The 72,089-nt window shown below is 49.3% G+C and overlaps 1 protein-coding gene and 1 long non-coding RNA gene across 8 annotated transcripts in view; one reads left to right on the forward strand and one right to left on the reverse strand.

The window, feature by feature from the left end:
• The first annotated feature begins 5,045 nt into the window (after positions 1–5,045).
• On the forward strand, positions 5,046–29,118 carry LOC117981320 (uncharacterized). The gene is made up of 3 exons (XR_004672789.3): positions 5,046–7,158; positions 21,327–21,510; positions 23,987–29,118. It is a non-coding gene; the product is annotated as an uncharacterized LOC117981320 (long non-coding RNA).
• Positions 29,119–52,248: 23,130 nt separating this feature from the next.
• ERICH1 (glutamate rich 1) overlaps positions 52,249–72,089 on the reverse strand; it is an 81,833-nt gene continuing 61,992 nt past the window's right edge. For 2 of the 7 annotated variants that reach the window (XM_014345882.4, XM_063606622.1), the window contains exons 6-7: positions 63,418–65,537; positions 61,593–62,029 (exon numbers count right to left, since the gene is read on the reverse strand). In XM_014345882.4, coding sequence (XP_014201368.4) covers positions 65,461–65,537 — 77 coding nt within the window. In that variant the 3' untranslated portion in view covers positions 61,593–62,029; positions 63,418–65,460. Of the gene's footprint in view, positions 52,268–61,592; positions 65,538–71,493; positions 71,968–72,089 lie in introns of those variants that run through there. The other 5 variants (XM_034965590.3, XM_034965588.3, XM_034965586.3 and 2 more) reach the window with 4 other exon arrangements.

Raw genomic sequence — 72,089 nt, forward strand, 5'->3', positions numbered from 1 at the left:
GAGGAAACGGAGTGCATGAAGGGAAACTTAATCATTTTACAATTACACAGCTCAGCTGAGAATAAGCTCTGCGTGATCACAGGATGACAACCTGGAATACTGAGGTCGCCACAGAGTGTGGCTATCGCATTGGAGGAGAAGGGGGTGGAGAGATTGTGGGTGCATGCGTGTGCTTAGCAGAAAGGTTAGGTCCTCTCCCATCATTGAAGGAAATCAATAGATGAGCCCCAAAATAAACGTGAGACACAAGCATGTTCTTTCACAGGAGGCAAACACCAAGAGACACAGTGACAGCCGCAAGGACCAAGGGTGGAATAAGGAAGCCGCTTTCACCACAAACCAGGCAGTAATGCTGGCTCTTAAAAGCTTTGCAAGCAGTGATTCTTGCCCTTTTGGCCAAGACCAAGTGTAGTACCTGTTCTTAGCCGTTTAAAAATTTTACATATACAAGTGCAATAAAAATTACAAGTAAAGCCTTAAAAAAATGTAGAAAGTTACGTTTTAAATAGCAACAAATAATTTGGGTGTTGATGTGTAAAACAGAGCAGGGCTACTGGGCTTAACTGGAAATTGAAGCAGATGCAGCTTATAAAATTTCAATAATTAGTTTCTGAAATTTTATTTTAAAAAATAATTGTGAGTAGAGGACACGTTGCTTTTTGTTTTGCTGGTAGTTTTCACTACACACAGGCTGCAATTTGGGAATTGCAGAAAGAGACTGAGCTGACCAACTTAGAGCTGTGTCAAGAAAAGTTTCCATTAGGTCCTAAAGTCCCCAGAGGCTAGAGGCTAGGGAGGGCCTGCTACAGGGGCCAGCTGGTTGGACACGGCCTGAGCCCCCACACTCGCCCCCAGATGCTGTGGTTCTGCTGCAAAACCAGACCCTCGTTTCCAGCATCCTCTCTTTCCATGAGCAATACCGTAAGCCTTGAGCAGAACAAGAGCCGCGTGCACAGACATGGTGTCATCTCATGATTTCCACCTCCTGAACCATGTGTGGGCACTGACGGCAGACTGGAAAGCGGAAAGCTGCGGGATGTAGTCCTTGCATGGACCCCATGGCCAGGACTACCTCAGAACTTCTGAGGGTTATGTTCCAAGTTCATTCCTGCCCCTGCTCAGGCCCCAAATCTGCCTGCATCTGCAAAGCCCTAGAGCTTAGACCTAAATAAGTGGCTCCTGCTCCCACCAGGCCAGGCCAGTTAGGAGAGAGGGTCAAAGTCATAGGTCACAGAGTGATGCAAAGGATGATGAGATCAGGCAGTGGGGCTTCAGTCTGGGGGCTTCCACAGTGGTCCCAGCCTGTAGCCATTGCCTCTGCACCTAGCCAATGCACCACCAGCCCCCAAGACTTCCCTAGAGGCAGAGGAGGTGGTGATAAGGGGACGCTGTGAGGGGTCTTCTGGTCACCTTGCCTTTCTGTGGCCTTTTCCCCTCTTCCCAGTGGAGCAAATTGTTTCCCTGTAGGAGAAGAAAAACTGGACGCCTGTAACCCATGGCAGATGAACAAGAGAAAAACAGAAGTTTATTAATCCACACACCTCATGCGTGGGTGGCAAACTCCAGGGGAAGATGCACAAATCTGCAGGAGGTGGCCCAGAACCCTAGCTTATCTTCAACTAAAACAAAGAAAGAAGGTGGGGGTGGCCAGCAACGGGGAGGTGACCAGAAAGGCAGGTGACCAAGGCCACAACTTGCTGTGGGCTTGTAATAGAGCTTTCTCCTCAACAAGTGTCTCTTGTAACTGAGTTTCCCTCTTCTTCCTGGATCCCAGAGGAGACACCCGGCAGGTAGAGATTCCTTCACAGAGGTAAAGTCCCCTTCCAAAAGGGCGACTTCTTAGAGTTTCTCCTGCAGCTGCCATTCCTCAGAATCCTTGTTCAATGAGGCACACTCTGGGATGGGGCCTTCTCTCTCCTGAAGGTCCCACGGGAAGGCCTGGGCTGGGTACCAGACTCTCTTCCAAGCCAAACAACCTATCACCTGGAAACACCCACTTTTAACCACAAGTGATGAGAAATGCTTTATTCTCTATTTGGATATTTTTAAGTGCCTCTGTACAACTGTCTCTGTCACCAAGCCAGTTCCACTGATCAGAGCACTTCAGGGGACATCAGGTCGGGGATCCCCAACCCCCGGGTCATGGACCAGTACTGGTCTGTTGCCTGTAAGGAACTGGGCCACACAGCAGGTGAGTGACAGGTGAGTGAACAAAGCTTCATCTGTATTTCCAGCTGTTCCCCATTGCCCATGTTACCACCTGAGCTCTCTCCTCTCAGAGTAGTGGTGGCATTAGATTCTCATGGGAGCACAAACTCTATTGTGAACTGTGCACAGGAAGGATCTAAGTTGCATGCTCCTTATGAGAACCTAATGCCTGATGATCTGTCACTGTCTCTCATCACCCTCAGATGGGACCCTCTAGTTGCAGAAAAACAAGCTCAGAGTTCCCACTGATTCTACATGAGATGACTTGTATAATTATATTATAATGTAATAACAATAGAAATAAAGTACACAATAAAGATAATGTGCTTGAATCATCCTGAAACCATCCCCCCACCACCAGGTCCATAGAAAAATTGTCTTCCATGAAACTGGTCCCTGGTGCCACAAAGCTTGGGGACCACTGCTTTAGGGTGGAGAGCACCGTGCAATCCACATGTGCCATGGGCTCCACAATCCACCCGACGCAATGCTGCTTTTAGGAGTCCAGCAAACATCTACAAAGCATCTGCCACACACCAGGTGCTACACCTGGTACTTGGGTTGCAGAAATGAACAGAACATGACACTCACCTACCGAGAGGTTGAAGGGAGCTGAGGGCAACGGGTCATAATAAAGCAAGTAACCTAGAGCCACAGGTCTACAGCAGGGCTGGAGCAGGAGATTCTGTGGCACCAAGGAGGTCACCAATGCCCCTTCGGTGGGACTTATCTAGGAGCTGACAGAGTTTTCGGCAGTGGCCACGGCTCATTCCTCACCCCACCAGTGTCACAGGTTCTCGGTCTGAGGGCAACCGAGACAGCCCTGCTGGATTCGCTGAACTCACAGGCACTTCCCAGACATGCACTCAGCAGTGCCACTTTAGAGCACCCAGTGTCTGCTCAGATGCTGAGTCCCTGAACAGGAAAGCCTCTTACTTGTCTCTGTAAACCAAACATGCTCTCAGCAAACTGCAAACCTTAGGAATGTTTGTTGAATAAATAAAATTAAAATAAAACGAACCATAGGCCATAAGCTACACGAGGCAGGGAGCAAGGTGGCTCCTGCAGCACAGAGTTGTGTAAATCAGCATGGCCCGAGCTTCCTGACACAGACAGGGAACGAGGAGAGAAAACAGAGCGGGAGGAACTGAGAAAAGGCTAGGAGGTGAGGGAGGAGGTGAAGGGGAGACGAGAAGGGACACTGTAGGGAGGCTGCCAGGCAGATGAAGGGTGAAACACGAGTCGGGAGCAGTTCACACCATTTGTGTCTCTGTTTCCAGCCCTCATTTTCCGGTGAACAAAATGTGAATATTTTCCACATTTAGTGTCACAGAGAGGCGTTGTAAGAGGTTGCAAGTTCAGGCTTAATACAGAATTTTAATGAGATGCATACCCACTTCTCTTCACTGGCTCATTTTGTCCTGCTTAGGGCTCCACAGAGCATGTCGCAGGGGAGATGCATGGTAGCTCATCTTTTTCCATTTAGAAAACTCAGTGCCAGTGGTGCTGGCAAGTCCCGTGAACTTGGACAAACATATCATGAATCTCCATTGTTCTTGGCTTCTAAGACCTCTCTCCCGACCCATGATTTGCTGCTGCAATATTACTATGCTAATGATGAAGGAAGACACTGAAATACGGACTTGGCACAAAGATGCTCAGATACACAAACTGCCTTAAAAACTGTGAAGACCCTTACAGACCACTAGGGGTAGATGGAAAGACTTTAAGTATTATTATTTTCCAAGCTTGTACTTTCACACTTCATAAAGTGCTTTCATGAATATTGTCTTTGCATAATGATGTAATGGGCACTTTTCCCACTTTGTGGGTTATGGAGGGACTTATCCGCAGTCACCTGGCAAATGGGGCCTCAAGCCAAGCTTCCTTCTGCCAAATCTGGGCTCTTTGAAACATGGAGTCACCGTGTGGTGGGTGGCGGCTGCCTTGGTTCAGCCCTGGAACTGCAAAGCTAGAGGAGACAGCTGGGCAGGAATGCATCTGGTGACTCCTCCTGGCACAGAGAGGACAGAGAGGAGCAGTGGAAGGCGTTGGGAGTGGGAAGGGGCTGTGACCTGCCATGCAGCCTGGGTTCTAATCCCCTCGGGACAGAGAAGAGCAGTGGAAGGCGTTGGGAGTGGGAAGGGGCTGCGGCCAGCCATGCAGCCTGGGTTCTAATCCCCTCGGGACAGAGAGGAGCAGTGGAAGGCGTTGGGAGTGGGAAGGGGCTGCGGCCTGCCACGCAGCCTGGGTGCTAATCCGCTCGGGACAGAGAGGAGCAGTGGAAGGCGTTGGGAGTGGGAAGGGGCTGCCGCCTGCCATGCAGCCTGGGTGCTAATCCCCTCGTTCGGCCCCCTGTGACATGGAGTCACTGCTTAGAGGCATTTCCATGTTTCACCTGTCTGGAGCCTCAGAGGGTTTTCTATGTCCTGAACCTGCTCGGTGTCATCTGGATGTCAGGGCTTTTCCACAGAGACCGACTGACATGCTTACATAACTCTCTCCAGGGGATACTGGACAGCACAAGCCACCCCTCCCACCTCCTCCGAGCATTGACGGAACCATCAGGATCAGGAGCGAGGGAGCAGCAAGAAGCCAGGAGTTACTGCCTGGCCAGGAGCAGGGGGCAGGCAGGGGCGAGGGCACTCCAGGGCCACTCATGCTGCACCCGGAACCTTGTGGCTCTGGAGGGCAGCCCTGTGTGACTTTGTGCATCCCATTGCTCAAAGCACCAACTGCATGTATTTTTAAGGGGAATTTCCACACCCAGCAACAAACCCATGATCAGAAAGACATGTGGCCATCCCTCCAATGAGGAGGTTTACTAGGAAGTGGGAGGGAGTGAGAAAAGGAGGAGACAGAGAGAGACACAGAGAGACAGAGACACACACCCACAGAGACAGAGAGAGAGAGACACAGGCAGAGAGCACCTTGAGGGAGGGGTCAGAAGGCACAGGTGCTAGAGTCCTGGAGGGAAGGGAGGTGCTGGGCAGCGGAGAAGCGAGAGTGACAGAGCAGGAGGAGCTTTGATTGGGACCCATCAGTGCAGGCTGTGTGAGAAACCATATGGATTCAGCTGCCGCCACGTAGAGACCAGCAGGGAAGAAGCCACGCTGTCCTGAGAACCTAGACAAGCCCTCCGCACATACCACGCGTGCCCACAGGATCTGTCTTGATCTCATTCTCCCTCTCCGCACGCCTCTCCAGGGTTGCACTACGTGCCACACAGACCAATGGATTCAAGCTCGAAGCATCTGCAGGACTCACCAGCAGCTCTCTCAGAGACCCTGGATGGGAGGGAGGGCTGAGCCACACAGACCAGTAGGACTGGGATCTCTGGAGATCACGCCCAGCCAGGAGGGTTTTGAAAATGCCCTGGTTAAGAAACCCTGACTCTGACCTCCGACGGGGGACAAGGGAGCCCCAAGACCAAAGAGGGTTCCTGGGACCTGCCAGGCTCTGGTGGGCCAGTAAGCACACATGGGCACACCCAGGCCCCTCCCTGAGGCTGGAGGGGCACACGCAGGCCCCATTTTAAATAAACATCCTCTTAGAAAATACAGGCCCTAAAGCAGTGGCTTCAAATTCTTTTGACCACAAAGCACACCAGGAAAATTGCTTTATGTCAGGACTCAGCCGTGACTAAAACGAGCCATCCACAAATAATGCCACGCTGGCGCTCAGCATCCCACGATCCGTTTATTCCACACTGGCTCACAGGGAAAGAGAATATGGGCAGCTAGCGGGCTCTTTTGAGTTTCTCGCACAGTGCCTGTGGCTGCAGAAGTGGGGTTCAGCCTGGGGAAGCCACCTTCTCCAGGTGAAGGAGCGTGGGGCTGTGAGTAGACAGAAGGCAGATACAGCCGACCCTCAGGATGCTGCGTGGCTGCCTCAAACATTCCAGGATACTTCCAGTCAAAGTTTCTCACGAACGAGGGCCCAGGTCAGGAAGTGAGGGGAAGTCAGGCTGCAAAGGGAACCATCAGCTCCCACGGGTGACCCCACCTCAGTGCCCAGGCCCCCCACGCCCAACCCCACCTCAACGCCCGGGCCCCCCACACTCCACCCTGCCTCAGTGCCAAGACCCCGCATGCCAGACCCCACCTCAACACCCAGGCCCCCCAGACTCTGCCAATGCCCCTCGACACAAGCTGACCTCTGCCACTGTTTTCTCATTTTGAGGAAAAGCAGCCTGCCCCTCAGCTCACACCCACGCTTTGCCTCTGCAGCTACTCACAGCCTCATCCCTCCCGTATGTGACAGCCCCTCCCAGATCGGGCGACAGCTGTGTCCTCCTGAGATGGATTCGCCTCCTACCAGTTCTAGGCCAGGACACCCAGCGTGTTTTAATGATGCTGCAGTCCATTACGATTCACCTCATGTTTATTCGACTGCAACAATGATGCCATGGAAAAATACATTGTAGTTGTTTCTATAGAAATGGGAATATGATTTAGTTCCATGGATTTTAAGGCGCTAGAAGCTCGAAGTTTTTTTGTTTGTTTGTTTTGTTTTTAATTGGTCCCCGACAGCTGATGTCCCAGTGGTGACTCCTGAAATTACTTTGGGAGCTTCAGATTAAAGAAACAGATGTAAGTGCTTTTAGATGAAGTATATGTAACATTTTTATTAGATCCAAGTTCTTTAAAAATTAGATGAGAGGTTACATAACTAGGGATTGAGTAATTCATTTTTAAAATTAAACCCCTTTAGTTCATACGCAGGTGTAAGAAATTATGCAGAGCTCCCACATCACCTTCCTCTCCTCCCCCAGTGCTGATGTCCTGCAACACCATGTCAGGTCTGCACAGCCCAGTGTCAACCCCCACCCGGCCAAGATGCGACCCAGCCACGCCTTTCATGGCTGCACCTGAGACCCGTGTCTCCCTGCTACCCTGACGGCCACTCCTCTGCTCTCCCTCTCCTCCAATTTTGTTGCAAGAATGTTATGTAAGTGGAATCATGCAGTCTATAGCCTTTTGTGATTAACTTCTTTTCCTACTCAGCACAATTCTCTGGAGATTCATCCAGCTCATGGTATCATATTCACTCCCTTTTAGCGTGGGGATAGAATTTCATGGTCGGACATAACGCAGTTTGTTTGACCCTTCAGCCATTGAAGGACAAGCTGACGTAATCTCTTGTGCACAGTTTTGTGTGGACGTAAGTCTTCATTTCCTTGGGATGAGTGCCCGGGGTGTGAGTGCTGGGTTGCAGGGTAGTTGCAGGTTAAGTTTTTAAAGCCACTGCCTGGTGCCCTCCAGGGTGTCTGCACCATCTCATGTTCCCAGCAGCAAAGCAGCGGCAAGTGGCCTCTCCCCGGCCCAGGGCCTGGCATTGTCACTGTCTGTTATGTTAGCCATCGGGATGGGGCGCAGTGGTTTCTATTTGCAGTTTTCTGATGACTAATGCTGTGGAGCATTCTCATGTCCTTATTTGCCATCTGTATGTCCTCTTTGTGAAATGCCTCTACAGACCTTTTGCTCATTTTCTAATGGCATCGTTGGCTTTCCTTGCCTGTTGGAGTTTGAGCGTTCTCTGGGTATTCAAGGTGCCAGTCTGGTGTTGGATTTGTGTGGATTGCTCCCACCTGGAGCTTGTCTTTCATCTTCTTGGCAGGGTCTTTCACAGAGCAAGTTTTACATTTTCGCAAAAGTCCAATTTGTAATTATTTTCCTTTGGATGTTTAGTGTCAAGAGTAAGAACTCCTTGACTTGGTAGACCCTGATGATTTTCTCTTTACTTTTCCTGACATGTATGTCCAGGGTCCACTTTGAGCTAATTTTATGAGATGTGAGACTCAGGTAGAGGCTTGTTTTTACCTCAGGGGTCCAGTGCCTCCCACTGCTTGTGCACAGAGACCTCCTCTCCCAAGTTGCACACATACCTTCATCAAACATCAGCACGGCGAATTCGTGCAGGTTTATTTCTGGGTCTCTAATCTTCTTGATCCAGGGTCTGCCCCTCCACAAGTGTCACACTGTCTTTACTGTCACTGTAAAATAAATCTTGAAATTGGATAAAGTGTTCCCTCCCACTTTATTCTTTCCAAAATTGTTTTAGCTAATTTAGTTCCTTTGCCTTTTCATCAAATTTAGAATAATTTTGTCTATATTTCAAAAATTAACTGTTGGGTTTTGAGATGCAGTCTCGATCTGTCGCCCAGGCTGGAGTGCAGTGGCACAATCTTGGCTCATTGCAACCTCTGCCTCCTAGGTTCAAACAATTCTTGTGCCTCAGCCTTCCAGTTAAAGGTGTGCCCCACCACACCCAGCTAATTTTTGTATTTTTAGTAGAGATGGGGTTTTGCCATGTTGGCCAGGCTGGTGTTGACTCCTGACCTCAGGTGATCTGCCTGCCTCAGCCTCCCAAAGTGCTCGGATTACAGGTGTGAGCCACCATGCCCGGCTAATTGTTGGGGTTTTAATAAGAATTTTGTTAAACTTGTACATCAATTTGGGGAGAACTGGTATCTTTACTATGTTGTGTCTTTCAATCCATTGATAAGCTACCACGATTTAGTTAGATTTTGGTTTCTTTCATCAGTGTTGTCTAGTTTTCAGCACACCAGTCCTGTAGAGGATGTGTTACGTTCACACACATTTCTTTTTAGTAATTATAAATGGTATCATATCTTCAATTTCAGCATCCACGTGTGCCTTCCTAGTATACAGAAATGCAATGGGTTTTTGTGTGCTTATTTTGGAATGAACCTTACATGGCCATGGGTGGATAATTATATCTTACATTGCTGACTTCTATTTGCTAATATTATGTTAAGAATTTCTGTATCTGTATTTATGGGGGGTATTGGTTCATTGTTTTCTTTTTGTGTACTGTCTTTTTGTCTGATTTTTGTATCAGCATAATACCAGCTTCATAAAATCAATCAGGAAGCATTCTCTCTTCTGTTTTCTGAAAGAGATTGTGCAGAATTGGTGTTAATTCTTACATAAATATTTGTTAGAATTCTCTAGTGAAACCATCTGAGCCTGGAGCTGTCTTTTGAGGACTTTTTAAATTGCAAATTTAATGTCCTTAATAGATATAGGGATAGTTGAATTGTTTATTCCATACTCGGTGAGTTGTGGAAGTTTGTGTATTTTGAAGAATTGGTCCATTTCATCTAAGTTGTCAAATTTATCTGTGTAAAGTTGTTCATGGTGTTCTCTCATTGTCTTTGGATGTCTGTGGTGTCTGTAGTGATGCCCCGTCTCATTCCTGATGCTGATCAGTGCCTTCTCTCTTGGTTTTGTCATCAGCCCAGGCAGAGCTTTGTTGGTTTTGTCACCTCCTTGCAGATCTTTGAGGGGGAGAGTCTAGGCTCCCACACCCTTTGCTGGTGCAAGTAAGGTTGGTGCAAGTGAAGCTGCGGCCCCAGCTCTCTCTGCCTGAACGTTCTCTCTAGGCTCCCTGGTTTCTGGTCCTGTGGCTGGTGTGAGCGGGCTTCACTTGGGCCTGTTATTGTCTGCACCTCTTGTGTTGCAGGTTCCTGGCTTCTTCAGCTCCAGGTCTGGGATACACCAGGAAAAACCCATGGCTTACCCTGTGCCACTTCTCACCTCTGGGGTTCCCAATCAGTCTGCTTTCTTCTCATCTTTCAGTCTTTTTTTTTTCCTTTCTATATGCTGTATGGTTTTTAATTGAACTTAATATGAGGAATAGAGAGAACTACATCTTCATCTTCCCATGTGTGGAAATCCTAGTAATTCATTTTTGAGGAAAGAAAGTCGAGCTGAAAGGATCTGTCACTTTGAAGGATCCTTCTCATAAAGGATCCTCCCATAAAGGATCTTTCAAAGTGATGATGTCACAAATGACCACTGTCTTTCAGGATGTGTAAATATTTTAGTTTTGGCTTTCTGTGCATTATAATCTTTATTTGAGATTAAATCCTTCCTGGGCAGCAACTTTACAAATGTCCCTGAATTTTCTTCTACATTCTGTAAGATTTCAGTTTGAACTCATGAGCTCAAGAAAGTCTTCCTTGTACATTCTGGTTTTCAAGTGAAGACAGCAGTTTCAATTTGTACAGAAGTGATCATGACAGCACCATCAGACCCGAGGTCCCAGCAGGGTTATCTCTGAGCTCTCCTCTGTGCCCAACACATGACTTGACTCCTATCAGATGCCAGACAGATGCTGATTGAATTAAATTTACAAATGCTGCTTCCTCACATCTGACGTTTGCCTTGAACCTCTCCATTCCTCTGCAAGGTTGGCAGTTTGCGTAATTATTATTTCCTCTTTAAAGAAGAGGAGATGGGGACTGAGGGGCTGAGGCTACTTGTCTAATGTCAGAATACCAAGTTCGGTGGCTGGATTAGGACCAACATCATCTGCTTTGACTTAAGGGGTCCAGAACTTGCCACCCCAAAATATGCAACAATAGCATATTGATTAGTTTGAGCTAAAAGAAATTGAAGGCCAGGCACAGTGGCTCATGCCAGTAATCCCGGAACTTTGGGAGGCTGGGATCAGAGGATTTCTTGAGCCCAGGAGTTTGAGACCAGCCTGGGCAACATAGGGAGACCCCCATTTTTAGAAAAAAGTAAAAAGATTAGCTGGGTGTGGTGGAATGCGCCTGTGGTCCCAGATACTCAGGAGGCTGAGGTGGGAGGCTCACTTGAACCTGGGAGCTGGAGGCTGCAGTGAAAAAAAATTTAAAAATTGAGAGCCAACACAAGAATGCTCTTTGCCTCCTCATAAAATACCTAAATTAATGTATTAGTTTCCTCTTTTTAAAGGAACTGACACTGATAAGGAAAAGGCTCATTAGTAAAGTTCTTGTACCAGGAGGAGAGTTACTCTAGACAGCCTCTACCCCAGAGCACCAGAGAAACTTTTTTTTCTGAGACAGGGTCTTTCTCTGTCCCCCAGGCTAGGGTGCAATGGCACCATCATGGCTCACTGCAGACTTGACCTCCCAGGCTCAAGTGATTCTCCTGTCTCAGCCTCCTGAGTAGCTGGGACCACAGGTGTAAACCACCATGCTCAGTTAATTTTTTAAAACTTTTTGTAGACATGGAGTCTCACTATGTTGCCCAGGCTGGTTTTGAACTCCTGGGTTCAAGCAATCCTTCAGCCTTGACCTCCCAAAGTATTGAGCTAACAGGTATGAGCCACTGAGCCTGGCCCAGAGAGACTCTTACCTGCACAACTAGGCAACTTTATTCACCAGACAGTGCCTTCTTGCACCCTCCCAAAATTTGCCTTCAGCACCCCCAAGAAGCCAAGCCTCTATTCCCTTCTGTGGCCAGGATGCTGTATAGCCCCCATCGGCTGGCCCTTCCCAGTCCCGATGGCCCCGGAATGTCCACCTGTGGGTTGTGCATGGTCACCCCTCCTGTCCCCACTGTCCCCCACCCCACCTCACACAGTCTGTGGCTGCTAAGTCATTCTGGACTTGAACCTCCTGAAGACCAGAGCATTCTGCTCAGCACAATCACAAGGAGGTCACAGCCACCAAAATTCCTGTATTTGGAAGCATGGAGCAGCATCCACTCTCTGCCCCAATGTCACACCTTCTGAGGGAGATAAAACCAAAGGACATAATGAATCCCAAAGCAAAAAACAAAAGACAGTTCTCCCTAATACCCCCTCGCCACTCAGCCAAAACAACGAAACACCAACCAACCATTTAACCTTCACAAAATTCTGGCTCCTTGACAAAAAGAAAATGCATGGAACACTGCTCTATGAATAGAGAATCAGCAAAATTACAGATGGACCAGCAGGTGGGCAGGACGCTGGCTTCACTCTCAATCCCTGACATACACACTCCAGTATGGAGTGGAATTTAAGAGAGTCAAGTGCATCCTCATCTCTCATTTCCCGTTGGATCTCATTCTGCCAGGGGGAGTTTAAACAATTGCAACGTGCTTTCTCATACCCTTGTCTTAATGTACACCAATACTTTTATATAACTTCTGCTGCGTTGAATTAGCCAGAGACACACATGAACTTGTCCAACATTCGTTCTTATTTTAGTGTCAGTCTCTCGGGGAATGTGCCTTGGTCTGTGTAATAACAGAAAACACAGTCCCTAGATTTTCTGAAACAATAACAATTTCAAAATTCTTTTCTATTTTCCCTGAAGTACAGTTATACTTGTGAGATTGTGCCTTATTTAAACAAAGTGATATGAAACACTTTTTTTAATGATTAAAGAATAATATTTTCATTGCATAAAAATAAGAAAATTCAGTAAAGTGTAAATAAGAACACCAAAACTATTCATAATCCATCATTAGAGGTAGCCATTAACATTTTGGAGTATTTTTCCAACATTTACACATATAATTGAGATCATACTCTGTATGCAATAATTTTGAATATAGCATTTAAAAGAGACTATTTTTTATAGAAGTTTAGATTTATATAAAAATTGAGCAGAAAGTACAAAGTTTCCTCATACCTCCTGTCTCCAGTTTTCCCTATTATTTATATCTTGTCTTAGTGCGGTGCACTTGTTACAATTCATGAGCCAATATTGGTAAATTATTATTAACTAAAGTCAATCGTTTAGAACAGTTAGAACTCAGTTTTGGGGCTGTAAATTATGTGGGTTTAGATAAATGTGTAATGACCTGTACCCACCATCACAGCATCACACAGAGTCTCACTGCTCTGAAAATCATCCGTGCTCCGTGGCTTCAGCCCTCTCTTCACCAGCCCTGGAAACCAGTGAGCTTTTTCCTGTCTCCATAGTTCTGCCATTTCTGGACTGTCCTGTAGATGGAATCACACGGTGTGCAGCCTTTTCAGATTGAAAAGCCTTTTCAGATTACTTCTCTCACTTAGTAATCTGCATTTAAATTCTTCCACGTCTTTTCACGGCTTGAAAGTTCTTTTCTTTTTAGCCCTAAATCATATCCCGTTGTCTTGAGTGAAGGTTAAAGTTCTTCAACTTCCCTTAAAGGTATGAAAATGAATGGATGGGGTGACGTCTCAGGGGAGGGAGTAAATAGAAAACCCAGAACTGATTGATCCTGATGGCTGATTGACTGGCAGGAGTACCGGCGTCATCTCTGGTGCCCCGAACGGATCCCTACAAGCCCCCTGCCTTACGAGCGGGTACTTCCCCTGCCAGGAGGGACCGTGCTGCGTCCCCCTGGGGCTCTTGCGAGGATGATGGCAACCCCTCAGATAAAGTGAACAGCTCAATCGCCTCAGCAATGCTGCATTTATCAATAACAGCATCCTGGGCTGGGTGGGAGTCAGGCAGGGTCTGTCTTGTGAGCTCCTGGCACGAGAGCTGCATGATGTTCTGAGCCTGTGAGTCATTGAGTAGCTGGAAGGGGCTCCGGGGACCTTGTGAAATTTGTGTCTTTTTAAATGTAACTATGATTTAATAACTGATGGGGTGTAATAAATATTTAGTAGCACATTTTTCTGCAGATGGCGAGGGAGTAGGTCAGTCCCTGTCAACAAAACACAAGTTGTCTGATTTACTGAACTTCCTGGATGGTTTGGGTTTGTGTAGAACCAGGAACTGTTTGAAAAATGCTTAAAAAATAATGCAAAATCTTTCTCCAAAAATTACCCAATTACCAAATACCATAACTTATCTCTTTCTTCCCAGTGGACTAAGTGCTAAGCGTGGCTTCCATTTCCTAAAATAAAGTGCCTTGCAATTAAGTATATATTCAGCTACTGCAGTTAGATTTTCATGTTGGTGGTGCAGAGCCCAGGGGAGAGGAGTTGATTAACTGTTGTGAAAACCAATTCCATTTATTTTATCTTCCAGTGAATTTTTAAAAGGAAGTTAATATGCTGACTTATCTTGGAACAATGTGTCATTATACTCCACACTTAAGCCCTGGGTATTAGTTTTTCTATCTTTAGAGTGACCTAAATTGAAAAGCCGCTGCCATTCTCTCTTCTGATCTAGAGCTGTCTCTAAGTTTGTCTTACTTACTTGTAAAGACTGAGTATCACCTCATCACAACATTCTAGACACTGCCTACGAAGGTTCCGGAAGTTTGGTTCAGAAACCAAACCATCGTGGTTTGGTTCAGAAAGACTTGGGAAAAATGAGTCTTATTTTGAGAGATAAAATGTCCCAAAGTGAGATTTGAGAAAATAGATGTCTAATAGGGTCATTCATATCAACCTCGGAGACAAATGATATTTTTTGCTCGTTTCTTTTTTGTGGGCCAAGCTCAACTATGTTTCAACTGCAATTTATTTTATTAGACTTTCTTTTTATGTAACTCAGACTTAAGAGTGACTATATGGAGACTAGAGTAAATCGTGTTATGAATTACCCCACATCCTTCACTCTAAAATGCAGTTTGCTGCCAGAATTATGCTTCCAAAATGGTCACAGATAATTACTGTGTAGGGCCCAAGCACAAAACACCCTGTGGGGAGAATCTCAGATTTTCTGCACAGCTGTGCTTCCTGAGACCTGACATTTTCAGCAGAGCACCCTGGAGCACGCACACGAGTAAGACGCATTCCCGCCCCGGCTGGCACAGACTCGCTGGAGTTTGTGAGGTCTGCCTGAGGAGAAGGACCATATCTACAACCTAGTATCAGGATTTCAGGCTAGATTGCATCTTCCACTAAGTTTTTAAAATATAAGATTTTTTTAGAGAAGCAAAATGGGTAATATCGCAAATGTTCAAAAAGTTATATAAATACTATTGCATATGGATAACATAGGATGCTAGTGCTCATTAAAAACCTCATTATAGAAAATTGTGCCAGGTGCAGTGGCTCATGCCTGTAATCCCAGTGCTTTGGGAGGCTGAGGCAAGGGGATCCATTGAGCCTAGGAGCTGACACCAGCCGGGCAATATAGGGAGACTCTGTCTCTACAAAAATACAAAAATTAGGTGGGCATGGTGGCGCACGCCTGTAGTCCCAGCTACTCAGGAGGCTGAGGCAGGAGGATTGTTTGAGCCTGGGAGGTCGAGACTACAATGAGCTGTGCTGACGCCACTGCACTCCAGCCTGGATGTCAGAGTGAGATGCTATCTCTAAATAAATTTAAGAAAGGATGAATTGTATTTGCAACAAGCCATCGTGGTGAGAGCGAGGGATTCGGGTACCATGGAGCTCAACAGCTGGTTTTGAATGCACCAGAGCATTAAAGGAAGGAAATGACACGCTCAGGATTTTAAATTCCTGGATCAACTCTTGACCAGAGGCTCCTGTGACTGTCCTTAAAGAACATCTTCCTTCCCATCTGAAATGGATCCATTTTGATTGGAGCTAGCACGCTATATCTTTCTCTACCTCCATCTCCATATGCTGCAGCATAAATGCATTCCCTCACAAAATAAAATACATAGATTTTCTTTCTCTTTTAACTCAATTTCTTATGATTAAAAGAGGAAGAGCAAAGTACTGGCGCCGATGGAGCATGCATGGCTGAGCCAGATTTGGTCTTTTCCAAGCCCCACGTCCTACTGGAGGGCTCAAAGACAATTACAATGTAGAGTAACAAAGCAATGCATTGCAATGCCTGCATTTAAGATATCAGGGCAAGTCCTGAGGATATAAGGTACTTGAACATGAATCAACTGTCTAACACAGTAACTAGCAGAGTTTGAAAGGCCTCAACATTTGAAAATGCTCAGGGCCTCGTTTCCATGGATGAAGAAAATCTTTGCAGATTTGTTGTATCTTTTATTAATGTTAATTTAGCTAAGTAAATAGATTTATTTTCATTTACTTTCCAATTTTTATTTAAAATGACATGCCAGTGAATAAAATCTGGAGACCAATAAAGTATTTGTGCATATGCATGCATAATATACATAGAATGTGCAAAATAAAAATATTAAAGAATGAATTATGAACCTCATTATGTGGATAAAATGCACTTGAAGTGGAAAATATTCCAAACATGAAAGAGAATTTTCATTAGGTAGAGTTCAGAAATTGTGACAAAGGTATATCTTAAATGTATTACTCTTCTTATGTAAGAACATTTGTTTAAATTATAAGAATGCCTAATGGGTTGAATTTCATATGTGTAGACAGATCCAAATTTTTCAAAATGAAAATTCAATATTCATGAGACTCAATCTAGAAAATACATTAGAAAAGGAAAATATATGGAAGTTATAGGAGTAAATTATAAAATCCTAGTCAGAACTGATAAATAAAACACAAAATATTTGCTCAATAAGCTCTCCAAGGCCCCTGTATGACTTAATTTCTTAGTGCCTTTGTTTCACTATCTGTGAAAGAGCTTCAAAAGTTGCATAAAGTCTCAAATTGGCTTGAAAAATTTAAGAGCTGTATTGATTTATTGGTCATTCTTTTGGCAAATACTTATCGAGTGCTTTACTACAAACACAGACGGTAGTTACAAACATGCCCCTAGCATGCAATTTTTTCCATGACCAAATTCACTTATTCATTCTTTTGCCAAGAAGCAAAGATTCCCACAAGGTTTGCACACTCCGTTAACCTTCCTTTCAAAGCCTTGCTGTCTCATGGCCAGCGATGAAAGACCAGTGCCCTAAAGCTCTGGTGCCACAGGCCAAGCACACCGTGCATATTTCTCCTGTAGCTCCCAGGAACTCAGGGCAATCGTTGTTCCTATCTCTAAGTGAAAGCAGGGCCGGGGGGCTAGTTCTTTCCCAAGATCTCAGCGACTGCCCAGAAGTGTCAGCCTTAGAATGTTCACCTGCTGCCGGCGTGTCATGAGGGAGAACTCCCAGGCCCTGGCTGGCTCCTGGGTGACTTTGGCACTGGTTTGACCCCACCTCCAGGGCAGCGGGCCTGACTCCCAGGTGACAGGCAGGTGGTGATGGAGGAGGCAGGTGGTGATGGAGGAGGCAGGTGCAGCTGTAGCAAGGGCCGCCTCCCTTTGGAATCTGCCCAAAGACGCAAGCAGGATTCCCAGGAGGCACTGGCACTGCAGAAAAGTGATTGCAACAAGGACAGCCTTGAAGAAACAACCCTGACAACCTTTCGGGGAGACTCAGCCACTGTCTGAGAATTCGTGCATTTCTGTACGTGAATCACCTGTAAACGACAGGCTGTTTGCTCTGGAAAGCCCATAGGCCAGATTTCGCATTCCTCTGTAATGATCTGATGCCTCCTCTGTCAGTTGTCTGCAGTCCCAGCCATCGCCTACTGCCCCACAAACAGCTTCCCAGCCACCGAGGGGTGGAGTCTGAGGAACCTTATCTCAGACCCTTTGAGAACTCTCTCGCTTTGAGACTTGGGGCTGACCTTTCAGAAATGCAAAAGGAACACCAACATACGACTTCATTAAGCCAAGGCCACTGGGTACAGTTTCACGTTTTTACAGATATTTAACCTCTCTCAGTTCTGGAATTTTGTTAGCATTTGAACTTTTGATTCATCTGACTCCAAGTGTTATAACCCCCTTGGCAACTGTCTAGACAGGTGCTGCCTATGCAATGCAATATTTATTATTACAGATCTGTCAGATTACTGGTGGGACCATGTCAGGATCGCTAATGGTCATGTGTGTGTGTCTATGACCCCTTCCAAATTCTAAGCTCTTCATGGGTAAAGACTAGGATTTCTCTTCCTCTAGTGTTTCACGTAGGACTAAATAATAAGTATGAATGAGTGTTGAATCAATGTTTTCCATTCACTTCATTTCATCAATTCATTCTTTATTCAACATACACTTGTTGATGCCCGGCTCTGTGCCCGACAAGATGGTATCTGTGGAGACTGATCTGAAAAAGCATCCTTCGTGACAGGTGGAAGTTGGATGGGAACAACCCACCCAGCCAATTAGGTTCCTCAGTTGCATGACACCAAGGAGCTGCTGTCTGGGAAATGCACTTATTAGGAGAGGGACAAAGCGTGACTGAGCCGCAGGCTCACCTCAGCCAGTCAAAAGGACTTGGGCACTGCCTCATTCAAGCCACCTTGGAGCAGACGTGGCTACGCTCCCAGCAGCCCTGTACCCATCGGCCACTGAAGATCTCAGCTCTCGTCAGCCTTGCAAAGCTTGCTGCATCTGAGTCTTGGGCTCCCGGTCCACTGCTTAAAAAGTTACTATCAGGGGGGAGGAGCCAAGATGGCCCTGTTTGCAGACGACATCATTGTATATCTAGAAAACCCCAGTGTCTCAGCCCAAAATCTCCTTAAGCTGATAAGCAACTTCAGCAAAGTCTCAGGATACAAAATCAATGTACAAAAATCACAAGCATTCTTATACACCAACAACACACAAACAGAGAGCCAAATCATGAGTGAACTCCCATTCACAATTGCTACAAAGAGAATAAAATACCTAGGAATCCAACTTACAAGGGATGTGAAGGACCTCTTCAAGGAGAACTAGAAACCACTGCTCAAGGAAATAAAAGAGGATATAAACAAATGGAAGAACATTCCATGCTCATGGGTAGGAAGAATCAATATCGTGAAAATGGCCATACTGCCCAAGGTAATTTACAGATTCAATGCCCTCCCCATCAAGCTACCAATGACTTTCTTCACAGAATTGGAAAAAACTACTTTAAAGTTCATATGGAACCAAAAAAGAGCCCGCATCGCCAAGTCAGTCCTAAGCCAAAAGAACAAAGCTGGAGGCATCAAACTACCTGACTTCAAACTATACTACAAGGCTACAGTAACTAAAACAGCATGGTACTGGTACCAAAACAGAGATATAGATCAATGGAACAGAACAGAGCCCTCAGAAATAACGCCGCATATTTACAACTATCTGATCTTTGACAAACCTGAGAAAAACAAGCAATGGGGAAAGGATTCCCTATTTAATAAATGGTGCTGGGAAAACTGGCTAGCCATATGTAGAAAGCTGAAACTGGATCCCTTCCTTACACCTTATACAAAAATCAATTCAAGATGGATTAAAGACTTAAACGTTAGACCTAAAACCATGAAAACCCTAGAAGAAAACCTAGGCATTACCATTCAGGACAAGGACTTCATGTCTAAAACACCAAAAGCAATGGCAACAAAAGACAAAATTGACAAATGGGATCTAATCAAACTAAAGAGCTTCTGCACAGACAAGGAAACTACCATCAGAGTGAACAGGCAACCTACAAAATGGGAGAAAATTTTCGCAACCTACTCATCTGACAAAGGGCTAATATCCAGAATCTACAATGAACTCAAACAAATTTACAAGAAAAAAAAAACAACCCCATCAAAAAGTGGGCAAAGGATATGAACAGACAGTTCTCAAAAGAAGACATTTATGCAGCCAAAAAACACATGAAAAAATGCTCATCATCACTGGCCATCAGAGAAATGCAAATCAAAACCACAATGAGATACCATCTCACACCAGTTAGAATGGCGATCATTAAAAAGTCAGGAAACAACAGGTGCTGGAGAGGATGTGGAGAAATAGGAACACTTTTACACTGTTGGTGGGACTGTAAACTAGTTCAACCATTGTGGAAGTCAGTGTGGCGATTCCTCAGGGATCTAGAACTAGAAATACCATTTGACCCAGCCATCCCATTACTGGGTATATACCCAAAGGACTATAAATCATGCTGCTATAAAGACACATGCACACGTATGTTTATTGCGGCATTATTCACAATAGCAAAGACTTCGAACCAACCCAAATGTCCAACAATGATAGACTGGATTAAGAAAATGTGGCACATATACACCATGGAATACTATGCAGCCATAAAAAATGATGAGTTAATGTCCTTTGTAGGGACATGGATGAAACTGGAAATCATCATTCTCAGTAAACTATTGCAAGAACGAAAAACCAAACACCGCATATTCTCACTCATAGGTGGGAACTGAACAATGAGATCACATGGACACAGGAAGGGGAATATCACACTCTGGGGACTGTGGTGGGGTGGGGGGAGGGGGGAGGGGTAGCATTGGGAGATATACCTAATGCTAGATGATGAGTTAGTGGGTGCAGCGCACCAGCATGGCACATGTATACATATGTAACTAACCTGCAAATGTGCACATGTATCCTAAAACTTAAAGTATAATTAAAAAAAAAAAAAGTTACTATCACACAAAGTCGAAAGTAGACAGTTCCTCTTGACCTGGAATTGTCCAAGTCAGCACCACAGCTGGTTAAGGCAGCCCCTCTCTCTTTCCTCTTCTTATTTTCTTGGCCTTAAGTCTGCTTAGGACTCCTGGAAAATCAGGTTAAGGGAGATCAGTTGTGTTCATCATTTTAATACAATGTTTATTGATCCACAGATGTGTGCCGATTGCTGGGATAAAGAGATAACTAAGATTAGTCTTCCTAAGCCCTGCTTTCCTCAGTCATAAACAGAACAATGATCAAAGCAATGGTCACAATAGTGCCTGGGGTGGCTGTCATCTCTAGGAGGCCTGGGTGCACTGACCCCATTCCTGCAAAGGGAAGGCTCAGACAATGGCAGTGTTGATTACGGAGGTGATGGCTGCAGCTGCAGACAGCTATTTGGCAAATGCTATGAACCATCCCTGATCTGCCCAGGGGAGGCGTGTCTGACCCTTCACCATTGGAAATCAACTTAATGGACTGTCCTGGAAAGGCAGTCAGTCTAGTCTAAACAGGAAAGACAACATTCTTATTGCTTGGAGGTTTACTCCAGTGAGAATTGAGTGGAATGACAGAAAAAACACCCATTGCTAAGAGCTATGTGGTAAAAGCTCAGAGAGGACAGAAAATTGCATTTCACTTTCTGATAGAACAACTTGTTACAAATTTACAACCGTGTTTTCCGCCAATATTCTGCTTTCCTCTTTAATGAATACGCTGTGGTCTCATGCAGCATAGAGAACCTAGGGAAATTATCCTAATTAATTACTAAGTTACAATTTTCCAGATGATGTTGATTGCCGTTTTCTTGAAAATGTAGACGTTTGGGAACTGTTGGAGACACACACACATTCTCAGCCCATCACTCCGCCCTGTCACAGTACACGCCATGCCCAGCAATGTGCAAGAGAAGAAAGTCCGTTAAAAACACCCTGTACTTCTGGTAATTTTTTCTCTGTAATGATAAGTTATTAATAAGTATATTAAACTCAAGGATACACCTTAAAGAAATTCCGTAACCTGAAAAGTGTAGTCACACGAGCTCACGAGTTTCTCTGTGTTCAAATGGTGTCTGAGGCACAGATCTTTGTAACGTTGCATTTTCACATTTGTGTGGCAGGACAAGCATGGGGCAAGAGGGACGCGTTAACTGAAAGTTGCTGAAGAGAGGCTCCTGTCGGCCAGGTGTGGGCGGCCGCTGTCCAGAGAGAAACTCCTGCCACGTGTGTGAGGCTGACCGAGCCCTGCACCCCCCATGCTCTCCTGGCTAAGCGGATTCAGGGCTGGCCAACAAACCCAGACAGGTACGGCCAGAGCACTGCTCCCAGGAATTTGGAGTTGATATCTGGGGACCACAACACGCACATCTGGGAACTGGAGCTGAAAAACAGATCAAGTCAGGGCTGGAGAGAGACAGAGAGAGAATAAGAGTGAGTGGGGAGAGGGAGGCAGAGACAGAGAAGGAGAGACAGACGGGGGCGCGGGGGACAGAGGCAGAGGGAGAGGAAGACAGAGAGGGACAGGGAGAGAGATAGAGACACTCAGAGAGATAGGGAAGCGGGAGAGAGAGGGACAAAGAGAGAGGAAGACAGAGAGAGGGAGAGGGAGAGAGACAGAGAGAGATGGGGAAGAGAGGGGGGAGGAAGAGACGGGGGGGAGAGAGAGAGAGAGAAAGAGAGAGGGAGACAGAGAAAGACACAGAGAGAGAGAAGGAGAGGGAGACAGAGACACAGAGAGAAACAGAGAGAGAGAGAGAGAGAGAGACATTGGTTATATAAGCAAGCAAATATCCAGAAGGAAGAAAAACGATTCAGGACCAATGAAATAATTCTCGTTCCTACTTTGATTCTTTGTACCAGCCCACCCATGACTGTATGACAGTGCATATTATTCCAGTTTAGCTGGCTAGGAAACTGAGAATGAAAGAAGGCAGGAGTCCACTCAGGGCACAGGCGGTGGGGACCACACGATTCCAAGAGGCACTGACGCCTTCATGAAGGGCTTCCATAAAAAGTGGGAAGTACTCCGATTGCTGGGAGCATGTTCTAAGTCAGAATGTTCCTGGTGGTTCAGGGCAGCTCAGAGGATGCCTCCTCAGAGGGCTTCCCCCACCATGTCCAGAGCATCCCCGTTGCTCATGGCTCCACGCCTGCCTCACCGTTCTCAGCACTGATCACTCCCTGTCATCTACTACCTGCGTGTTTATCCATTTGGTCCTCATCTGACCCCACTGGGGAGTGCTGAGTGCTTGGTGCTCGGTCCATCCTCACTTCCCTCTGACTGCTGAGGGCTTGGTGCTGGGTCCATCCTCACTGCCCTCTGAGTGCTCAGTACTTGGTACTCAGTCTTTTCTCACTGCCCTCTGAGTGCTTGGTGCTCCATCTGTTCTCACTACCCTCTGAGTGCTTGGTGCTCCATCTGTTCTCACTGCCCTCTGAGTGCATGGTACTTGGTCCATCCTCACTGCTGACTGCTGGGTGCTCAGTCTATCCTCACTGCCCTCTAAGTGGTCAGTACTTGGTGCTTGGTCCATCCTTACTGCCCTATGAGTGCTCAATGCTCAGTCTGTCCTCACTGTCCTCTGCGTGATTGGTGCTCAGTCCATCCTCACTGCCCTATGAGTGTTCACTACTCAGTGTTCCATCTGTCCTCACTGCCCTCTGAGTACTCAGTACTGAGTGCTCCATCTGTTCTCACTGCCCTCTGAGTGCTCAGTACTTGGTCCATCTCACTGCCCTCTGAGTGCTCGGTACTTGGTCCATTCTCACTGCCCTCTGAGTGCTGGGTGCTCGGTCTATCCTCACTGCCCTCTAAGTGGTCAGTACTTGGTGCTTGGTCCATCCTCACTGCCATATGAGTGCTCAATGCTCAGTCTGTCCTCACTGTCCTCTGAGTGATTGGTGCTCAGTCCATCCTCACTGCCCTATGAGTGTTCACTACTCAGTGTTCCATCTGTCCTCACTGCCCTATGAGTGCTCAATGCTCAGTCTGTCCTCACTGTCCTCTGCGTGATTGGTGCTCAGTCCATCCTCACTGCCCTATGAGTGTTCACTACTCAGTGTTCCATCTGTCCTCACTGCCCTCTGAGTACTCAGTACTGAGTGCTCCATCTGTTCTCACTGCCCTCTGAGTGCTCAGTACTTGGTCCATCTCACTGCCCTCTGAGTGCTCGGTACTTGGTCCATTCTCACTGCCCTCTGAGTGCTGGGTGCTCGGTCTATCCTCACTGCCCTCTAAGTGGTCAGTACTTGGTGCTTGGTCCATCCTCACTGCCATATGAGTGCTCAATGCTCAGTCTGTCCTCACTGTCCTCTGAGTGATTGGTGCTCAGTCCATCCTCACTGCCCTATGCGTGCTCACTACTCAGTGTTCCATCTGTCCTCACTGCCCTCTGAGTGCTTGGTACTTGGTCCATCTCACTGCCCTCTGAGTGCTCGGTACTTGGTCCATCCTCACTACCCTCTGAGTGCTTGGTGTTTGGTCCATCCTCACCGCCCTCTGAGTGCTCAGTACTCTGTGTTCCATCTGTCCTCAGTGCCTATTGAGTGCTCATACTTGGTCTGTCCTCACTGCCCTCTGAGTGCTTGGTGCTTGGTCCACCATCACTGCCCTCTGAGTGCTCAGTACTCGGTGCTTGGTCTGTCCTCACTGCCCTGTAAGTGCTCGGTGCTTGGTTTGTCCTCACTGCCCGGAGCAGTGCATGGCATAAGCTCAGTGGGTACATGCTAACTGACTGAGTGACTGACAGAGCCTCCCCCCTCCCACCCCACTGTCTTTCAGAGACCTTGGGCAACATTACCAAATCCTCCAGGCCTCAGCTATGAAATGGGTGTGACTGAAACCTCTTTCCAGGCTGTGGTTGAGACTAACTGCGTTATCACACACAGCACGCTTGGAACAGCACCCAATGGATACTAACTATTAAAATTGTGCTTAAACCTGGTGTCATGGACTACACTGCTATGTGTAATCTTAATGCAAGAGTACACAGACTGAGAGCGCCACTTGAGACAAGGTCCCCCAAACGCCTGACCGAGTTGGAGATCAGTGGTGGAAATTTCAAAGGTAGAGGACACAGCTGCCGTCTTGGGAGTGGTGGACTCCTCCCAGAAGACAATCATTTAACCGGAGAAAATGGTTTTAAACATCATTTAAAGTCTCTGAAATTATCCTAAGGGCATACACAGAATGAAAAACTATTTATTCAGGAAAATCCAGTAAATCTTAGTAACAACAGTGAGAGTCTGTGGCATTTGAGCCTCAGCCCTCCCTCCAAGCCCATCGAGAAAATGGAAGCTCTGCTCTCTACAGATGTGGAAAAGAAAATGGGGGCCCTACTCCCCCAGTGCCCAGTCTGGGGCTCTGGCCACCTGTGTTGCCCACCTCCCAGCCCCGTGTTAAAATGTTGAAAGCCAAATAAAGAGAAAGCCTTGAGAACAGAAAGGGCACGTGACCCATCGCGCACAAGGAGGCCCCGGTGAGACCCACCGCGCACGAGGGGGCCCCGGTGAGACCTATCTCACACAAGGGGATTCTGTAGATCATCGTAAAAGACAGTATAACATATTTCTTCTTTCTTCTCAACTTATTTTTAAAATGCTTACATAAAAGAATATGTATATAATTACATTATTTGTATTATAACATATAGAAATGTAATACATTTGAAAATAGCAGCACAAAGAAGCCGGGTGGAACAAAGCTGTATTGGAGAGAAAGCAATGACATCAGATAGTAACCAGTATCCACAGGGGGAAGAAAAGAGAATCAGAAATGGTAAATAAGGAGATTAATATAACAAACTTTATAAACATATACTTGCTCTCCTTTCTTCTCTCAACTTCCTTAAAAGACTTAAGATTATATACAGTAGTAATTATAACAATATATTGTTGGGTTTGTAACATATACAGGGACAATATATTAAACAACAGCACAAAGGAAGTCTATGGAATGAAACTATGTTGTATGAAGTCTATGGAATTGAACTCATTCCACAGGAGTATGTTTCTGTATTTCACTGGTATTAGGCTAGTATAAATCTAAAATAAAATTTGATGTTAAGATGTACATTGTAAGCTCCAGAGCAACCACTAAGAAAATAAACAATACAGTAAAAATGTCATTTAAGGAATAAAAAATATTACATTATAAAATAGCCACTTAATATGAAAAAGCAATAAAAGAAAATGGAGGAATAATAAGGACATATACAAAACAAAAAGTGGGCCAGGCGTGGTGGCTCACACCTGTAATCCCAGCACTTTGGGAGGCCAAGGTGGGTGGATCACGAGGTCAGGAGTTCGAAACCAGCCTGATCAACATGGTGAAACCTCGTCTCTACTAAAAATACAAAAATTAGCCAGGCGTGGTGGCGCACACCTGTAATCCCAGCTACTCAGGAGGCTGAGGCAGGAGAATCACTTGAATCCAGGAGGCAGAGGTTGTAGTGAGCCGAGATTGTGCCACTGCACTCCTGCCTGGGCAACAGAGTGAGACTCTGTCTCAAAAAATAAATAAATCAATAAAAAAGAAAACAAAAAGCATAATGTTAGATATAAACCTAATAATCAATAAAACTAATATTTAAATGTGAATCAATTGAACAAGTCAATCAAAAGGCAGAGATCATCAGACTGAATAAAGGGAAACCAGAAACCTGCTTATCAAGTGTGTGTCTCTGTGTGTGTCTGTACAGTATCTGCAATGTACACTGACCTCCTATAGAAAAAGTATTCATATTCTGTAGAAAATCCAGTGCAGCTTTTAAAAATATAAATCAGTTGAAAGTTAAAGAACAGAAAAACATACGTCATGCAAACAGCAACCATGACAGAGCTGGATAGGCTATACTAACATCAGAAAAAACAGACTTTAAAACAGAAAATGTTACTAAAGACAAACACTTTGTAATGATAAATGTTAACATAACAATTATAAACCCATATGCACCTAACAGTGGCACCCAAAAATATATAAAGCAAACTGGTGAAATTGAAGGGAGAAGTAGACAATTTAAGAATGGTTTTTACAGACTTCAATACCCCACTTTTAATTATTTATAGAATGAATAGGCAGAAGATCCACACAGAAATAAAAACTTAAGTAAACTTAGATTTAACCAGCATCTACAGAACACTTCACCAAAAACAGCAGAATACATATTCTCAAGTACACATAAAACATTCTCCACGACTGACAATATGGTGCATACACCATAAAATAAACTCGAATACCTTTAAATAGGATTGAAATCATAAAGTATATTGTCTGAGCACAATAGACTTAAATTAAAAAGTAATAGGAAGAAACTTGGGAAATTCACAAATATGTGAAAATTAAACAATACACTCCTAAATAACTAATGGATGAAAGAAGAAATTACAAGGGAAATTAGAAAAAAACTTGAGAAGGATGAAAATAAAAGCACATCATGCCAATATTTATAGACTGCAGCTAAAGCAGTGCCCAGAGGAAAAGTTATAGCTATACACGCTTATATTAAAAAAGACGCTCTCAAATCAATAACCTTTCTACCTTAAGACACTAGAAAAATTTCTCACAACAAAAGATAAGTGTGTGATGTGATGGATATGTTAATTAGCTTGATATAACCATTTAACAAGGTATACATGCATCAAACATCACACAGTAAATATATGTAATTTTTGTCAACTATATGTTAATAAAAATTTTTTAAATAATTAAAATAATTAAATAATTAAAAAGAGAAAGTAGATAGAGAAGAGCAAACTAAAAACCAGCAGAAGAAAGGAAATAATCAAGATTAGAGCAGAAATAACTGACATAGAGAATAGAAAAACAATAGAGAAATCAACAAGACCAATGGTTAGTTCTTCGAAAAGACTGACAAAATGACAATCCTTCAGAAAGACTACGAAAGAGAGGGACTAAATTACCAAAGTTAGAAATGGAAGGGAGGACATCTTGTAAAATAATGACCTTATAAAAGTAAAAAAGGATTATAAGTGAATAATATCAACAATTATGTGCCAACAAAGTTAAATACAATTCCTAGAAAAACATAAACTACCCAAACCACCTCAAAAGGAAATAGATCTAAAACAATTAGAGATTAAATAATGTTAAAACTTCCTTGTGGCTGAGTGTGGTGGCTCATGCCTGTAATCCCAGCACGTTGGGAGGCCAAGGCATGATGATCCCTTGAGGCCAGGAGTTTGAGACCAGCCTGGACAACACAGTGACACCACCTCTACAGAAAATAAAAATGAAAAAAATTAACCAAGCGTGGTGGCATGTGCACCTGTAGTCTTAGCTACTTGGGAGACTGTGGCAGGAGGACTATTTGATCCCAGGAGTTTGAGATTACAGTGGCCTAAGATTGTGCCACTGTACTCCATCCTGGGTGACAGACCAAGATTCTGTCTCAGAAAAATAAAAATAAATAAATAAATTCCTTGCTATGGTCTGAATGTTTGTATCCACCCCCCATTTATATGTTGAAACTCAATCAGCAAAAGGTGATGTTATTAGGAGGTAGGGCCTTTGGAGAGTGACTAGGTCATGAGGGCCCTGTGAAAATGAATAGGATTAATGCTTTTATAAAAGAGGCCCCCAAGAGCTGCCTTCCCTTCTGCTACGTTGAGGATGCAGTGAGAAGACACCATATCTATGAAGCAGAGAACGAAGCTTTTCTAGATACTAAATCTGGTGGTGACATGATCTTGGACTGTCCAGGCTCCAGAACTGTGACCAATAAATTCTGCTGTCTATAAAGCACCCAGTCTGAGGTATTTTGATATCACAGTCCAAACAGACTATCCTTGAAAACCCAGGCCAGACAGCTTCACTAGCAAATTCTATCAGACATTTAAAAAGGCAGGGCACAGTGGCTCACACCTGTAATCCCAGAACTTTGGGAGGCTGAGGTGGGAGGATCACTTGAGCCCAGGAGTTTCAGACCAGCCTTGGCAACATAGTGAGACCCTGTCTCTATAAAAAAATTTTTTAAAAAAATAGCCAGGTGTAGTGGTGCACACCTGTGGTCCCAGCAGCTCAGGATGCTGAGGTGGAAGGATTGCTTGAGCCCAGGAATTCAAGGCTGCAGTGAGCCATGATTGTACCACTGTGCTCCAACCTGGGCAACAGAGGAGATCCGCTCTCAAAAAATAAATAAATAAATAAATAAATAAATAAAAGAAACATCAATACTAATCAATACCAATACTGTCAATACCAATCCTACCAAAAAAACAGAAGAGGGTTTAACACTTCCCAACTCATTTTATAGAACAGTACGACGAGAGATAAAACAGGCAAAGATATCAAAAGAAAACTACAGACTAATATTCCTTATGAATATAGACACAAACACTAGCAAACAACTTAAAACAATGCACAAATGGAATTACACACCATGAGTAAATGGAATTTATCCTAGGAATTCAAGGGTGGTTTGGCAACAATCAATGTAATAGACACCATATGAATAAAGTACAAAAACCATGTGGCTTCCCAATAGACGCAGGAAAGAAATTTGAGGAAACTCAACACCCTTTCATAATAAAAGGATGCTCAACAAACTAGAAATTGAAGGAAACCTCCTCAGCCTGATGCTTATGTTTATGGTCAATTGATTTTCAACAAGAATACTTTAACAACTCAAAAGGGAAAGAATAGTCTTCTATTTTTTAATTTAAAAATTTTTGTTTTTTCCAGGTTTATTGAGGTATCAATGATAAAAATTGTATATATTTAGGTTATACAATAGGATGTTTTCATATATGTGTAGATTGTGAAATAATTACCACAATAAAGCTAATCAGCACATCTATCACCTCACAGAATTACCATTTTGTGTGCATGAAGAACAGTCATTTAAATAAATGATGCTGGAACAAGTGGACTTCATGCAAAAACATGAAGTTGAACCCCTTTCTGACACTACACTAACACAAAGACTAACTCAAAATGGACCACAGACCTTAGTGTCATAACTGAAACTATAAAACTGTCTGAAGAAAACACAGGTATAAGTCTTCATGACCTTGGATCAGACCACGGTCTCTTAGATATGAACCAAAAGCACTAGTAATGGAAGAAAAAAGTAGATAAATTGGCTACATTAAAATTAAAACTTTTTTGTTGCAAATGATACCACTAATAAAGAAGACAACATACAGAATGGGAGAAAATATTTGCAAATCATATATCTAATCTAACGAGGGACTAATATCCAAAATAAATAAATAACTTTTACAACTCAATAATAAAAAACCCAACTGCAGATTAGTGAAGGATCTGAATAGACATGGTTTTAAAGAAGTCATGCAAATGGCCAATGAGCGCACGCAAAGATGTTCAACTTCATTATCCACCAAGAAAATGCAAATCGAAACCACAATGAGACGTCACCTCAAACCTGTGAGGATGACTAGATGAGAAAGATAGATGATGTCAAGATTGGAGAGGATGTGAAGACGTCGGAACCACTGAGATGAGGAACCAAGGAAATGCATACTTTCCTGATAAGGATGTGAGATGGTGCAACCATGTGGAACACAGTCCAGCAATTTCCCAAAAAGGTGAACACAGAGTCACCACACGAACCTGCAGTTCTACTCCTAGGCACAGACCCAAGAGAAAGAAAGACACATTCACGCCAAAGCTTGTACGTGATTGCTCACAGCACAGTCTGTATCAGTCCTTTCTTGAACTGCTATAAAGAACTACCTGAGACTGGGTAATTTCTAAAGAAAAGATGTTCAATTGGCTCACAGTTCTGCAGGCTGTACAGGAAGCATGGCTGGGGAGGTCTCAGGAAACTCACAATCCTGGCAGAAGGTGAAGGGGAAGCAGGCACGTCTTGCATGGCTGGAGCAGGAGGAAGAGAGTAAAGGGGGAGGCGCTACACACTTTTATTTTTTTATATTTTTTATTTATATTTATATTTTTATTTTGTTTGAGACAGAGTCTCGCTCTGTCACCCAGGCCGGACTGCAGTGGCACGATCTCGGCTCACTGCAAGCTCTGCCTCCCGGGTTTATGCGATTTTCCTGCCTCAGTCTCCAGAGTAGCTGGGACTACAGGTGCCCGCCACCACGCCTGGCTAATTTTTTGTATTTTTAGTAGAGACGGGGTTTCACCGTGTTAGCCAGGATGGTCTTGATCTCCTGACCTCGTGATCTGCCTGCCTCGGCCACCCAAAGTCCTGGGATTACAGGCATGAGCCACCGCACCCGGCCTACACACTTTTCAACACTCAGGCTTCCTGAGAACTCACTGCCACAAGAACAGCGAGCTGGATTCCACGCCCATGATCCAATCACTCCCACCAGCCCCCTCCTCCAACATCGGAGATTACAATTCTACATGAGATTTGGGTGGGGACACAAATCCGAACCATATCAGAGTCATTCACAATCACCCAAAAGCAGAAACAACCCAAATGCTTCCTATCCGATGAATGGATAAATAAAGCATGATCTACTCAAACAATGGAACAGTAGCCACAAAAAGGAAAGCAGTGATTTATGCTGCAGCAGGAATAAACCCTGAAACCACGACGCTGAGTGAAAGAAGCTGGACACAGGAGGCCACGTAGTGTCGTGCCTGTCTACAGGACACGTCCAGAGAAGTGGACAAATTTACAGAGACAGGAAGAAGATTAGGGGTTGCTGGGGCTGAGGGTACGGGGTCTGGGTGCATGGTGAGGTCTAAAGAGCACGGGGTGTCTTGGGGGTGTCAAGTGTTCTCACATTCATCGTAGTGATGATTGTACAACTCTGAATATACTAAAAGCTGTTGAATTACACACTTTAAATAAGTGAATTTTATGGTAAGCAAATTATATCTTAAGACATTCAAAATAATAACAAAGGACAGAACTCACACATCTTCTTTAGACAGAAATGTAGTCTCACTGCAGCAAGTATGGCTTAAACCTGCTTCTGAACCGTGCGCAGTTGTAGGCCTGTCTCAAGTGTTCCGTCGTTGGCTTGTGTCCCGCCTCACCGGGGGATCATGTATGTGTGGAGCACAGTCATGTTCTTTGTTACGCAACACAGTTTTCACCTTGGGCTAAGATGACGTGATTCTTCCAAGCTTTGTGGCAGAAATCCCATTTAATAAACTGGTCCAGATTTCTTCATGCCGTAAAATTGTTTAAAGAAGTTATTTATTCTGCCTAGCAAAGGATATTATTTTTATTCCATTTTCATCCATTCTACAATAGAAAATGTACTTCACACTTCACAGCTTTCTTCTACACATATAAATCTTTCGAACATGTGAATCATTTCCACACACCCTCCCTGGCCTTCTGTGTTGAATTTTCTTTGCCATTTTCTCAGGGAAAGGAAGCTGCATATTTTGTGGTTGTTTTAAAGATGAGTGAAAATAGACAGCACAGAATTGTCTGTAGAGTTTGACATACAAATTGCTGGGAGTTAGGCCTGAGTCTACTTGGAAATTGTGATGGTTAAGAAAATCCCATTCTCTGACAATTCTACTCAGAGCCAAATATTGAGGACCTGGGCACTCATGGCTTGAAAGGGAGTGACTGGGGGGCTGCTCTAAAGACCCTACTTGTCTCCTGAGCCACGTCCGAGCCTCTGCCGGGTCTGCAGCAGCTGGGGTGGGGTGGTTCTGAGTGGGTTCTTAGGTGAAGAAATGCACATGAACTCAGCTCTGAGACACAAATAACATGGTGCCTAGTGCACCTGCTGCAGGTACAAAGGTGAGCACCAGACAGAGCTCCCCGGGACAAAAACTGAACACAGTTCAGAGACACAGTTCCCTCCGAGAAGTGATGCTCTGCCGGGGAATAATTTTATTATGAATGACCTTGTCAAGGTCCTCCTAAACATGGAACTGTGGCTGACGGCCTGCCCAGAGGGTGGCCTTCCTAGAGGGTGGCCTGCCTAGAGGGTGTTCCAGCTGGTGTCTGTCACTCATCGCGATGCCATCCTCATCCTGAGCCCCTGGACTCCTGTCCTGTCTCTCAGTTGCAGAGTGAAGATTTTGTTTTTTATATTTGCTGACTTACATCACATCATGGAGTTTTTGGTCTCTTAATCTCGGAGGCTGTCCAGGGAGAGGTAAGGAAATGCTGGCGGTTGGAACCTGTTCATTCTTATCTAGAGTAAGGTACCTTCCGGGGCCAGCTGGGACCCTCTGGAACCCCAACCCCAGCTGTGCCGTGGAGGAGGAAAGCGCAGCTTGGCCTGGTACTCAGCAAGCTCTCGTCATGGTGCCCGACACTCCCTTCTGTCTCCTCGGAGGGCCAGGCTTCCGTGCTCTGGGCTCCAGCAGGACGGGGATGGACGTATCCCTGGACACCTGCATCAGTCAAGGTCATGGATATTGGGAAGACAGACAGCAGCAGACCCAGGTCTGAGCTTACATGTAGCCGCTGATGTGCTGTGTGACCTGTACCATTGGCCCAGGCTCTCTGAGCTTCAGACTTCCCACCTGGAAGTTGGAGATAAGAATACTTACCTTACAGGATTGAAAAGGGGTGTATAACACGCCAGGGGCTGACAGACGAAGGGTTTGAGTGAATGACAGCTCCTTGTCTCCCATTCCTAGACAGGAAAAGTCTGCACCTCACTGAGAGCCTCGACTTCACATGCCAACTTCAACAAACTCTCACTGCACCTCTCCCAGGGGTCAGGCATTCATGCTATGTTATATTGTTAACTCCCAGCACAGCCTTCTAAGGTACTACATATGACCGCCAACATTTTCCACACCAGGCAAGTTTTACAAAGTGTCAGTGCCTTCCCAGAGCCACGTGGCCAGGGGGTAAGAAGATGGCTCTCCAGCCGCAGGCCAAGCACCTTGTCCTGTCCATTTCACTGGCCTTCACGGAGGCCCGGGGTGCCTCCCTGCACCATCTGAACCCGACAGCAAGGCCACAGGGCTGTTGCTCACCCCCGGGCTCCTCTTGGCCTCAGAGTTCCATGTTCAGCCGCAGAGGGGTTGCTGGCCCCTGGTCTCTGCCTTTTCCTTGGAGAAGCCTCCATCCAACTGTGTGGTCATAGCAAAGAGCCAGCAAGGGTCTGACAGGCTGGGGAGCCCAGGAACAGGAGGGTGAGGACCAAGCTCCGGGCAGATCCTAGCTGCCTCCCCTAGTCCCCTCGGGAAGGGGAGGCCCAGCAGAGAACACAGGGGCCGGGGGGGCCTGGAACGTGCTGAGACCACATTGCCGCACACTCCCAGCTCAAGGGGCCGCAGCAGGGGCGCCTTCCTGAGGAGTGAGAAGCCAGCGGCCCCTCCCTTCCATTCTCAACTAAATGGCCCTCTCTCTGTCCCTGCCCGAGACCACAGAGGAAGGAAAGCAGGTGCCATGAGGAAGCAACATGGGGTCTTGAGACTTTCTAGATGGTTCATTATGAGGCTCTGGAAGTGCTGTGTGTGGAAATTACGAAACTACTTGATGTTATCTGCAGGCTAGCCAGGGCCCCAGGCAGGCAGAGCAGGGTGGAACCCTGGCCAGGGCCCCTGTGTCAGCTCAGAGCTGGCTGTGGGTGGACCTGCATCCCAACTGTCTGCTGTAGAAATACTAGTTTACTGGGAGTTTCTCTTGAAGTTTGGTCATAACTTTTGGCCTCTTGAGAGACCGCTGTGATGGAGAGCAGGGCCTCCTCCCCAGTCCCCAGGCAGCTGGCGACCCTGGCCAGGCCGATCAGGGTGACCCCAAGGGGCTGGGAGGGGCGTGGGACCCGAGAGGACTCCCTGGTGCCTTCTGGAACTCCTGGGGTGATCAAAGGCTCAGGGCTGCCTTTCTTAACATTCTGAAGTCAGCCTCAGGATGCGGCTGCGCAACACAAAGCAAAGCCAGAGGAGGACAATGAGATGGGAGTAACACCCTGTGGGCCTTCCCCTCATCCCCACCCATACCCTCACGCAGTCCCTGAAGCTGCAGCCCTGGGGTGAAAATCCTTCCTGCTTCCCTTTCAGAAGCTTTCATGAACGTTTCCTCGGCTCCTCCAGTGCTGAGGCAAACAAGCTCCCTCTCCCAGCTCCCCTGCTGTGTGCCCTCCTGCAAGCCCTTCCCCTCACGAACCTCGGGGTCCCAGGACCACCCCAGCTCAAGGTCAACATAAAGACTGAAGGAGATGGGAGGGAGGGCCCGGCACCCACCAAGCTGGCTTGAATCCATCAGCATCCTTTGTTCAGAAGGGCTCTCGGGGCCATGCAAACCCAGACAGCAGGACTACAGGCCAGGTCAGGACCCAGTCCGAAGGATGGAAATCATTAGGGACAAGCTCCTTTCTGTGAGCCCAGTCACATGACGATCACACATGCCAAACTGAGCACACGTGATCATACGGTCCCACCCAGCACCCCCTTCCTAGCCACACTCAGGGCTTTATAGTGGCAACAAAAATGGCCGACAGGCTACCCCAGGAGGCAGGTGGAACACACAGATGACCAACTACATGAGGTACAGCTGACTCACACCCTCCTGTGACCACCCACACAGACAGAGCTGACTCACACCCTCCCATAAGCACCCACAGAGACAGAGCTGACTCACACCCTCCCGTGACCACCCACACAGACAGAGCTGACTCACACCCTCCCGTGAGCACCCACACAGAGCTGACTCACACCCTCCTGTGAGCACCCACACAGACAGAGCTGACTCACACCCTCCCGTGACCACCCACACAGACAGAGCTGACTCACACCCTCCTGTGAGCACCCACATAGACAGAGCTGACTCACACCCTCCTGTGAGCACCCACATAGACAGAGCTGACTCACACCCTCCTGTGAGCACCCACATAGACAGAGCTGACTCACACCCTCCTGTGAGCACCCACACAGAGCTGACTCACACCCTCCCGTGAGCACCCCACATGGACAGAGCTGACTCACAACCCCCTGTGACCACCCACATAGACAGAGCTGACTCACACCCTCCCGTGACCACCCACACAGACAGAGCTTACTCACACCCTCCTGTGAGCACCCACATGAGGCAGAGCTGACTTACACTCTCCTGTGAGCACACACAGACAGAGCTGACTCACACCCTCCCATGAGCACCCACCACTCACGTGGACAGAGCTGACTCACACCCTCCCATGACCACCCACACAGACAGAGCTGACTCACACCCTCCTGTGAGCACCCACATGGACAGAGCTGACTCACACCCTCCTGTGAGCACCCACACAGAGAAAGCTGACTCACCCTCCCGTGATCACCCACATAGACAGAGCTGACTCACCCTCCCGTGACCACCCACACAGACAGAGCTGACTCACACCCTCCCTTGACCGCCCACATAGACAGGGCTGACTCACACCCTCCTGTGAGCACCCACATGGACAGAGCTGACTCACACCCTCCTGTGAGCACCCACATGGACAGAGCTCACTTACACCCTCCTGTGAGCACCCACACAGACAGAGCTGACTCACACCCTCCCGTGACCACCCACATAGACAGAGCTGACTCACACCCTCCTGTGAGCACCCCACATGGACAGAGCTGACTCACACCCTCCCGTGAGCACCCACACAGACAGAGCTGACTCACACCCTCCTGTGAGCACCCACACAGAGCTGACTCACACCCTCCTGTGAGCACCCACACAGAGCTGACTCACACCCTCCCGTGAGCACCCCACAAGGACAGAGCTGACTCACACCCTCCCGTGAGCACCCCACATGCACAGAGCTGACTCACACCCTCCCGTGAGCACCCCACATGGACAGAGCTGACTCACACCCTCCCGTGAACACCCCACATGGACAGAGCTGACTCACACCCTCCCGTGACCACACACACAGACAGAGCTGACTCACACCCTCCTGTGAGCACCCCACATAGACAGAGCTGACTCACACCCTCCCGTGACCACCCCAAAGAGACAGAGCTGACTCACACCCTCCCGTGAGCACCCCACATGGACAGAGCTGACTCACACCCTCCCGTGACCACCCCACACGGACAGAGCTGACTCACACCCTCCCGTGACCACCCCACATGGACAGAGCTGACTCACACCCTCCCGTGAGCACCCCACACAGACAGAGCTGACTCACACCCTCCCGTGACCACCCCACACAGACAGAGCTGACTCACACCCTCCCGTGACCACCCACCCAGACAGAGCTGACTCACACCCTCCTGTGAGCACCCACACAGACAGAGCTGACTCACACCCTCCCATGAGCACCCCACATGGACAGAGTTGACTCACACCCTCCTGTGAGCACCCAGAGACAGAGTTGACGCAAACCCTCCCATGAGCACCCACACAGACAGAGCTTACTCACACCCTCCTGTGAGCACCCAGAGACAGAGTTGACGCAAACCCTCCCATGAGCACCCACACAGACAGAGCTTACTCACACCCTCCTGTGAGCACCCACATGAGGCAGAGCTGACTCACACTTTCCTGTGAGCACACACAGACAGAGCTGACTCACACCCTCCCATGAGCACCCACATTGAGGCAGAGATGACTCACCCCCTCCCATGAGCACCCACATGAGGCAGAGCTGACTCACACCCTCCCATGACCACCCACCACTCACGTGGACAGAGCTGATTCACACCCTCCCGTGACCACCCACCACCCACATTGACCGAGCTGACTCATACTCTCCCATGAGCAACCACGTGGACAGAGCTGACTCACACCCTCCTATGATCACCCACACAGACAGAGCTGACTCACACCCTCCCGTGACCACCCACACAGACAGAGCTGACTCACACCCTCCCGTGAGCACCCACACAGAGCTGACTCACACCCTCCTGTGAGCACCCACACAGACAGAGCTGACTCACACCCTCCTGTGAGCACCCCACAAGGACAGAGCTGACTCACACCCTCCTGTGACCACCCCACACAGACAGAGCTGACTCACACCCTCCCGTGACCACCCTAGATGGACAGAGCTGACTCACACCCTCCCGTGACCACCCCACACAGACAGCTGACTCACACCCTCCCGTGACCACCCACACAGACAGAGCTGACTCACACCCTCCCGTGACCACCCCACATGGACAGAGCTGACTCACACCCTCCCATGAGCACCCCACACAGACAGAGCTGACTCACACCCTCCCGTGACCACCCACCCAGACAGAGCTGACTCACACCCTCCTGTGAGCACCCACACAGACAGAGCTGACTCACACCCTCCCATGAGCACCCCACATGGACAGAGTTGACTCACACCCTCCTGTGAGCACCCAGAGACAGAGTTGACGCAAACCCTCCCATGAGCACCCACACAGACAGAGCTTACTCACACCCTCCTGTGAGCACCCACATGAGGCAGAGCTGACTTACACTCTCCTGTGAGCACACACAGACAGAGCTGACTCATACCCTCCCATGAGCACCCACCACTCACGTGGACAGAGCTGATTCACACCCTCCCGTGACCACCCACCACCCACATTGACCGAGCTGACTCATACTCTCCCATGAGCAACCACGTGGACAGAGCTGACTCACACCCTTCTATGATCACCCACATGAGGCAGAGCTGACTCACACCCTCCTGTGACCACCCACCACTCACATGGACAGAGCTGACTCACACCCTCTTATGACTACCCACATGGACAGAGCTGACTCACACCCTCCTATGAGCAACCACGTGGACAGAGCTGACTCACACCCTCCTGTGACCACCCACCACCCACATTGACCGAGCTGACTCATACTCTCCCATGAGCAACCACGTGGACAGAGCTGACTCACACCCTCCTATGAGCAACTACACAGACAGAGCTGACTCACACCCTCCCGTGACCACCCACCACCCACATTGACCGAGCTGACTCATACCCTCCCATGAGCAACCACGTGGACAGAGCTGACTCACACCCTCCCGTGACCACCCACATGGACAGAGCTGACTCACACCCTCCTGTGACCACCCACATGGACAGAGCTGACTCACACCCTCCTATGAGCAACTACACAGACAGAGCTGACTCACACCCTCCCGTGACCACCCACCACCCACATTGACCGAGCTGACTCATACCCTCCCATGAGCAACCACGTGGACAGAGCTGACTCACACCCTCCTATGATCACCCACATGAGGCAGAGGTGACTCACACCCTCCCCCGCTGGACATGGCCTGAAGCCTGGCTCCTGAAGCCTGGCTCTGAGAGGAGAACAGGGGTGCCTGCGCCATCCTCTGCTGTGTTTAATGCCTGGGTGCTGCCCATACACTGGTGGTGCCCAGCCCCCGTGCCCCTGCTCCACCTCTGTGAGTGTGAAAGTGTCAGGAGTTGGCTGCTCCAGACCCAGTGAGGTGGTGAAGGTGACTCAGCTGCCAGAGGGAAGACAGGAGGCTACTCAGAGAGAGGTGTGCGGGGCAGGGGGCAGCCTGGTCATGCAGGCGGGTGAGGATGGGGGGATGTGCCCTGGGGTCTGTAACCTGAGCGGGAAGTGGAGGGGCCTTAACAGTCCGATGTCTGCGCCAGGAAGTGGTGACAGATTGGGCGAGAAGTCTCGAGGCCTGGGTGTGTCCTGAGAATTTCAGTCTCTCCTCCCACAACAGACACTGCCAGGGAGTGGGGGCAATGCTGGGAGTTTTTTGTTTGTTTGTTTACATCGTGGTAAAATATACACAACATAAAATTTACCACCAGAGCCCTTTTTCAGTGTGCTGTTCAGCGGCACTGAGCGCTTCACACTTGTGCAGCCGTCCACACCATCGTCTCTGGAACGTTCTCAGCTTCCCGAGAACTGCCATGTTTACAGGCACTGACTAATTTTCTAGGATGACCTCGTGGGGTGATGTGAAGGTTTGCAGGTGCCGTCCCCCCACCCCCGCCCCATGCCTTTGCTCAGTCAATGCTGTACTTGTTTCTAGAGGAAGATTTAAAGCCCATTCTCCGCTCTGGAACGCAAACCCTCCTCTTTTCCCAAAGGTGCTTCCTGTCCTTCCAGGGCTGGGTCAGACATCCTATGCTGCTTAGAACTCCCACAGCTCCACAGCCGGAATAGACTCGAGCTGCGTCTCTGCTTCCCCAGGACACAGGCTCTACTCTCCGACTGGCAGGGCTGCGAGTCCCACGGAAACCTTTGTGCTCAGGAGAGGAAAACTTTGTGGGATAAATGAGGAAGCGAAGCTGTGACTTTTCCTCAGTCTTGAATTTTGATGTTGTAGTGATTTGTCCCGGGGTCTCATTTTTCTATTGTGTGTCGTGTTTATCTTGATAACATCTGCTTTTGAGATAGTTTTTCTCAAAACTATTGTTGATTTCATCCAGTCTTGCTGACAATTTCTAATTAGCAGTAAAAAAAAAAATAATAATGAATGCCAAGGCTGCAAGAAATGTTTAAAAATGATCTTTTCTTATTTCAGATGAAAAGAAAGTGAAAGATCAAATAGACCAAAGGTTCTTAAAGCCCATGTTTTAAAAAAATGTATGCAGCTCTAAAATTCAATGTTTTTTATTTCTCATCTTTATAAGAACAAATTTATGAACATTGTTTTGGGGACAGTGACTACTAGAATAGAATAACAAAAGGTAAGTATCCAGAATACTTAAGGAATTTACAAAATAATAAGAATAAAGTGAAAAACCCAAAGAAAGGGGCAGACGTTATGAACATAAAATTCACAAACAGGAAGCAGGAGTGGCCACAAGCCACGGACACGCTCAGTCCCACCAGTGCTCAGAGACACACAAACTCAGACAGGTGAAATGGACAAAAATTCAGATCATCAGTGGGTAACATAACGCCCAAGTGGGTGACTTTGCCCTGGGGGACATTTGGCAATGTGTGGAGTCATTTCTGGTTTCATAGCTGGGGGTGTCGTTGTCATCTGTGGGTGGAGACCACGGATGCGGCTCAACACCCCACAGTGCACAGGACGTCCCATGGTGCACAGGATGCCCCACAGCAAAGAGCCGTTTAGCCAAAACCATCAGCAGCGCCAGAGAAAGATGCCGAGACGCAGGGAGGGAGGCAGATCCGCCAGAGCTCTTGGACGTTGCTGGTGGCCTGAGAAACGCACAACCAGTGTGGGGCCCGCATGGGGCCGCCCAGGACAGACGGAGGCTGTGCACACCCTATGGCCTGGCGACTCTGTTCTGAGGTTCACACCTTAGAAAACCCCTCACATTCAAGCACAAGGAGGCACAGCTAAAAACATGTATTGCAGCATTGCCATAACAAAAAATGAACACGTCCGTCCGGGGAAATGGATCAGGATGCACTTGTATGATGTAGTATGTGCTGCATTCAGCGAGGTACTCACAACAGCATGGGTAAATCTCAAAAACACAGTGTGGGAAGAAAAGGGCCCCCAAAGTACAGCAATATTTATAGGGAGTTTTAAAGCCCTCAAAACAATATATCTTCCTGGGAGAATCTCAAGGATGTTTCTCAGAGAAACAGAAAAACCCACCCTAAATTCACATGGAATCTGAAGGGTTCCTGATTACCCAAAACAATCCTAAAAAGAACGAAGCTGGAGACTCACATTTCCTGATTCAAAATTTTACTGCCAAGCCACAGGAATGAAAGCATCACGGTCCTGATACAAAGGTGGTGTATGGACCAAGGGAACAGAGGCGAGGACCCAGAAATAAACCCTCACAGTCAAGGTCGAATGGGCTTTGGCACAGGTGCCAGGATGGCAGGACTCCTCAATGGGAAAAGACAGCCGCTTCCACCGATGGTGCTGGGAAACAGGACATCCACACGCAAAGGAATGAAATTGGCCCCTACTTTACAGCTGACAAAAATCAGTGCAAAGTACATCAAAGACCTAAATGTGAGATCTAAACCTCTCATAAGGAAACACAGGGAAAACTGCCACGATGTTGGATTTGGCAGTGACTTCTTGAAGGTGACACCAAAGGCCCAGGCGACAACAGAAAAAGCAGACAGCGGGACGGCGTGGAAACAAAAACATTTCGTCCATCAAATGACATTAAGAGTAAAACGGCAGAGCACACAATGGGGAAAATATTTACAAATCATGCATCTCGTAAGGGGTTAAAAACCAGAATCTATGGAGAACTCCTAAAACTCAAAAAAAAAAAAAAAAAAAAAACCCTGATTCAAAAATGGCCAAAGGACTTGAATCAACATTTATCCAAAGAAGACACACAAGTAGCTGATAAATCCATGAAGCGGTGCTCACCTCACCCGTTGGGATGGCTGCTATAGAAACAAAGCACAAAGGCAAGGAGCGAGCGTCGTGGAGCGCTTGGAACCCTCGTGCACTGTTGGCGGGAATGTGAAATGGTGCAGCTACCATGGAAGCTCCTCAAACAAGTAAACATAGAATTGCCACAGGATCCAGCAATTCGTCTCCTGGGCGTACACCCAAAACACTGAACAGGGTCTCGAGGATACGTCTGCACACCCATGCTCATAGCGGCCCCGTCAGGCGGGCACCTTCAATAGCAGGTTTGTTTGTGGCTCACTCCAGCTCTAAGCACAGTGCCATGCATGCAGTAGGTGCCCACTGTGTGCGCAGAAGGACAGCTGGCAGAGCAGCCTGACCAGCCCCGACGATGGGTGGGGGGCTGCCGTGGGCACCCACTCAGCTGGTCCCGGGTGTGAGAGGGGCCGCTGTGATACTGAGTCCCACGCGGGATGACCATGGCGACTGGAAGCCTCTTCACTTCCAAGCCCCGCTGAGCAGCCCAGGTCAAGCATCAGAAAATCAGGGAAAGGTTCTTTTTTGTCTCTTAAGAGTTTTGCAGCTCTATAGCCTCTCTCCTTCCAGGAATCAGGTAACAGGGCAGCGTCCCGCAAGGACCTTGGGAGCTGGGCCTGTGGCTGCCCTCTTGGTGCCTCTGGGGAAAGAAGGAGGGAAAGGGATCATGGTGGCCGTCGGAGTTCCCTCCTGCAGCCTGGCCACCCGTGGCTTCAAACCGCACCTGGGGGTGTCCCAGGCTTTGGACACTCAGGGACGTGGACTCAAGGGGTTGCCGGAGCCACTCAGCTAAAAAAAAAAAAGCACCTCACCAGGAGTGGGCGTGGCCGCATCTGCCTCTCCCTGTGACCATTTCATGGTGACCTCTGTTCAGGAAACCCCCCGAGGACAGGCCCCTCAGCCTCAGGAAAGAGCCAGGAAATACACATCCGAGCTTATGAGTTTCCCTTGAGTTGCGTCAGGTCCATAGAGAAAACAGGCGTCTAAGTCTGTGATGGAGCCCCCCACACGGGTTTATCCGGGTGTAACGACGCACGCCAAGCCCGGGCCGTTGGGACCAGCCTGAGCTTCCCTCCAAAGTCCCCGCAGGGCTCATCACCACTAACAATAGTGACAGCAAAGGCTGGCTGTGTGAGGGGCTGTCTAGGGCGTCCACCTGCACCAACGCCCCACCCAGCCCCCACCTGTCCTCCCTGATACATGGGTGGTCTTGGGAGCCCAGATCACAGCCCGCAGTCGGCACAGCTGTGGTTGACCTGGACGTAGTGGCCAGCCGGCCCGGCCCCGACCTGCCAGAGGACCCTGCGGGATGTGTCCAGGGACTCCCAGCAACCCGTCCCTGCACCCTCACGCTCACCTGTCATGACTGGCTTCCCAAACAGGGTCCCTGGAGGCTCTAGCAACGGGGTGTGAGCACACGTGTCACCATCGACTGGGGCCGACGCTCCCCCAGCGTGTGTGTGTGTGTGTCCGTGAGTCTGTGGTCCACATGCGTGCTGCACCCCACAGTAGGGACGGTTGGCTCACCAAAGTTTGTGTTCAACCAACTCTGGATCCAAAGCGCAGCAGGTCCTTCAAAGGTTCACTCCATTTAACTTGCAAGCGGCTATTACGCGGCAGGTGCGGTGATTCCTCACCCTGCGAGCCGTTCAACCAGGGCGAGAAGGTTTCCGCCTCGGCAGAAACAGCCCAAAGCTGCACCTTGCCAGGGCCACCTGGTGCAACGAGGCTGTGGGCTCCTTCATGCCATCTCTCAGAGAGGCAAAAGCTGGGATCCTGTTAATAGCATTCTCTGTGGAAAACACTCAGCCTGGGGCTAATGTCTGGTGCGCTCTAAGGTGGCTGAATCCCTGCGCCCCGGCCTCCACTGCCCTGGGCCGAGCTGAATCCCTGCGCCCCAGCCACCTCCATGGCCCTGAGCCGAGCTGGGCGTTCACAGCCTCCCTGAAGCTCAGCTGCGTGGCCACGTGGGGTTGCACGTCAACTGGGAAATAGGTGCAGCCACAACCAGGGAGCCAAGGCCTCGGATGTGTGGAAATCATTGATGGTTTCTGCTAGAGACTGTCCTTCTGGTCACGGGATGCCTTTTCATCGTTCCTCCCTCATAGAAAATACTCTTAGCTGTTCCCAAAGGAGACAGCCCAGAGTGCCTTCCTCTCCCCACTTTAGCTCAGAATCGGGGCATCTGCCTGGGTTCTGCCCCACGTGGGCCCAACAGAGTCTCCTCATGGACAGAGGCCTGTGCACTGAGCACAAGCCCTCCACTTACCCTCAGCCCTGTCCAGCAAACCCTCAGCACTGTCCCACCAAATGCACAACAGCAGACAGGACACCTGCAACAAAAGCGCAGTCCAAATGAAGGGTCGCTGCTGCAGTGGCTGTGCAGCCTCCGACACTGTGACCTCTGGGGAGGAACGGTGCAGACCTGGCCTCGGCAGGCAGTTCCCTGATGAGGCCCCTGACGTGCTCCCCTGAGGGGCCAGGAGGGATGCTCTGGGCTCTGCCCTCCCGTCCAGAATCCTCCATGACTTCCAGGCCACGTGTTGGGAGTCACCTTCTGAGCATTTCCCAGCCTGCACAGCCCACTTTCTGCAGGGTCTGAGGGTTGGTTCAGGACTTCCTTCTCAGCATTTCCCAGCCTGCACAGTCCACTTTCTGCAGGGTCTGAGGGTTGGTTCCGGACTTCCTTCTCAGCATTTCCCAGCCTGCACAGCCCACTTTCTGCAGGGTCTGAGGGTTGGTTCAGGACTTCCTTCTCAGCATTTCCCAGCCTGCACAGTCCACTTTCTGCAGGGTCTGAGGGTTGGTTCCGGACTTCCTTCTCAGCATTTCCCAGCCTGCACAGTCCACTTTCTGCAGGGTCTGAGGGTTGGTTCCGGACTTCCTTCTCAGCATTTCCCAGCCTGCACAGCCCACTTTCTGCAGGGTAGGAGGGTTGGTTCAGGACTTCCTTCTCAGCATTTCCCAGCCTGCACAGTCCACTTTCTGCAGGGTAGGAGGGTTGGTTCAGGACTTCCTTCTCAGCATTTCCCAGCCTGCACAGTCCACTTTCTGCAGGGTCTGAGGGTTGGTTCAGGACTTTAAGCCAGATTGCAAACGCGCCGAAGGCGTCCAAACCAGCTCACCAAGTCTGTTCCTTGTGCAGTGACCACACCAGGGCTGCTTCCTGTTGCCTGAAGGCTAACGACACGTTTCTGCTTCTCTCTTCTCTCTGCAGCCACTGTGGCTTCTCTGGGCCCATCGGGGCTGTAGTTGTGTCCGCCCTTCTGGAAACAGGCTGGATCTGGCCACACTCATTCTGTGAAACACCCGGTGGGGTTCTGCAAGCAAGCCTCGTCCCCGGCATCCTGCATTCCTAGCCGCTTCCCAGAGCTGCCACCCTGGGACCTCAGTGGCCTGAGTGGGTAAAAGCCACGGCTGTGCCTGATTCTGCGGCTCCTGGGCTGCGCGTTCCTCTAGCCCCATGTGTCTCCTCTCATGCTGCCCAGCGTTCCATCCTCACCATGTGCTCGGGGTTTTGCTAGGGCAGCTCGCCACTCCTGGGGTGGATTTCTGTGTCCCTGCAGAGCCGGCTCACCTAGAATCAGAGCCCCACATGCCTGTTGTGGCTGTTTCTCCCGTGGAGTCGTCCAGGGCCCAGCTCCTGCTGTCTGGCTCTGCTATGGCCACTGCAGATGCTGAATTCAAAAGAAGAGGGCAGGGAAGCTGTGTGGGGTGCTCAGCTGTGAGGATGACCTCACAGGGCCACAGAACCTAGTGGGGTAGGGCAACACAGCCCCACCGTGTGCCTGGGAGCAGGAGGAAAGCTGGGGGGCATCTGGCAGTTCCTACCACAGAAGCCACGGCTGCTCAGTTGGGGAGTGGAGCAGCCGGGAGTCAAACAGTGCTTGCCTGACGTCCACACCCCCCTGTAGTCACCAGCCGTGCGAGGGCACAGCAGCCAGGGTCCTGCTCTCAACATGTAGCCTGCTCTGGCCACTGCAGGCAGCCGAACAAAATGCAGGGGCCAGGCTTTCTGCTGAGGACTTTGATTCAACAGATGCACCTTTAACAAGCCACTAAGTTCTGTGGACTGTGCTTTGCGGGGGCAGGATTTGGTGAGGAAGCAAAATAATGACTTTACACAGAAGCCTGTTCTCCAGGAGGTCCTGAGTCATTTACATCGGTGACCTGGGGCAGCAGTCAGGCTGCGGGAGCACAACCCAGGCACAGCACCTGCCGAGGAAGGGCCCAGCGTCCTGCAGAAGCTCCTACCACGTGTGGGGCGCCTGGCCCTTGCCTTGGCGTTTCTTATCTTTTACTTACATCTGTGATTTCAGAGCCTCCCAGTGTCCTAAGACCTTGCTTACAGGGCTTTGGGCTAGTTCCAACATTCCTGGGGCTCGATGGGAAGCTCAGCACCAGACAGCCACGCTGGGGCACGTTCAGACCCTCAGCCAGCACGGGCCATGTTCTTCGGAGAGGAGGCCTGCTTGAGATACAGCTTCCGTTACAGTGCTGTGGGCAGGTGGGCCGGTCGTGCCTGAAAGGAGGGCAGTTGATGAAATGCACCTGGGAAGGTTCGTGGGTTCAAAACTGTCTTGTCAGGAGGGAACTGAGTGTGGGTCAGAACAAGGCCACGGAGGTGGCGTCCACTGAGCTGTGATCGTGTACGAGGGCAGGATCTCGCTTAAATACAGTGAAACTGTCTTGCGATGGAAACTCCCTTTACAAACAGCTCATGATTCTGCTTGTGGATAATTTAAGTTGCTGTTGTGTCTCCTGCCTTATGATAGCTAATTGCAATCACTCCTCCCACAGGAGGTGTGTCTAACCCACCTGAACGTGGTTATCCCTGAAGCCATTCCACCCTTTCGTTGCGTCAGCATTGACCCAGAAGCCTCATTTTGACTCCGGCCTGTCGTCAACGAGAGCAAGGCCACGGCAGTCACCCGCTGCCCTTCTGCGCAATCACTGCTCAGTGGACGCTGCCTCCGTGGCCTTGTTCTGACCCACACTTGGTTCCCTCCTGACAAGACAGTTTTGAACCCATAAACGCCTATCTTTCCAGGTACATTTCACAACTGCCCCCCTACCGGTCACCACCGCCCCACCTGCCCACAACACTGCCACAGAAGCCGTCTCTCAAGCAGGCCTCACTGAAGACCACGGTCCATGCTGCTGAGGTCATGAATGTCCCCAGTGTGGCCACCTGGCACTGGCCTTTCCCCATCTGGGGAAGCTGGAAATGCCCAAAGCCCTGGTCTTGGATTCTGCTTTTTCTACTCAGATAAAGACACTCGGATCTGGGTCTGAAGTGCAGGCTGTGTTCCCACTCATCCCATCGCTGAGGTCCTTGTGACCCCAGGGTCAGCTGTGTTCCCACTCATCCCATCGCAGAGCATCTGTGACCCCAGGTCATGCTGCTTATTCTTCCCAGGCTGCATATCAAGGTATACATATCAATGTATACCATCAGGATGAAATATCTTCCTAGAAGAAGTGATAGAGAAATAAATGAGGAGACGATTTGAAAAGCACTTTGAACTAAGAATTCTGAGCCTCTGGGCTGTCACTCTGGGCAAACCACAAAATATCAAAGAGCCGGTCTGTCATCAGCCACCAATCCAGTTAGCAAACACGACCGAGAACCCTGCATTCAGAAGCAGCTGCCAATCCAGTTAGCAGACAAGACCAAGCACCCTGGATTCAGAGGCAGCCACCAATCCAGTTAGCAGACACGACCAAGCACCATGGATTCAGAGGCAGCCGCCAATCCAGTTAGCACACATGACCGAGCACCCTGGATTCAGAGGCAGCCACGAATCCAGTTAGCAGACACGACCAAGCACCCTGGATTCAGAGGCAGCCGCCAATCCAGTTAGCGCACATGACCGAGCACCCTGGATTCACAGGCAGCCGCCAACCCAGTTAGCAGACACGACCAAGCACCCTGGATTCAGAGGCAGCCACGAATCCAGTTAGCAGACACGACCAAGCACCCTGGATTCACAGGCAGCCACGAATCCAGTTAGCAGACACGACCAAGCACCCTGGATTCAGAGGCAGCCACGAATCCAGTTAGCACACATGACCGAGCACCCTGGATTCAGAGGCAGCCACCAATCCAGTTAGCAGACACGACCGAGCACCCTGAATTCAGAGGCAGCCGCCAACCCAGTTAGCAGACACGACCGAGCACCCTGGATTCAGAGGCAGCCACCAATCCAGTTAGCAGACACGACCGAGCACCCTGGATTCAGAGGCGGCCACCAATCCAGTTAGCAGACACGACCGAGCACCCTGGATTCAGAGGCAGCCACGAATCCGGTTAGCAGACACAACCAAGCACCCTGGATTCAGAGGCAGCCCGGTTTTTCAGAACCAGCTCTGTTGTTTACTAGCCTCCTGGCCTTAATTAAGTTTCTTATTTCCTGAGCTTGTGTTTCCAGGTAAGATTCTCAAGAGACAAAGAAGAATAATGCTCCCTAAAAGCTGCCGCACACATGCCCTGTGTGTGCCCGTGACGTGTCCCAAGCCCTGATGGGGAGTGGCTCATTTTGTACCACACGGCTGTCATCCCCACTTCACAGAGGAAGAAACTCAGGGGGCTGAAATACTTGCCTGAGACATGGAAGCAGTCAGTGGCAGAACTGGGAGATAACCGAGAAACTGAGTGGACTGCCGCCTAATCAAAGGACCTCTATGGAGAAGGTCCTCATGAAAAGGCAGCAGATGCTCCTTTTTTATAGCAAAAATGTTCATTCTTTCTATTTTGGCTGAACTTTTCACATCCCAATTCCTCTCTGGAGCTGCTGACACACAAGCCCCAGGTGGCAGGGCGAGCTCTCTCCGCCTGCTTGTGTTTTTTTCTTGCTTGTGACCCAGAAAAATTGCCAAAGTCAAGGAACATTCTGTAATGAGATTTTACTATGAAAGAGGAGATTTACTCCCATGAGTCTCAAATGGCACAACTTGTTTGTCAGCTAAGACCGCTGCTTTCCAGTCCTAATTCTGTTCTGGTAGATGTTTTAAGTATTTCATTTTTGTTTTGTTTCTAGTGAGAATGTAATGTGACATGAGGCTAACCTCAAGCTGCAGATGTAGAGAATCACCTGGAATTATCACAGGGTGTTGCCCTGCGAGGATCTGGGCACGCCAGGTGATGAGTGGCACGTGCACGAGAATGTATGGATGGAAAGAGTCCACGTAGGTTATAAGATTCCTGAGTCCATGTCATCGGTGTTGGTTCCTTTGGGATGGACCTGGAATACTTTTCCACGTTGGGTGCAGCTGGGACTGAAGATCTTCCAATTTGATTTTGACAAGAGCCAATAAAAGCTGGAAACACCAGACAATTGAAAATACTAGAAATTCTTAATTTTCTTAAAAATCTCAACTTTGTTTCAATTAAGACTTCAAAACCACTGCTTCCAGAGTCAGTGAGTTTTGAGGGAGATATGGAATGCAACAAAACACTCCAGGATAGTTCAGCTCACTTTTCTGCCTCACGTGGGATTCGCCCTGATGCCTCGCCCGCCCCTATTTATTAGGAGAATACTTGAGTCAGCCCCTCTCAGAGCCACTCCCAGCTTCTCACTTCTGGAGGTGGTTACTTACCCCGGACAGGTGGAGGCAGAGGACTTGGCGTTTAATCTATAATTTTACATAGAAACAGAGACACTGGTGGAAAACGATGGGTCATTTGCTGGAGTCTGACCACGAGTTGGTTTTTCAAATTTCCTTAATTCTAGTGGAGGAAAGTGGTACAAATCTGTGTGTAATTGATAATGCCACAGCAAACAATCTTCATACTTTAAAAAGAAATCAGCCATTTAGGAGGCCACTTAGTGGCCAAATATAAGCAGTGTTTACAGGGCCTCATTTTCAAAATTAAAAATTAAAAGAGAAAAAGAAATCCCCAAGTCCCCTTAAGTAGAAATCTTGAGGAAATTTATGCAAAGTTACATTGACAGCTTTAACCCTGGCTGGCTTTAATTAGCTTGGTAAAGGTTAATAGCCTGTATCGTAATGTATTTCCTCAAAGGTGTCTCTCATTCCACATCGAAAGACCTTTTAACACAGATTATTCAAATTATAGCTTAATATTTCTTGATTAATTGTACTGGGAGGAGGTAGTGTGTCTGAGCGTGATCTAACCAGTGGAGAACGCAGCGGCCGTCACGCCTGGGCACGCTGGCAGCAGAGCTCCTCCCGGAGGACCCCTCCCCGCCCTCGCCGATTCCTCTCCTGTCTGCGTTTTCCAGGCTCATCTCAGATGCCGCCTTGTCTATGAAGCTCCCTTTGGTTCCTGCCCAGACCTCATCAGAATCAACGCCCCCGCTCTGTGCTGGCCAAAACCCCACGGTGCCTCTGGCCGTATGCAGTCCTTTCTTCTGACCCCATCTCGTCCTCCAGTCTCCACTGGTCTCAGGTCAGTAGCTTTTTCCAAGGAGGCATCTATTAAATTGTTAAAGAATAGATTCGCAGCTGCCACCTGCTCAGAGCAGTGGGAGACCATGTATGAAAATGGCCTGCCAGGCGGCCTGTGCCCTTGCAGGTTCCTGACTCAAGGAGATCTTAGGGAAGGCCCAGAGATGATTTCACTTTGGGTGAGCACATGCAAAAAGGGGCGTGTGCAGATTCTTCACAAGCTCTGCTTGGACACTGGCCCACCATCCCAGCACTTAACGCGACTGGCCCAGGTGGCAGAGGCACTGGTGTCCATCAGGGCCCACAGGTCGGGAATGCACACTGCTAACTGCAATTTGCTTTGCTCTAATTCATTTTAGCAGGGGAACTGCTGCAAAGAACATCCCTAAAAAGAATATCATGGTCTGGACTTTTTTTTTTTTTTTTTTTTTTTTGAGACAGAGTCTCGCTCTGTCGCCCAGGCTGGAGTGCAGTGGCGCGATCTCGGCTCACTGCAAGCTCCTCCTCCTGGGTTCATGCCATTCTCCTGCCTCAGCCTCCCAAATAGCTGGGACTACAGGCACCAGCCACCACGTCCGGCTAATTTTTTGTATTTTTAGTAGAGACGGGGTTTCACTGTGTTAGCCAGGATGGTCTCAATCTTCTGACCTCGTGATCTGCCCGCCTCGGCCTCCCAAAGTGGAAATTTTTTTTTAAAGTTACAGAAACCACAGTTGAGTATTTCACAGTAATCAACCCACTGGCACGTCTGTTATGAGGTCTTCATCATCCCACAAACGCGTTGTTCCGCCTTGATCTTGTGAGGCGCTGGCCCTCTTCTTGTGGAGTTCTCACCGGCTCAGAGGGTCAGTGTGAGTGAGCCGATGTGTGCCGCACACCCAGGATGTCTACAGGACTGGGGGCTGGAAAATTGAGTGACATCTCTTGCCCTGGCACCTGTGGCAGGCAGTTCTGGGTAACCAACAGGAATACCTCAGGCTGTGGGGCTGGACGGGAGACTGCAGCCTCCTGACTGAGTGTGCAGGTGGGAGACGCCGCCGAGTCACTTGTTGGAACGTGGCCCGAAACAAACTGCGGGTTTTGCTGGGCCCTCCCTGTTGCTACTGGAAGAGTCCTGTCACATGGATAAGCACCCCGCCCCTCACGGCCCCAGGACATCGGGTGCCCTTCAAGGTCCAGGGGAAGGCGCCCTGCCTGGCACAGCCTGGAGTCTCCCGTCCATAGCTAGGGACTGCTTCACACCTGGTGCCCACATTCTGCCTCTCGTTAAACATTGAATGCGATTCCTGCGAGTTCTCTGGCATGAGACGATGACCTAGTAATGGGGTCGCAGCAGGGACGGGAAGCTGGCCAGGCGCAGGCTGTGCTCGCAGGGATGGGAAGCTGGCCAGGCGCAGGCTGCGGTGTGGCACAGGGGGACCAACCAGAGGGAAAGGCTGAACCCCTGGGTGCCTCAGAGTCTGGCACATTCCAGCCTCTCCATGGCCCGGCTCTCATGGGACGCCCCATCCAGGGGGCATTTTGCAGACTGGGGATAGGACTGTCACAGTGATGGGGGGCACTGATGGTCACCCCCGTGCAGGGCCCTGGGCCGAAGCCCCGCCCCTCCTGCCCCTGCCGGCTGGGCCCTGGCAGCTCCCCCTACCCCCTCACCTTTGAAGAAAACCACATTCCCGCCAAGCCTGCTTTCCTCAAAGGATGGACTTGGTGTCCATGTCTGTGTCTCGGGACTTTGAGCGATGGGACGGCGTCTGGAATGTCACTGAGCCATCCGCGATTTCAGGAGCTTGTGGGATGTGGTGTCAGGCATGGGGCGGCTCCTCAGGGCTTATGGACGGTTGTAGGCGCAACTTCCTTTTGTCTCTCCTTTTTATTGTAGTGAGGAAGCAGGATTCAGATTTGAAAATGATGTTTATAAGTAGATGCTAAACTCAAATGATAAGATGTGTGACCGAAAAAGGAGGCACGGACTCAGCGCCTGGAGAAACACCCGGAATGGTGCTCCCAGCAGGATGCAGCCCCCTGAGCACCAGCACGGTGGGCCTGACGGGGCGGGGGCGGCTCTGCAGGAGCAGGAGTCCTATGGGCCTGACGGGGCGGGGGCGGCTCTCCAGGAGCAGGAGTCCTGTGGGCTTGGTGGGGGCGCACACTGGGCTTTCTCCAGCTGATCTTACATTTTAAGTAGAGACACAAATCGGGGAAGGTGTCTGCTATTTTAAGTCTTGGCCGCATGGGGCCACTGCTACAGGGATCACTGTGTGGCCTCCTGGCCCCGTCCTAAGGCAAGTGCCTGGCCTCCTGGCCCCATCCTAAGGCAAGCGCCTGGCCTCCTGGCCCCGTCCTAAGGCGAGTGCCTGGCCTCCTGCTCTTCTGGCTTCAGGGCTCCTGCAGAGGGTGGCTCCTTCTTCCTTTCCATATGCTGTGGTCATCGTCTCTTTGTAAGTTCAGTCTCTCACTGGGGCCCACAGGTGGTGGTTTCTTGCTTGTGGCGCTGAAAAATTGTCAAAGTCAAGGAAGATTCTTTAATGAGATTTTACTATGAAAGAGGAGACTTACCCGTGAGAGTCAAATAGCACAACCCATTTGTCAGCTAAGACTGCTGCTTTCCAGGCCTAATTCTGTTCTGGTACATGCTTTAAATATTTCATTTTCATTTTGTTTCTAATGAGAACGTAATGTGATACAAGGCTAACCTCAAGCTACAGACGTAGAGAATCACCTGTAGCAAGTTAACAGGACCCCAGCGCCTTCCAGGAGCTGCGTGAGTGGTGTTCAGGGCGCAGCTGCGTCTCTCCCTCCCTGCCCCAGTGTTGGTCTTAGGAGGAAAACATCCAGCCTGACCCGTTCTATGACAGACGCGTCACCAACCTATCCAAACACTTCTCTCCCTGCAGCAGGTCTTGGGGCTCCTAAGTGGACCTGGGGTGAGTGGGACAAGGTTTACCAGCAACGCCTACATGTGTGTTTTGGGCTCAGCCCTGCACCCACTTCCCAGCAAGCCCAACAGATGCTGAGCACTGTTGGGAGGCTGGGACCCGAACACACTGTCTGTTCTCTCAGAGGCAGGAGCTACGGGGCCCAGGACCAGAAGGAATGAGATCCTTCTCCTCCCACGGGCTGGTCACTGCTGTAATCTCTCCTCTTTGCTTTCTGAAAAATGAAATTTTTATCAAAGGCCTGAGTCAGGGTGAGGGGATTTCAGAGGCAAATTCCACACAGAGCAGTGAACCTGAGTTTCGCTGGCCCCGGTTGAGGGGGAGGTGGGTGCGGCTCTCTGCAGGGAAGACCCCTTTCCCTCGGCTGGCACTGGAGTCCGCGTTGAGCTGTGACCGTAGACGCGCTTTCCTTGCATTGGGACGCACCTGCAAGGAGACCCAGTCCAGTCCCCCCCGGAAACATGAGGCCTGCGCCTGGGCCTTGTGGACTTTGCCCCGCAATGATTTCCTGTCGTTGAAAAAACTTTCAATCTAACTTTCCCCCGAAATGATCCAAGCAGGGTTTATTCTGGTATTTTTAACGTAAAAGATGCTTTGATTATTTAGAAAACACCGCATGCCTGATACTGTGCTTGAAAAGGTAAATCTCTTGAACTTTATGGCAGACAGTCGTGTTTTCCTTACTGTCCACCCCAAACCTCATCTTTCTTCTGAAGGAATTCTACAACAGACCTGCAATCATCCTCCCATTGTTCCCCCAGCCCTGACCCACTTCCAGGGTGTGGCTGACCATGCTGTCAGGAAGGCCTCCGTGGTATCAGGGAGGCGACCGTGGAGGCTTGGGAGTTGGCAGAATTTGTATTTCTGTAATTTTGCTTTGCTGCCCAGGCTGGTCTCAAACTCCTGGAAGCAGTCCCCCCACCTCAGCCTCCCAAAGTGCTGGGATTACAGGCGTGAGCCACGGTGCCTAGCCCAGAAATCTGAATTTCTAGGACTTTCAGCTCCTGGTACCTTTCACCACAGCTCTAGCCCTGCTGTCCACTTCACATCTGGCTCCTTCTGTTCTGAAATGGAACCTGGCGCTAATTGGATGATCAGGCATTTCTGCATGTTGAGTGCCGCGTCTGTACATCCGTGAGATGCACTGAGATGCATGTTTTTGGCACTGGCTGCTCTCGTTTGTCTCCAACACGCAGTTACTCTAGGATGAAATGCAGTGGAGAAACATGGATTGTTTAATTAAAGCAGGAGCTGTTATAATTCTTTCTCTGAAGGTTTGGCATTGGCCTTGCAAGATGGCGGCTATCATCAAAAGTTATCAAAACTCACTTGCTCCTCAGCAGGGTCTTAATGATGTCTCCATGAACTAAATATTATGAGACTCAACCAGAAGACCATGCTTACTCAAACTGGCTTCCCAATGCCACAAACTAGAGTGACTTTGAGAAAAACTGATTAGAGCAGTTCAAAAGCTCTAATTAAAAGGAGAAAAAGGAATATTTTTCCCTGCCTGCAGCAGCCGTATGTATTCAGGGTGATTCTCCATAGATTAAAAAAAAAAAGATCCTATCAAGAGTAACAATTTAAGTCCTAGAAAAATCTTTAGCTCTCACAAAGACTAAAATTGGGAAATTTGCCTAAACTGGTCTTTAATCAAATGCAGAACAGAAATCCATTTTGGAAACTGCATTTTATTCCCGAGTAAGAAAACTGGCATCGGGGGGAACTGATGGAAGTTGCCAGGCAGATGAACTATATGCCGACAGCCCCAGCCTGTCCTTGGGTCCCGTGGCCGAGCCCCTTCCGCGAGGCTGGACGCTGATGGAGCCACGCAAGCCGCAGCCCCACTCTGAGGGCCACATCCACTTGGAGGTGCATCAGAGCCCCGGCTTGCCCCAGCTTCCCCTGCACCTGCACTTGCTTGTCATGAAGAAGACGGCAAAGGAGGGCCTGGTGGTGTCTGCTGTGAACAAGAATACAGGCGATAGGTGACCTCTGCAAATTCCCTGCTGGTGCCTCTGGTGAGCGTCCAGTGAACCAGGTGCCCTAGGGGTGCAGAAGTGTGCTGCCCACACCTGGTCTTGCTGGCAAACAGGCTCATCCCAGAAGTCATGTGGCAAAGCAATTCATGCCAGTTAATCTGTGCCGAGGGCCTACCAAGCACTCCACGTTCATACAGGGTCCTCATTTAATCCTTCTCAAAATCCCGTGAGGGTGAGCATCATCCCAGTGTTCAGGTGTGGACGCCAAGGCTGAGCATATTGAGGTAGCCTGTCCACGCAGGTGGCGGGAGTCATGCTCAGGCCCTTGGCGCGCCCTTGGCAGCGGTTACACGCCCTGCTTTCAGAGACACGTGGGGTCATCGTAACAGTTTCTGGATCACAAGGGGGAGGGATCCTACCTCTCAGGAAGTGAATACTGTCATGCCACTGGTTGTCTCTGAACCACAACTGTTACAACGGTGGCACTGGCGACAAGACGCGTGAACCTTACCAAGTGGATGCCGAGTCTGTGGTCATAATAAAATCCAGAATTAGGCAAAGAGTTTGCCATGGTGCACTGGCATGAGTTTGAATGAATTATACCTTGACACTGGACTTGCCCAAGGGTCAGGAGTTTGAGTGAATTTTACCTTGGCACTGGACCTATACAAGGGTAGACATTTGTATGTAGGATAATTTTAAAAAGGACTTGAAATTTGAAAAGAAATTTAAATTTTAAAAGAACTTGAAATTTGACAAGGAAACAGTGAGTAACACTGGAAAGGCAGAAGATAGTACAGCGGGTCTGCTAGGAGGGGAAAACACAAACAAATGGACCCTTCGTGAATGGGTCACAGGTGACCCGGGAAGCTGTCTGGCAGCCCTGATGGAGTTGAGCCAGCCCACTCTTGGATGAGCCTCAGAAACACTCCCCACAGCCTCCCAAGGTGGCATCCTATGGCTGTTCCCAGGATTTCTCTGTGGTATCAGGGAGTGTCATCATTAGGGGAGCTGTATTTGTGGGCTGATGGGTTCAGGGGAGATGGGGCCCTGCCCACGGGGCCAGCTGGACTCTGAGTCTTGCAGTCTTGATCTACTGCTGCCGGACGGTCTCTCCCCGAGGCTGAAGTTACATGGCTGTGTGCGCCTGCAAGTTAAAACTCACTGCATCAGTTACTGAAAGGAGGAGGGCGGAATGGACATGAGGACAACTCGTTTCTGCCACAGCAATGGAAACGTACAGTGTGGCTGACGCAAACGACAGCACGTCAGACAGCAGCTAGAATCCACAGTGAGGTGCACAGATAGCAAAATGTGTGCGCAGCTTAGAAACAGGCTGCGAAGAGGCGAGAGGAAGCAAAAGGCACGACACTGCTCACCTGAAGGCTGCTGTGGCCTGAATGCGTCCCCTCCCCAGAATGTCAGCCCCTTCACAGTGGGCTTCCCAGCACCCAGAACTATGGGAAATACATTTCTTTTCTTTACGGATGAACCAGTCTCGGGTATCGTGACAGCAGCCCAAGATGGACCCACACAATCATCCTGTGTACTTTAATGGAAACGACCCAAATCCACACATCAGGCCCACGGCAAGGATGCTGACTCCAGGTCGCAGTAGGGGAGGTGCTGGGGACCTGTGAAGCTGATGACACAGTCGTGTCCCAAACTGGACACAAATCACACAGCTCCCTGTGGCTGAGGTCACCAGAGGAAAGAAAAAGCAAAAAAAAAAAAAAAAAAAAAAAAAAAAAAAAAAAAAAAGAATGTAGAGCAGATATCTGAACAAAGAGATTTTTAATTCCAAGTATGAAGCCAGGAAGGAGCCCACTGGTTCTCCTCTTCACTCCAGCGTGCACTATGTGTGAACACGGGGCTGTCCTGTGGGCACCGGCCTGGCACCACCACTGCCAAAATGCATCTTAAATGCAGAAGAGCAAATCATGCTTCTGTGTTTTGCATTTTGAAAATATTGGAAAGAAAGCTCCTTTGCAAGTGATTGAAAAAGTTATTTTGTATTTTGATGACTGGGTGAAAACCACATTTCACAGATGAAAATTAAAGAGGAAATTTAACAATTGCATAATGATAGTAGATTCTAATATAAAATACTGGGAATCTAATTTTCTGAAGGCAAAAATAGAGAGCAGTTCTGTCATTTCCCATAAATCTATACACAGGACATTTTCCTGCCTGTAATCTCTTTGCATATTTTTAAGTGGATTAGTTCCAGTGGATGTGTTCAGGGATATTTGCATACTAGTGCAAATATGTTAAGCTCAGCAGGGTGATTTCCCAAATTCATTCAAATGCTATTATTGATAACAGGATTTTCTGTGGAACTGTGTGCCACTGTGGAAGGGCTGATCTGAGTTACTGCCTGTACAGACACAGACGCACTTTATTACCTGGATGAATTTAGACATGGGGGGCAGGAAACTGTGAGGCCAGGCTTTCCTCCTGTCCACCAGCATCTACCAGCATCCAGGCAGAGCAAGAGATAGCATATCTGTGCCAGTGCAGCTGTCTTTAGAATAAACAAATATTTAGCTAAAATAACACATACCTATTTCTTTGCATTTCACCCTGAAAACAACAAGAATAGAGTTTGCAGAAGGGCTTTTACGCTCACAGTGTGGTTAAACTGGCTTCTCGGCTAAGAGCGGGGCTTGCTTGCTTTTATTCTATGCTGTCCTCAAGGTCAAGCACAGAGAATTCCAGGGTGGGCGTATCCTGTGCATTGTGGAAATGCTCAGAGCCCCTGGGCCCCGGGGGGAAGATCCACAGGGGAGAGGTGAGCCCTGCTGTCACCTTTGTTGGATGTCCAGGACCGTACCTCTCTCGGGGGAGGGGGATTGGGGTGGGGCCGCGCCGGCGGCTGTGAGCCCTTCCTGCAGGAAGGTGGGCTCAGATCATGAAGCACTGCCTCCAGGAGGCAGGAGCTGGAAGACGGGGCTCCAAGGCTCTGTGGCCCCTGGCTGAGCAGTGTGACCATGAGCGCAGCCACCATCCATCCACGTGGAGACAGCAGCCGCACAGGGCGGACGGCGTATCAGAGCAGGTGAGCTGACAGCTGGGCTCCAGCAAGAGCTTTCCAGGAATCGCTGTCAGGGCTGGGAGAAGCAGTGGCCCCAGGTTGGGAGGAGACGTGACAGGACTGGGCCTGGGGAAGCGTGTGCTGGCGTCAGGGAGAAGACGGCAGCCGCAACATCTGGCACCTGGGGCTGCAGAGCCTGAGCACCCCAGACCGCGCCCGGCAAGGGCGGCCTCCCTGCGCTGACTGACCTGGGCCGGGCGAGGGCGGCCTCCCTGCGCTGAGTGTGACCTGCGTGTCCTGCTCTCGGCTTTCGTGCTGGTTCAGAAGAACAAGGCCGGAAGGTTGCGGTCTCAGTGCTCGCTCCATGCCGGGAGCGCGCAGAGCTGAGGGCGTTTGAGTGCGCAGCACAGCATGGAGCCCGCGTTCCTCTCTGCACTCGAGGAGCTGCTTCCCGTTCCGTGCTGTCGATGAGGACGCCGGCCTCCGCCAGGCCGAGTCAGCACTCTGTCCCCGGGGTCTGACTCCGTGGCCCCTGTCCTCGCTGGGTCTCCCTGTTCCAACTTTAGTGACACAGTCTCAGGAGAGGATGCAGGCAGAACGGGCTTTCCTTTTTCCTGCCCTGGGGGCTGACATCTGCCTCACGGATGCCACCCACTGAAAGGGCAGCCCTTGTCGCCTTAACTCGTTTTTCATCTCAGTTACCGTCCTCGGCAGGGCATTGTCACATCCTAACGTGAGGATGAAATGGGCTTGAGCTCCCAGCAGCAGCCGCCCCGGTGGCTGCAGGTACCCCCGAGGCCGGCCCCAGTCACTGAAAGGGAAGCAGCCAGCCTGACCAGGGAGGAATCGGTGTCAACGCGCTCAGATTCCAGAGCCGGCACCGTGCCGTAGGGCAGGAGAGAAGGAGGACATGAGGCGCAGGACGCAAGTTCAGGCCACCCTGACCCTGAAGAGGGTGCAGCCACCCTGCAGCGCACGCTGATAAAAGGGTCTCTTCTGTTGTGGGCTCCGAGGCCTGCAGAGCCCAGACCTGACCTGATAAAGCCAGAGCAAGGGGCTGCAGCCACCGCAGGAGGCTTCAACGATTCACGGTGAAAGGTCCAAGTGAGAGCCCTGGAGTGTGTTATCCCAGGAGAGCTCCTTGAGTGTGACTGAGAAATAGATCTGGGGTCCTGTCACCAAGGCGGTGTAGAAACAGTTTACAAATGACAGCAGATACGAATCACCGAAGCCAGGCAGAACACCCCTCGTTCGTGCACGATAGAGCTCTAGTCTTGCACGGGTTCAATGGTTTAAGGAAGATGCGTTGTTGGGGAGCCACAGTCCCTGGCTTATCACACATCTTGCCATGGCTTGATTCAGGCCAACATTGATACTGCATTTCAGTTAAGTTGAATTAGACACTGCAAGTCAATGTCAGTTGTTTTGGGCTTCAGTTCACATCTGGTTCAGCTCAAGTTGTTAGTCCAGGGTTGGGAAGAGAAGTGGCGCTGGGCTTAGGCGTCCTCATCTCCCGAACCTGCCTGACACTGTGACACTGGGTTGGGTGGGAGTGGGAAAAGAGGGGAAGGGATTCTGAAAATACTAATTCTAATTTTGCAATCTATCTTTACAAATATCATCCCAGGGCTCCTTGGAGAAGCAGCTGATCCCAGCTCCGGGGCACAGAAAGTTTCCGGTAAGCCTGGGGCTTCAGGGCCTTCAGAGCAAGAAAGTGCCCTTGGCAATGGGGCAGGTGGAGAAAATGCAGGAGCCAGCCCGGAGAGGCTCCCACTGGCCAAAGAAGAACCTGGGAGTCCACGAAGTGGGAAGGGGGATTAGGGAGAGAGACGGAGAGCTGGGGGCAGGGGAAACAGGTAAGCCAGAGAGACAGCTGGTGGGCAGGGACAGGAGAGGCAGAGAGCGAGGGAGACGGGCAGGGTGGGGGAGAAGACTGAGGGGAGAGAGAGGCTGAGACGGAGTGGGAGGGGGGAGAAGACTGAGGGGAGAGAGAGGCTGAGATGGAGCGGGAGGGGAGGGCATCTGGTTTCCCTTCGGCGGCCACTCTGACATCATTGTCAACTCTACTCGGAAATCGGTGAGGAAAGGGATTGACTTCAGCAGTTCCCCCTTGCTTAAGAGAAAGTGTGTTTCATTTCCTCTTGATGAGAAAAAAGCCTTTTTCACAGAATGCTTGGTAATAAATGTGGCAGGAATGGTGAAATTAGAAGATCAACTATTTTGCAACCCGAATGAGGGCACTGATTTGGGAAAAGGCTGTTGGCAGTTGCTGAGGCATCCGGGGACCTGGAGGCAGAGCGTTTGCGGGCGCTGGGGCATCTCTGCATAGGTTTACCACCGACGGCTCTGCACTCACCTCTTCAGACAAGCGATTGCCCTGGTGCTCCATGCCACCCCATCGACACCTTCCCTGAACTCACCCTGCACCCACGTGCCCTCTGAATCCGACGCCTGAAGACCTTACTTCCGGTGGCAGGAAATGCAGCCGGCAGGAGGAAGGGTTACGTGATGGAGGGAGAAGCTGTTCTACAAGAGCAAGACTGGGGCCTGGCCCCGTCAGAGTCACCACCTTTAGGGAAGCAGTGGACAGAGATAAATGAGACAACACAGGCTCGCAACCAAATGCAGAGCCTGACCGTTGTTGGCTGCTGGTTGGAAAGATGTGCTGGGGACAGTGGGGAAATCTAGATAGGAACGGAGTGGAGTTGATATCACATAAAGTGACCACGAGCTTGCCTGGGATGGTTCTGGCTCACACCTGCTGTTTCGGCATAATTATTAATCCCACCTCATTCACTTTCCAAAGTGTCCTGTTCTGGTGATAATTCCTATGGTCATTCAAAAGCTGGGGAATTGGTGTAGTTGTCTTAGGCATGAATAATGGTGTTGAGCTTACAGGGTGTCTTCATTCCTAGGAGATGCCTCAGGCTCAGAGAATTTAAGCTACTTGGAGAGACCAGGGGCACACAGCTCATCTGATGTAGAACTGGTTTATAAAAACTGTGGTAAACAAAACAACCCAAAAGTAGGCACGGGACCGGAATGGAAATTCTCCTAAGAAGATAGACAAAGGTCAACACGCACGCGAAAAGACGTCCGGCACCACTAATCAGCAAGGAAATGCAAATCAAAACCACGAGGTGCTGCTTCATAACCATCAGGATGATTATCACATATTTTTACAAACGAGAAATAAGTGCTGGAGAGGATGAGGAGGAATGAGCACACTCATGTGCTGTTGCTGGGAATGAAAAACGGTACAGCCATTGTGGAAGACGGGGTGGAAATTCCTCAGAAAATGAAACCCAGATTTAATTACCGTATGATCCAGCCCTTCCACTTCTGGGCATAAACCCCCAAACTGAAAGCTGGAACTCAACAGGTGCTTATACACCCATGTTCAGAGTAACATTATTTTAACAGCCAAAAGGTGAAAACAGCACCATGTCCATCTACAGATCAATGGACACAGTGCCATGTGCTAACACGAACTAAATGTGGCCTGAGAAGGATGCCAGGACGTCTATATTTGAGTCCTTGTGGACGAACTATAACCTACCTTAATAGCAGACAGGACTGAAAACCTAATTCAGGAGTCTGCGCCTGTAATAGTGGCCGAGTCTTGACCAATCCCAGCAGCCATACGTCAACCATGCATAGACTGCCGAGTATTCAAACTGTTCCAATAAGGCAAACGCCAACCTGGAACCAATCCAGCTGTTCTGTACCTCACTGCCGAGTTTTATATCACTTCCCCTTTTTTTTGTCTATATATTTGTTCTGACCACGAGGCATCCCTGGAGTCTCTCTGAATCTGCTGTGATTCTGGCGCTGCCCGATTCATGAATCATTCATTGCTCAATTAAACTCCTTTAAATTTAATTCAGTTGAAGTGTTTCTTTTAACAAATGGAATATGATTCAGCCTTAAAAAGGAGGGGAATCTGGACACAGGCTATAACACAAGGAACCCTGAGGATGTTATGCTGGGTGAAATGAGCCGGTCACAGAAGGACGAATCCCGCAGGGTGGCACTGAGGAGAGGTCTCTGGGGGGGTTGGAGCCACAGAGACAGAAAGTAGGATGGTTGGTGGCTGCCACGTGCACGCAGGGGAATCTGGACACAGGCTATAACACGAGAAACCCTGAGGATGTTATGCTGGGTGAAATGAGCTGGTCACAGAAGGACAAATCCCGCAGGGTGGCACTGAGCAGAGGTCCCCGGAGAAGTCGGAGCCACAGAGACAGAAAGTAGGATGGCTGGTGGCTGCCAGGTGCAGGGAGGGGTTGCGGAGTTCCTGTCTGATGGGGACAGAGTTTAGGTTTGGGAACTCTACATTTTAAAATGTAAATTTTACAGTATGTGTATCACAATACAAATGTATTTTTTAAAGTATAGTAGACTTTGCCTCAAAAGCCCCAGTTCTTTCAATCTAAATAAGAAAATAATGCAAAATACGCCAAAGGCTTTAAGACCCTGTTCATCCTAAGGCAATGTAACAGTTCACAAATAAAGGAATAGCTAAGTTAATTGAGGCCCGTTAACTTACTTGCATATTGTGCTACCATTAGGATGGATGGCCAGGAAGCTCCTTCAGAAGCTTGGTAAGAGAAAACCTGGAGTGACTGGAGGGGCAGAGCTGGGACGGGGCCTCCTCGAGGGGCTACGGTGCTGGGGAGGGCTGTTTCCTGATCTGGGTGTGGGTTACAGGGGTCTCGGCATTTTGTGAGAATTCAAGGAGCTGTGACATTATGTTTTATGTACTTTTCTATATGTATGCTATACATCAAAAAACATTGACTACAGTTTTAAATAAATTAAAAAATTATGGATCCATATTGGCAACTATGTAAAGACACACACTGAAGGGAAAGATGGAAAGGAACCTCCCACTGTCTACCAGAGATGGCTTAGGTGACGTCCCCGAGGCCACCACAGTGACATCCCCCCCAGGCTGCCATGGAGATGTCCCTACAAGGACTTGGGCTGACATCACAGTGTCCCCGTTGCTGGGAGGGGCAGGCAGTGGTGTCCGTGGTGGCAGTGCAGGTAGATACACCACGGGTTTGCCCCAGGAGAGGACCCCCCGAGTGGCTGCTGTCCCCCCAGCAGGAACCTGAGGCGGGAACACCTGCCAAGCTGGAGACAGTGGGTCACAATGGCTTTGCTTGCGGTGACCAAATCCTCTCAGGCTGGACGCCAGCCCCCTGGGGAGTTGCGCCCTGGTGCTCACTTGGGCACTTTAATTATCTTTAGTAACAAATTCTCTTCAGCCCAGCTCACTACAGAAAGCCCTGGAGAACAACAAAAAGGAAAACCAACCCCGAGTGGTCTCTGCCGAGCCCAGATGCACGACGGGACCTCAGGCCAAGCCCACGCCAAGTCAGCCCCAAGGGACTAGGAAGAGCAGCCACGTTTGATTTTGTTCTTCAGCTTCGCCTTTCTAACAGCAAGGACTTGGCTGTCTCTAGACAGGAGACAGACGCTGTCCAACTTATTCTAAAATTCTCTTTCACTCTTACGCTCAGACGCCCTCATGCCACGGGCAGGTTGTAAGCAAATCCAACACGGCAGATAGTAATTAAGCCTGCAGAGAGGATTTCTGTACGTCAGCACACCCAGGAGCGTATGTAATAGGAGTCTCACTCGTTTTTGTTTGCCCATCTCTCACATAGACTTACATTCTTACCTACGTGTGCATTTCGTGTTCTGGACGATGGTGCACCAGCACCTGCCCTTGCAGGAGCTCCTCTTTTCTTCTTTGCTGTGGTCAGTTGCTGGGACCCAGGGGCCGAGTGGATCACGCAGCAACCTTCATCACGGGGGATCATTCTGGGGGCATGTGTGGCCTTTTCTCTGGCTTGCTCGCTCCTTATCTGTATTCATTCTGTCCTCTGCATTCCTTCCTTTCTTCCTTCCTTCCTCTGTGCCCCACTTCCATTCCACTCCTCTCTCATGCACAGTCACACATGGTAGACAATGTATTATTTAAATACATTCCTGCAGAATTTCTATTGTTGTATGTGCCTCATTTTTAACTCACGACCACGTTTTTCATGACACATCCTTTCCTGTCTTACTTTTCCCTCCACACACGCAGGTGCAGAGACCGCCCATCCACTATGCTGTTCTCGCAGTTACACCCAATCCCAACAGGTCCCTCCCCCTGCCCAGGTGGACACCAGGGGCTCCCTCTTCAGCCTCCGCAGATGATGCTGCAGGGCTGTCTCTGTGCCTGCAGACTCATGGCCTCAAGACTTCCCCAAATCAGGCTGTAGACCTGCCTGCCAGGTCTGAACTGACCGTGACCACAGCCATTCCCAAGTCTTCTCCGAATGGCCTCGCTGCTGGCACGGTCCTCGAGGGACATGCCCCTCATCCCCACAGCATCTTCTAAACTCCCCCGGTTCCTCCTTTTTCTGTTTTCCCCTACAAGCCTCCCGTCTGGGTGCTCAGTGCCAGCGGCTGGATCCCCCCTGCAAAGCTGCTCCTCCCCTTCGAAATCTGCAAGTCACCTGTGGGGTAAGGTGAGGCTTTGGGACTCTCCCCTTCCCCAAAATATCTGACCCGGTGATTTTAACATCCGGATCGTCCTTGTTGGGTTTGGTTATTATTCCCTTGGGGATGACAAAGCACTTTGCTAACTCTGTCATCTCTATGTTTGTTTGCCCCACTTTTTTGTGAGAAGTAGAGCTTTCTCCTCCTGACCTTCCCCACCTGTGCTCTGGTGCTATGGACCATGCACCATGGATTACACTGCCCTTTGTAATGCGTCATCCTCCATTAACGATCTTGTTCGCACTGAGGCTGAAATCAGCCAGGGCTTGCCCCTGGGACCCTGTCACTCTGACAAGTGTGGAATTTTGGGGCTTACTTGCCTCTGGGAATAAAGGACATCCCCACTCACGCTGTGTCTTTCCTGCTGCAGGTCTGGGAAGAACATTTCTACAAGGGGCCTCAGCTAGTGTTGTGCCAAACAGTGCACAGCAGTGGTTCCCAGACTCCTGGCCTCAGGACTCCCTCACTCTGAAGAGCCCCCGGGGAGACCCCAGCATGCTCCAGCCTAGAAAACAAAGCAGAAACTTAAACATTATGGATTAATTCATTTAAGATAAACAATACACTCCTTATATGTTAACCTAAATAATGCATTTTAGTGAAAAATAATTTTTAAGAGCAAACAATTTTACTATTACTTAGCAAATGTTTAATAGATTGGGAAAGAGGGGAGTATGTTAATAGCTTTCTCAAATAAATATGGATTTTTTTATACAACAGCAAAACTCAACAAACTGTAGTTTCTTAAAGGTTGGTTGCAATGTGGAATATGAAACCGTAACAATAATGGTGATAGATACTGCAAGAGTTGAAGAAGAAAGAAACACGAAAAGCAGCTCAACAATCTAAGACAGGTTTATTTTGGAGAATAAACCTGAGAGGGGCTTCTGCCCGATTTCGGTCAGGAGCCTTTTCTCTTGGAGACTAAGGGTATTTAAGAGTTCTGGGAGGGGGAGCTTATCGCAGGCTAGGAATGTTTCTGTGTGGAGGAGAGTCTTATTGCAGGACTGGAGTGTCTCTGGTCGGAGGGGAGGTTATCTCGGGGTTGGCATGTCTCTGGTCAGAGGTTTCATTTGTGATTTAAGGTCACACTGACATTAGCCATTAGGCTGATGTTTTGGGGCTGGATTTAGGCAGTTTTGAATCAAGTAGAACTCACAGGGGTGATGCTTGTCTAAGATGATGATGCTCCTGCTCCGTCAATCCAGACTGGCGCCATTGTCTCCCTGATGGTAAATCCATTCTGGGTCTCTGTGGGGAAATGCATCATTGGCCACTGGATTTTGTACAGCGGCTTGATTATGGAGTTCATCTGCGTGGGTTTCAGCTGAACGCCAGGGGCGCCCTTTTCATCAGGAGTGAGGGTGGAGGTTAGAATGATATAAATGTCATGCCACGTTAAATTAAAGGACTGAGTAATGTGCAGGAATTCCTTGCGATAATGAGAGGGATTTTCAGAGGAAGATCCCAGATGCTGTTGGATCTGTGACAAATCAGACGTAGCGAAAGGGCCATGAACACGAGCACTGCCTTCAACCCCAGCCACTCCCAGAAGAGGAAGAATGGCAGAGGTGGTTTAACTGGCTGGCGTTTCCTTTGCCTTTAATGTCCAAATACAAGGCTGGGCCCACCAGCCCCCAAGGGGCATCCAGGAGGGGCCCCACCCGATCCCCACGGACCACGTTTGAGAGAGTGGCTGGCACGGCCCCTTTCTAGAGGCCATTCTTAGCTCCGGCTGCTGCTGCCCTTCTTCGTGCCCAAGTGGCCTCTGGCTGGGCCCCAGTCTTTGGCTTCCAGGGCTTGGGCTGCAGCTGGACTGTGGTTCCTGGACTTCCTCACCCACCCTCACCACAGGAACAGGAGGGCCCAGCCTGGCCCCTTGCTTGCCCCTCCCCTTCTCATTTGCCCCCAGGTGACTGGGGAGAGGGGCTGGTTCCCTGCAGGAAGAAGACTGCCAGCCTGGCCTCCACTGGGCCTCCCGGGAGGTGGGTTACTGTGAGCCCTGTGGGGTGGTCAGGCCAGAGCCCCGGAAGGGGGTGGAGACACAAGGCCCCGAGTCCAGTCCAGTGTAAAGCAGGGGCTTCGACCTCCCTGAACACCTGGAACTGTGGGCCAAACCCCTCTTCCCAAACCCCTCATCCCATCCCTGAGGCACAGTTCTCTCCTGTTCCTCTCCTCAAATTATTCTTCCTGTGTCATGGGCTGAACTATCCGCGGCCCACATCCATGTTGATCCTGGCCTCTGATGTGGCTGCATTTGGAGACAAGGCCTTAGGGAGGTGACCAGGCCTCAATGAGATCATCAGGGTGGTCCTGACCCAATCGGACAAGAGGAGGACAAGACCCTAGAGACGCCCCTGGTGCAAACAAAGGCCACAAGAGGACTCAGGGAGAAGGTGTCGTCCACAGCCTCAGGGCGAGGCCTCGATCGGGGACTCCACCTGCAGGACATGAGGATGCCAGGCTGTGGGCTTTGCTTATCCTGCTATGGGGCCCGAGCTGGCTCCTCCCCAATTCCTCCCTGGCCGTCCTTCCTCTGCCTTTTCTTCACTTGCTCTGCGACCCAGGGGCCCTTACCAGGCTCTGGATTTCAGGAGCTGGGACTCCATCATCTCATCTTGGTAGGGTCCCCACATCTCCAGTGTGCACTGAACATCCTGGGGAGGGGGTGACCATCGAGATCTCTGGGGTGCACTGAGCATCCTGGGGAGGGGGTGACCATCGAGATCTCCGGTGTGCACTGAGCATCCTGGGGAGGGGGTGACCATCGAGATCTCTGGTGTGCACTGAGCATCCTGGGGAGGGGGTGACCATCAAGATCTCTGGGGTGCACTGAGCATCCTGGGGAGGGGGTGACCATCGAGATCTCCGATGTGCACTGAGCATCCTGGGGAGGGGGTGACGATCGAGATCTCCGGTGTGCACTGAGCATCCTGGGGAGGGGGTGACCATCGAGGCTTCCACTGGCAGGCGGCTCCCTGTCTGTCCATCTCCCTTCCTTTGTGTCGTCATTCAATCCCTTACAAGGATCCTGGCCTCAAGCCCCCCAGGGGAAGGGGGCAGCCCCTCATCAACTCACTGTGCCACATACAGCTGCAGTGGAACAGAGGCCTGTGCTGAGGCAACGAGGTGGGGCTGAGCTCCCGAAGGCAGGGCCTTCCCCGACTCTCCCCCTGGCCCCTGCCCAGTGTCATGGCCTCCCCTCCAGCATGTGCTCATGTTCACACACACCTGGGGCCATCACCTGTGATGAGGCTTGGCAGTTGTTATTGTAATATTTGACTTTTAACAACAGGCAGATTACCTGGGCAGGCCTGATGGAGTCAAATGACATTTTTAAAAAGAGGTTCTCCATACCAGAAGATTCTTCTGCCACCCTGAGGTCGGCTGCCAGGTTGGAGGGGCCACGGGGCTGGGACTTGGTGCCCTGAGGTGTGGCAGCGGCCACAGCATCAGCCAGCAAGGACACGGAGCCTCTGTCCTGCGACCACACGAACAGCATTCTGCTGGCGGCCCGTGAGTCCCCACACAGAGGTCCCAGCCCGGGCTGTACTGAATCCCCACCCAAAGACACTGCGAGGCAGCAAATGGTGTCGTTTCAAGCCACTATGCCTGTGGTCATTTGTTATGCAGAAGAAGAAAATTAATTTTTTTTACAATAAAAATTTTGGAATTCAGTTTCCTCCATCCCTGGCCCCGGCCCAAACTGGGAGGGAGCAAGAGATGAAAGAATGGCTGGGACACAGCCTGCCTGGGCAGCCTCAGGACAGCGCTAAGATCCGCAGCTTTCGAGCTGCTTCTACCTGTGCTCCCTGGCTCGTTGCCGGCCATGAGCTATGGGACTGCTCTCCTGGGTGGTTCTCGGGCAGGCTCCGGGTTCCTGGGATACCTGCTCCTCCGCCGGGTCCTGGGCGGTTCTCAGGCTGGCTCCGGGTTCCTGGGATACCTGCTCCTCCACCAGGCACTGTGACCTTGGCTCGCTCTCAGCCTTCAGGATTCACGCAGTGGACCAAAGCCCTAAGTAACCTGGTAGGGAACTCACTGCACCACAGTATCCTGTTGAATAAGTTTTGAGGAATTTCTGACCCCTTCAAAGCTGTACCCAATATTGGTGCGAGATGGGGCAGATGCATGCACATTTCTTATTTTGGAGCGGGTGGAACACATTCCTGCGATTCTCTGAAGAGCCCCGGGATGAGAGGACATGTCACCTGGAGAGCGCTCGGTGCAAGAGCTGCACAAAAAAGCAAAGCCCAGAACTGACCCTGTGGGCCCTGGAGTCTCCTGAACCCACCACAGTTCTGCCCTGGAGCCTGGCGGCAGCTGGGCCTGGGAAACAAATTAGAGACCGGCTTGTGCAAGCCCTCTCTTCTCAGGCTCTGCAGACACAGGCGGAGGTCCCAGGGTGCAGGCAGTACTGACAGGCTCAGATATTCTGTGTTTTTTTCCTTCTAGGCACAACTGTCTTAATATTGGCAACCTGACAATTCCTCATGCTCCTGACTGTTTCCTTCTCTGCCTGTCTTAACTGACATGGTTTACAGAAAATAAATTACATGAACTGAATATTTTGCACTATTGTAGAAGATAAATTGATCTAATTATTATCTAACTTCAAACACAGTGGAATAAACAGATTATCATATCTATGCTGACATATTAGAGACAAGATTTATTTGCTTTTGTTTTGCAGAAGATGCATTTTCCTTTTTGGAATCAGAATGATACACAAAACGAATTAACTCTGAGCATCCCACCTGCTCGACTGTACCTCTATTCCTCAATATTCTCAGGGTCAGGAAAGTGAACGCAGAAGGTTTCGCAAAGTAAAGCCCCACAGGATCACAGAAGCAAGAAGGGAGTCTACAGGAATTCTGTGGAACCCAGGAAACGGCCACACGTGACCCACCACCCCCCGCAGTGGCAGGGATTCTGTGGAACCTACAGGGATTCTGTGGAACCCAGGAAAAGGCCACACATGACCCACCACCCCTGCAATGGCAGGGATTCTGTGGAACCTACAGGGACCCAGGAAAAGGCCACACATGACCCACCAGCCCTGCAATGACAGGGATTCTGTGGAACCTACAGGGATTCTGTGGAACCCAGGAAATGGCCACATGTGAACCACCATCCCCTGCAAGGGCAGGGATTCTGTGCAACCCAGGAAAAGGCCACACATGACCCACCACCCCTGCAATGGTGCATTCACTTGCAGGGGATGGAGAAGATGGAGATGGTTCATCATTAAAAGACACAAATGGGACGTTAAGAATAGTAAAATTATGAGTCTGCCAATATTGAATTTATTTTCATATTTGCAAAGCATGTGCTATTAATTAAGAAGCATTTAGGCCAGGTGAGGTGGCTCATACCACTAATCCCAGCACTTTGGAAGGGTGAGATGGGTGGATCACCTGAGGTCGGGAGTTCAAGACCAGCCTGACCAACATGGAGAAACCCTTTCTCTACTAAAAATACAAAATTAGTCATGTGTGGTGGCATATGCCTGTAATCCCAGCTACTTGGGAGGCTGAGGCTGGAGAATCGCTTGAACCTGGGAGGTGGAAGTTGAGGTGAGCTGAGATCACACTATTGCACTCCAGCGTGGGCAACAAAAGCGAGACTCCGTCTCAAAAAGAAAATAAAAATAAAAAATAAAAAAAGAAGCATTTAAACGGGAGGTTTGCAGGCTGGTGCCTCTGAGATCCCAGGTTCCACAAGGCCATGGAGGTTCTCGATGGAGGCAGGAGTCCGGCTTGGACACCACTGCAGCACAGGTAGTTACTGTGGGATGAGCAGCTCCTGGCCACTCCCACGCCTCACAATGACTTCGGAGTTAGGGGAAGAGAAGGGAGGGCAGGGGCGGGCAGGGCGCCCTGCAGACAACCACAGCTCCCCTGATGCCAAAAGACGGTGGAGCAGCGGCGCCTGCAGCTCCTGCCTCACGTGTGGCCTCCTGGGAACACCCTGTCTGGAGCAGCCTGCGTCCTGTCCTCGGGTGACGCTGGGAAGAGTGGCGTCCGCTGCCACATGCCTGTGCTCCAGGGCCTACAACCTGCATCAAGACGGGGACACTGCAAGGCCACCAGATCCAAGGGGACTATTTCCAGAGCCAGAAACATCCCTGTTTCACCTGCTTCCAGAAGGTTCCAACATGTGGAAGAGACGTCTCTTAGGGACCTGGAGGGAAGTGGCAGGACAGGGGCCGGCGGGGACGCCAAGGCTTCCTTCCCCTCCCTCCACGCTGCCCATCTAAGCATCAGCTTTGGGCAGGGGTGGTCTGGGCTGATGTTCTCCAAAGACAGACAGAAGAGGACAGCAACACTTGAGCAGCCACCTCCACCCGTCAGAATGGCCCTGATCAGCACTGGGGAAGTGGGGAGCCCAGCAGCCCGCCTGTCACCTCCTCAGAACGTCACCGTCACCAGGCGACCCTGCAGTTCCACTCCCTAGAGGAAGGGAGATGGGCACCCACACAGTGTCTGGGACACGGATGCTCACAGGCGGGACAGGCGGGACAGGTGGGACAGGCGGGATAGGCAGGACAGGCGGGACAGGGTACACATGGGTCCTGGAAGACACAGAGGGATGCTCTCACCACAAACAGGACGAGTGTGGTGGTCCCGGCAAACGCATGTGGTACCTTGAATCATGCACCTAAAATGACTAAAATGAGCTGTATGTATGTTTTACCACAATAAAACCCTATCATAGATAGAGGCACCTGCCCTCACAAAATGCTGTACCAATTGACTGATGGTTTTTTTTTTTTTTTTTTTGAGCTGGAGTCTCGCTCTGTCGCCCAGGCTGCAGTGCAGTGGTGCGATCTCGGCTCACTGCAAGCTCCGCCTCCCGGGTTCATGCCATTCTCTTGCCTCAGCCTCCAGAGTAGCTGGGACTACAGGCGCCCACCACCACGCCCGGCTAATTTTTTGTATTTTTAATAGAGATGGGGTTTCACCGTGTTAGCCAGGATGGTCTCGATCTCCTGACGTTGTGATCCGCCTGCCTCGGTCTCCCAAAGTGCCAGGATTACAGGCGTGAGCCACCGCACCCGGCCTGACTGATGCTTTTAACACTTAGTAATACCAAGAACTGACGACTGCTTCTATGACAGAAAAGAAAATCGAAACAGGAAAAACAGGTACCTGATATGATTCACAAAGTAGAGAAGAGAAAAAAAACTCAACTATATTCAAACTACTTAAACTAGAACATTTTAATACCCAGAAAGCATTCTTAAAACAGAGACTTTCAGATACAAGGTGATTCAAAACTTCATAAAAATATATGAGCTTCAAACTATACATTTAACTTAACAGAATGTCCATTTTCAATTTTTACAATAAGTAGAAAAACAGAATCAAGTTTTATGTAGTAATTCAAGATATATATAATTGCAAATAAGTGAAAAATTTCCATTTTACCCCAATTTCTCATCTGAAGCCTCAGATGGCATCTTGCCCACCAGGAACAAACACGTGAATAAATAATATGGCAGAAATGTCTTTCAAGTTCCCAGAGAACTAACTCTAAGCCCATCTCACATTTGTCTTTTAAGTTTTTTTGTTAAAGAGGAGCTGTTATTAAAGAGATATTCCATTTTAGTCACTGCTCTTCTCAGGAAGGATATGTGTGATCCAGTAACTAAAGAAAGCTGAGATTACTCTGGCATGGTCTAGAAAGCAAAAAACACAAAACAAAAAATAAAACAAAGACAAAAAGAAAAATCATAAGTTATTATTATGTAGACACGAGCCTTTGGGCCCAAAGTGAACTCCCAAATAATCTAATAAAATG

The sequence above is a fragment of the Pan paniscus genome, chromosome 7, assembly GCF_029289425.2.
Source record: "Pan paniscus chromosome 7, NHGRI_mPanPan1-v2.0_pri, whole genome shotgun sequence".
NCBI lineage: Eukaryota > Metazoa > Chordata > Mammalia > Primates > Hominidae > Pan > Pan paniscus.